General features: G+C 46.8%; 2 protein-coding genes across 5 annotated transcripts; both read right to left on the bottom strand.

Moving 5' to 3' along the window:
* Window positions 1–9: 9 nt before the first annotated feature.
* Window positions 10–4,105, bottom strand: LOC142922764 (uncharacterized). Its single transcript, XM_076063609.1, has 2 exons — window positions 3,860–4,105; window positions 10–680 (listed from the first exon to the last, which is right to left on the bottom strand). Exons 1-2 carry the CDS (start codon window positions 4,044–4,046, stop codon window positions 25–27), a joined length of 843 nt encoding a protein of 280 aa, XP_075919724.1. The 5' UTR covers window positions 4,047–4,105; the 3' UTR covers window positions 10–24.
* Window positions 4,106–25,020: 20,915 nt separating this feature from the next.
* Window positions 25,021–63,200, bottom strand: LOC116936897 (NACHT, LRR and PYD domains-containing protein 3-like). Of its 4 annotated transcripts, XM_076063610.1 has the most exons (9): window positions 63,122–63,200; window positions 62,122–62,217; window positions 50,291–50,676; window positions 44,891–46,565; window positions 35,285–35,371; window positions 33,333–33,416; window positions 32,679–32,765; window positions 26,442–26,525; window positions 25,021–25,655 (listed from the first exon to the last, which is right to left on the bottom strand). In XM_076063610.1, the coding sequence occupies exons 3-9, from the start codon at window positions 50,652–50,654 to the stop codon at window positions 25,574–25,576; spliced, it is 2,463 nt and encodes an 820-aa protein (XP_075919725.1). In that variant the 5' UTR covers window positions 50,655–50,676; window positions 62,122–62,217; window positions 63,122–63,200; the 3' UTR covers window positions 25,021–25,573. The 4 variants fall into 4 exon arrangements, with proteins under 4 accessions (XP_075919725.1, XP_075919726.1, XP_075919728.1 ...); XM_076063611.1 differs by lacking the exon at window positions 35,285–35,371; XM_076063613.1 differs by lacking the exon at window positions 50,291–50,676.
* Window positions 63,201–72,089: the final 8,889 nt, after the last annotated feature.

The raw sequence follows: 72,089 nt of genomic DNA, 5'->3' as shown, positions 1-72,089 counted from the left end.
ATTTTCACAATTTCCCCAATATTTTTAAATGGCCGACTTGCGCTTCAGCAATTTTCGGAACCAATGGCTAAATCTCTTCATCTTCTTGGGCTTGGTGGTGGTGGCAGAAGTGGTGGTGGAAACGGTTGCGGTGGTGGAAGCTGTGGCAGCGGCGGTGGAAGTGGCGTCGGTGGTGGTGGCATCATTGTACATTTGAGACACGGTCCATATTAGCTCTTTCAGCTGGCTACGGAGATGCAGGTTCTCTTCTTGCAGCCTCTTTTCCCCATGCCACATGTCCTCGTGACGCACCAGCTTCCCGCGCAGCCTAAACTGTTCCTGCCCTCTCTGCGGATTCAGGAAGTTCAACTTCCTCAGGTGGGCGTGCAGCGACCTCCGGAGATCTTCGTTTTCACAGCGCAGCGACATTTGCCGCTGTGCTGCATTGCAGTCTCGGAGAAAATCCGCATGCAGAGACTTGCTCTCCCTGCAAGGCACTCTCGTGGGCTCCAGCTCCAACTGGCGCTCTTTAAGCTGTTGAACCAGGCTCCTGATCTCTCTCTGGAGAGTCTCTCGGTTCTCCATGAACTCCTCCAGCTGATGCTGTAGCTCCAGACGGAGCATCTTGCTCTTCTGACAGAGCTCCACATTCTGCAGGCCCATCCTCTCCGTAGACAGCGTCGTGGTCTCATGGTCAAAGTCTGAAATGGAAAGCGTAAAAAGAAGATATATGAAGATCCCCATCCCAAGCATGGCCAAGACCAGAACGCCAACGATCAGCAGCACCATGCTCAGTTCGAGTTGACGGCACGCGGGACATAAGCAAGTGTGAGACACGTCACGAAGGGGCGTGTTATTTATCGTGACGTCATTACCGGATGTGACGTACACTATGACGTAACAGCCATCTCTGCCCACTTATTGTCAATCATTGCCCACCACGTGACTCCACGGCCCTGCCCCTAACCACACAGCTCCTCCCCCATACTCTTCTTCCGCCTTCCCCACGTGACGCGAAGCGAGCCAATCACGCGAGAGGCGGCGCGCGGTCGGCCCCGCGTCCGCTTCCCGCCATTCTTGCAATGGGCGGCGGGGCCGCTCAGGGTGGGGCGCGGGGGGCGGGGGCGAGTTCACTCCACGTCGCGAGTCGGGAGGAGGGACGAGGGGGAGGGGCCAGGAGGGATGAGGGGGAGGGGCCAGGAGGAACGAGGGGGAGGGGCCAGGAGCGGGAGGGGGGGGGAGCTGAGAGCTGCGAAAGTTTGGGGTACCACTACTTGAAAAATATACTGTACCACAGAAATGAGTTTATGTTTAGTTCGATTTAGAACATCTTTCCAATGGTTGCTTAATTTGAAACCAACTTCTCGGTTGAAATTGTGTCTGTGTTTGTAGATCTGAATTGCCTCGTGAACAAATCTCTGATAAAAACCCGTGGGTTTGCAAAGAACCTTGGTATCGGAGAAAATTATATCGTGATCACCCACATGGTTGTAACAGTGATCAGCAAAGAATTCGTTTTGCTGTGTTTCAAATCTGATTTGTGCTCGCGAATTCGGTCAGAGACATGTCGCTTTGTCTCCCCGATATAGCAATCACCGCAGGTACAACTCAATTTGTAAACCCCGGGGTACTGTAAGTCAGGAATGCCATCCTTCACGGATGGGATCAGATCACGAATTTTGTGTACTGTATTGAACCGGACCTGGATCTTGTGTTTGTTTAGAATTTTTGAAATCTTTTTAGTAACGCCTGCTATATATGGTAGTGTGATGGTTTTGGCCGGAGTATCAAGTGGTTGTTTCTGTATGGAGGGAGAAACAGCTTGGCAGATGGTACGGTCAGAGTAACCATTCCTTTTGAGGGCCAGGTGCACATGTTTTAATTCACTGGTCAGGTGGTGTTGGTCCGAAATGCAATGAGCCCTATGGTATGAAGTTTTGATGAGAGAATTCTTTTGGGCTGGGTGGTGGTGGGAATCAGGTTTCAAGTAGGAATCTGTGTGGGTGGGTTTCCTGTAGACAGAATGCCCCAATGAGCCATCAGGTCTCCTCTCAAACAGAACATCTAAGAATGGTAGCTAAAATTTCGATTTAAAGTTTTCGTGACTGCAAGGATTCATCTTCTTTGGTTCTTTCGGTAAAGTCACGTAGAATGAGAATAAAATAATAAATTGATAAAATAAAATAACACAATAATATTCTCACGACGTTTCGGCCACAACACAAGCGGCCTTCATCAGGTGAAGGGGACGAGACTGTCTGGAGGACAGCGCTGGAGTGAGAAAGCCACGCTGAGATCACGACCTTTAAGCTGTGTGAGAAGAAACAAAGCGCCTGACAAAGGAATTAGCATTTAATTTAGCATTGAAATGGCTGAGTGATTAGCTTGTGACTGGTCACAGAAAAGGCTATATTAAAGTTAAAGCATACACATCCGCAAAGGCACCCCTTGACAAAGGAATTAGCATAGAATTTAGCATTGAAATAGCTAAGTTAAAGTATACACATCCGCAGAAGCACTCCTTGACAAAGGAATTAGCATAGAATTTAGCATTGAAATAGCTGAATGATTAGCTTGTAACTGGTCACAGAAATAGCTATGTTAAAGTCAGAGCATATACATTCACCGAGGCACCTAGTACAAATCAAACAGGAGAATTTAGCATTGAACTAGGCGAATTTAGCATTGAAATAACTGAGTGATTAGCTTGTGACTGGTCACAGAAATGGCTGTTGAAGTTAAGGCCTACACATCTGAGCTATTCACTGTAACTGGGTATACAATACAATATATAATTAATACTATATCATGAACCAAAAAAAATACTAAAATATAAATTACCTCAATGTTATCAATAAACTCTATATTCTCCAATCAGCTAAGCTACCAACAATAAGTCGTTATATATCACAATGCTATATGGCGAAAAATGGGTGGATTCTTACCCTCAACTTTAGCAACACGGATAGCTTAACCGTGGTTAATGGTATGGTTTACAACATGGAGTATAACAGCGCCTCGCAGCTGTCTCTCTCCCCCTCCTCTGTTCCGACCATCGATGAACTCGTCCGTCTGAACGGGACCCGTAGCTATCCGTGGTGCTAAAGTTGAGGGTAAGAATCCACCCATTTTTCGCCATATAGCATTGTGATATATAACGACTTATTGTTGGTAGCTTAGCTGATTGGAGAATATAGAGTTTATTGATAACATTGAGGTAATTTAAATTTTTGTGTTTTTTATTGGTTCAGTATATAGTATTCATTATATATTGTATACCCAGTTACTGTGAATAGCTCAGATGTGTAGGCCTTAACTTCAACATAGCCATTTCTGTGACCAGTCACAAGCTAATCACTCAGTTATATCAATGCTAAATTCGCCTAGTTATTTCAATGCTAAATTCTCCTGTTTGATTTGTACTAGGTGACTCGGTGAATGTATATGCTCTGACTTTAACATAGCTATTTCTGTGACCAGTTACAAGCTAATCACTCAGCTATTTCAATGCTAAATTCTACGCTAATTCCTTTGTCAAGGGGTGCCTTTGCGGATGTGTATGCTTTAACTTTAACATAGCCTTTTCTGTGACCAGTCACAAGCTAATCACTCAGCCATTTCAATGCTAAATTATATGTTAATTCCTTTGTCAAGGCGCTTTGTTTCTTCTCACACAGCTTAAAGATCGCGATCTCAGCGTGGCTTTCTCACTCCAGCGCTGTCCTCCAGACAGTCTCGTCCCCTTCACCTGATGAAGGCCGCTTGTATTGTGGCCGAAACGTCGTGAGAATATTATTGTGTTATTTTATTTTATCAATTTATTATTTTATTCTCATTCTACGTGACTTTACCGAAAGAACCAAAGAAAATGGTAGCTTACCATCTTTCTCCACTTCCATGGTCTTGTTCTTCTGACAGAGCTCCACATTCTGCAGGCCCATCCTCTCCGTTTGCAGCGTCGTGGTCTCGCGGTAAAAGTATGAGATGGAAAGCTTAAAACGAAGATAAATGAAGATCTCCATCCCAAGCATGGCCAACAGCGGAACGCCAACGGTCAACAGCGCCATGCTGAGCTCGTGTTGACGGCACGCGGGACGGAAGGAAGTGTGAGGCACGTCACGAAGGGGCGTGTCCTATATCACCGGATGTGACGTACAGCCATCCCTGCCCACTTATTGGCAATCATTGCCCACCACGTGACTCCACGGCCCCGCCCCTTACCGCGCAGCTCCTCCCCCATACTCTTCTTCCGCCTTCCCCACGTGACGCGAAGCGAGCCAATCACGCGAGAGGCGGCGCGCGGTAGGCCCCGCGACCGCTTCCCGCCATTCTTGCAATGGGCAGCGGGGCCGCGCAGGGGGGGGGGCGGTGGGGGCGGGGGGGGCGGGGCTGAGTTCACTCCACGTCACGAACGGGAGGAGGATTGACGAGGGGGAGGGGCCAGGAGGGACGAGGGGGAGGGGCCAGGAAGGACGAGGGGGAGGGGCCAGGAGGGACGAGGGGGAGGGGCCAGGGGCGGGAGGGGGGGGAGCCGTGGCGCCGCTCTTGGGCCGCGAGGCCTCCCCCTGGACCCGCGGCGCCACGCGGAGACCGCGACAGCAGCAGCAGCAGGAGGTGGTGGTGGTGGTGTTTGTGGTTGTAGGCACGGGAGAGGTGGTGGTGTTTGTGGTTGTAGGCACGGGAGAGGTGGTGGTGGTGTTTGTGGTTGTAGGCACGGGAGAGGTGGTGGTGGTGTTTGTGGTTGTAGGCACGGGAGAGGTGGTGGTGGTGTTTGTGGTTGTAGGCACGGGAGAGGTGGTCACGGACAGGCGGTGAGTGCCGGGTGATGGAGGGGGGGGGGATTGCAGGGTGAGTGAGTTAATGAGGAGAATTAATAGGTGAGGAGGGTGAGTGAGTTGAAGGGTGAGGTGAGTGAGTGGGTGAGTGGTGAGTTCACGACAGGGAGATTGGGGCTGAGTGAGTGAACGCAGCGCACGGTAAAGATCCCCTGAGAGCATTCGCAAGAGTTGGACATTGAGTGCCGCTGTCAGGGTCCACACGCAAATTACTCACTTGGCATGATATACAAATTAACCATTGTAAACGATAACTTTAAAAAAGTCCGCTATTTGTCAGAGCTAATGCGATGTGCGTTTTGCATATTTGTAGCACGTTATAACCATCGTCAACATCGTCATTTAGAGTAACCATTAGTCCATACGTGTCACTTGCTAATAGTCCCCGGGTCAATCACAACTTTGCCGTGCGTGCAGGCTTTGTCTCTGGCTGCTCGCTAGGGCTGCGATGCCTTTCCATGCCACAAGATGACGTTCATTGCTCCTTCCACACCGCGACAATATTTACTGCAGTGTTCTATAACGCGGCAGTTGCGTTGCTGAATAACACCGCGTTGTGTAAACTCCCTCGTTACAATGACTAATACAGGGTAAAGCACAGTCCGTGATAACAGCGTGAGATGCGTGTGTCGGCTGAACAAAGACTGAGGCGCGTGGGGAGCATCAGGAAGCATCCAGCAGCATCCCAATGCCTCGTGTGACGCTGTGCCCAGGCAGCCGTACAACCGCACATTCCTACTCGCGCGACGTGGTTCTGTTGACTCAATCGCGTTATATCCACTTAGCATCCGTGTTATAAAACGTGTTCCCTAATACATCCATCGTGCTATATCCAAATGGCGTTATGAAAACACGCGTTGAGGCAGAACGAACTCTATAAACTATTTTTATTTTACCAGGTGAGACCCACTGAGCTATGTGGCTGTTTTCCAGAAGCGACCTGTCCACAAATGATAGATCAGCGAAATGGCTAATCACATAGAAATGTGTAGCACCAGCCACAAATACTCTAGACATGGGATCCCCTTTGACAGGGTCAGTGTCTACTTAGATTCACTCACTCCGCCTATTGTCATGCGGCGTGTGCAGCTGCGTCGTGACACTTGGTAGAGTGCTGTCTTTGAGGCAGAGAGCTTTACAACCGTGTGCAGTGGTTAATTTGCTTAACAGCTTTACACCGAACTCCTTGCTTGTGGTAAAACATGTTTGCGACTTTGCTGATCGAGAACTATGCAGATTTAGATTTATAGTAACATGTACTTAGTGTGAGATGAACTTCCAAACAATTTCCTTTGCTCAACATCTTGCAATTAATGTCTTTTAAAATGGTCAGCTTAAGTGATTCCGTGATGGTTATGTAACTTGGCCATTAAGATAATCTATGGAGCACAATTATTTCAGTATTATTTGTCATAAGTAAACTTTAAACTGAACCCATATGTGATATTATATTGCCTGATTATTTTATTTTTTTAATGTAGTCTACATGCTCTTCTGGGGATATTACCCCACATTTACCATTCATTGATGTTCCCTTTGACATTGGTAATTGGCATTGTCACACCATAGTAATTGATGGGCAATTATGTAATTCCCTTTGTGTCTATCTCTCTCTGCATCTGTCTGTGTGGGTGTCTCTCTCTGCCGGTGTGTTTTTCTCTATATGCGTCTCTCGTGTGTCTCTTTGTGTGTGCCTCTCTCTGTGTGTGGATGTCTCTCGGTGTCTGTGTCTCTCTTTCCTTTTCCACGATGTGGTGTTGTATTTACATGCAAATTCTACCTCTAGCTCCTTCCCACTTACCCTTGGGCTGAGCTTATCTCAAGCCAAAATAACTTCGTGTTTCAGCAGCTTTCTCGCTATATTTTTTCACCTGATGATGGTTGCTTGTGTTGCGATCGAAACGTCGTGATCTATTATTTTTTCTACCTACATGACTTTACCGAAATAACCAAAGAGTATTGTGATTGTAATTTTGATTGTGATCGTTGTGGTGGAGGTGGTGATATTGATGGTGGTGTTAACGATAGCGGTGATTTTGGTAGTTGTAATGGTGGTATTAATGGTGGTAATGGTGGTTGACTATTACCCCTCCCGTGTCCTTACTTCCACCACAAGGTTTAAGAATCTGCCGGTGTTTGTGCTGTAGGTGGACGTCGGATATCTGTGCGGTCTGGAGCGGTGGACAATAGACTTCTGCAGCTCAACCAGGTGGACGCACTGGGCAGGGAGCAAGATGGTGGTGGCCTTAGAGACCCACTTACTCCCACAGAGAGCCATAGACTCACTCAGAGAGAGCACTCACACAGAGAGCCAACGTCTCACTGACACAGAGCCATAGACTCACTCACATGGAGACACATAGACTCACTCAAACAGAGAACCATTGATTAACCCACACAGAGAACCACAGAGTCACTCGCACAGATTCACACAGAGAGACATAGACTCACTGACGTAGAGGACTATATGCAGTACATCCTCGTCTTTTATGTAATGTGTTTCGCTTAGCGCACATCACACCCACTATAACTCGAGTAGCACATGACGGACTGCTCTTATGAGTGGTGTGGGTGTTGGCAGCGTTGTTCTGTATTGCTGGGAGCTGATGCTGTACCGGTGCGCACTGTGTTACGTGGCGTGTCATCCTCTTCCTCAGCCTTTGTTCCAGCATCTGTGTGTAGTGTCATCTCACTCACTCCCTTATAGTTTTCACTCATCATATCTCCCTTTCACGTCCTTTGTATGTATATTGATGAATGTAACACAATTTTTTTATTATTATTTGGCTGCTATAAATGTCCACGTCATAAGCTACTTCATTCATCTATCATTTGTGGCCAGTTCGCTTCTGAAATAGAAGCTAATAGCTTAGAGGGCTTTACTAGGTAAGATAAAAAATAGTTTATTTTTATTTTTTTGTGATTTGCTTACCTTTCCTATACTTTTCACTTCGATTGTGTTTTTGCATCGTTTGTTCTTGTAACTTTCTGTACCACCCCAACTGGAAATCTGTGAAAAAGGGCTTTTTAGATTCCTCCAGTATAAATAAAGATTATAAGATAGATCTTCTACATATACACAACACATTTAAAATAAACATAGAAAACAGTGTACTGTACTCTCAATTAAAAATAATAATAAAAGTTACATTGTGCTAAAACGGAGCCTCCCCCTTTACCGTTTTTCCTTGTAGAAAAGTTTTCTGCTTGACGTAAAATAGCTTTAAGCAGCAATTTTTGACAACGCAACCCCCTCGTTAAGCAAGGATATGTTGTACTCACTTACACAGAGAGACATAGACTCAAACTTGATTTGGCACTTTCGTGACTGCAGGAATTACTCTTTGGTTATTTCGGTAAAGTCACGTAGACATAGACTCGCACAGAAAGCCATAAACTCACTCGAACAGAGAGACTTGGAGTCAATCACACAGAGCCATCGACTCATTCAAACACAGATGATGATAACAGATACCCATGAACTCACATTGAGACCCATGGACTCACACAGAGACCAGTAAACTTACCAGACCCGTAGACTCACAGAGACGCATAGACTTACAGAGAGGTATAGACTTACACAGAGACCCATAGACTTACAGAGAGGTAAAAACTTACACAGAGACCCAAAGACTGGTGAGCGAGATTTGAACTAGGATCACCAGATTTGTAGCACAGCACATTCGCCGATACACTACCGTTCACCTTACACACTCACACGCACTCACATGCTCACTCATTCATGCAACCAGACGCTCACTTACACATTCAATCAATCACTCAATTACTCACACACTCGCGTTTTATTGCATGTAGCAATATCTTCAGGAGCTAAATGTCAATTATTGAGGTCTGTTAAGATAAGCGAGTGTGTGGGTGTGTGGATGACATAGCAATAGTGGGTGTGTAGGTGAGTGAAGAGGTGAGCTCAGTAGCATGTTGCAGGTCTTCCCCAGGACAAGGCGGGTCATATTTAGGGTGTGTAACATGTTGATTGACTGGGTTGAGTGTTGTGTGTTTGTGAGCGAGTAGGTGAGCTCACTCGAATGTCGCAGGTCTCGCCCAGCGTTTTCCAATCAAAGATTAAACAGATGAATGAGTGGTGGGATTTTTGTTATTGTTCTCAGGTGAGCAGCACCACCTTAACACAAATATCTGTATTACACCTTCATCCATGTAATAGCTGTGTCTGTCTTACACCTCCATTTTCTTAGAAGCCTCTGGATTTGACATAGGGCATCTTTTTCTGTGTGTGTCTGTATGACCCAGTCCTGGACCTTCCCTCGGTCGACTCACCCTCTAAAGAGTACTTGGTGCAGTCTATAATAAACATCAGCAATTTGGAGAGACAAAGGTGGCCGCGTGCATGGTGTTGGCCACATCACATCCCCACAGCAGATTTTGGCGAACCATCGAACAAAGACGGTCGCTGCATCGCACTTTCAGAAGCGCTTCTGCGGCCGTCTCGAACGCTCTTCCTTCTGATATTAGAAGCCACTGGAGCTGTGCACTTTTACATCTAGATTGAAAACTCATTTCTTTAGAACTACTTTTTATGCTTACTTTGTTGCCCTTCCCCTGCACCTCCGATTAGCACGGTTGGCTACGTACCGTGCAAAAGAAGTTCAACATACAAAATACATACCACCCCCTCGTGTGTTCCACAGCACAAGGCTCCACAACTTGCCCTAACATGTCTATTGAGGCTACTTTGGTGACCTGTGTGTGTGCATAATTAATTATCATTATTTTATTAAATGGCCTTCATCAACAAAGGACACGAGTCTATTGAGGGACGGGGACAGCGTGGGACCCTTCGTGGAGCCGATTCTCGCAATGGCGGAGGAAGAGTTGGAGGGATGCAGCAGAGGAGGGGGTGGCACCGCACGATGTTCGTGCTGAGAGTGAACGTGGCACTGGGGGAGGCTCCGGAGTTGGGCCTCTTCAGGGCGACTGGCGATAGAGTGGAGAAGTCGAGGTGAGAGTGACTCGGGGAATGGGGGTGAGGTGAGTGGAGGGGTGACTCGGGGAGTGAGATTAGTGGAGGGGTGACTAGGGGAGTGGACGTGCACCTGATTATGCACGAATGTGAGTGGACTGCCCATGCATTCATCATCATTATGGGCATCATCACCAGTGGTAAATCCACTGTTTGATGAAGGCCTCCCCAAACCAACGTCACTTCTCGTGACGCCTGCGCTGTGACAATCGGCCCCAGCACCTCCTGTGCATGAGCTTCCCACCTCCTCCCCTCCAAGTTACTCTTGATCATCAGCCATCGTCACTTCCAGAAACGTTTTCATCTGCGTGTTGCTTTTTCCTTCTCATCATGGTCAACATGAGGAGGGATCTTACCTCTGTGTATGTTCTCTCATCTGCACGTTCCTCTGTCTTGGTGTGATTTCGAGCACGCGTCTCTGCATGCTTCTCTGCGCAGGGTTTGTTCTGTACGTGTTTTTTGAGCTGGTGGCCGCGTCTGAACCGTGTTGTGCCCGTCAGGATGCCACTCAATACAAAACAAATGGAAGGAGTGAAATTATCTTGGGACCACAGCCTTGTCTCAATTCTTCACCCCTGGTGTACAAGTCAGCAGCTGGGACCATCACTGCTATCCATTAATATGTACGGGCTGCTAAGGATTCTCTTCATCTCTGGGTCTCTACCTCTAAATGATGACTCTGAGTATTGACCGCAGTGCATTTCTCAGCTCTATCGAGTACCCGGTAAGATCGAGAAACTCTCAGCTCACACGGTGGCTTCGGGTGATCATCCAATGAATACATCAGGATGTGCACCCTCATGAATAACAAACGTGCATTGCGGAAGGTGCCGACTGACTGCCATGCTACATACTGCTGTATAAATAACCCACCCACACATGCACAAGCCTGTGTGGGTATGCTTATTATCCCGTAATTGTATAGTGTTTCGCGTATTGTGCTATGAACTTGGCAACACCAGTACCGATGAACTAAAGTGGTTTTGGGCTAACCCGAGGTCGACTCAGCCTCCAATGAGTACCTGGTGCGGTGTGTAAACATCACTACTCAGGAGATAAAGGCGGCCAGGCATGGTGCTGGCCACCCTCCCCATTGTGTACCATGCTGGCTTTCATAGTTGCTCGCTAAAAGCACTTGCCTCAAGAGTCCGTTGAGGTTATAAAGACAACCTTTGTGTTTGTGTTTAATGTTTTAATTGGTAGCGGTGTAATTTTAAATGTAAAATTTTTTCATGGCCGACTTGCACTTTGGCCACTTCCAGACCCAACAAATAAATCTGTTCCTTTTCTTGGTGACGGTGGTGGCTTTGGTGTATATTTATAGAGTGCCTTCTCTCTTGACATAACAAGCACAAGGCAGTGACAGAATGGAATGATTTAGATGGCATGGGTGTACAAAGTTTGAGGAATAAGTGACAGCGATAGACAGTAATGGGATCGGAGAAGAGTAGGGACGAGAAGGAGTGGAGGCTTAAGGGGAGAGAAGAGGTAGAGAATGGGCAATGGAGAAGAGGTGGGGCTTTAAGGGAGGAATGGAGGAAGATTAAGTAGAGGGACCATAAATGAGATTTGGCACAAAGAGGAGGGACAGAGACAGAAAATTGGGAACAAAGAGGACGAGAGAGGACATGGAAGTCCATGGAGAGGTTTAAAGACCAGCGACAGGTATTTTAAAAGACAGCGGTAGTGAATGAGAAGCCATTGGAGTTGAAGGAGGAGAGGCAAAGTGTGAGAATTAAAGGGGAGATTGAAAATAACTCGTGCAGAAGAATTTTTTATTTGGTGGAGGGGAATGAGGGCAGATGCAGGGAATTCAAGAAGAAAATTACATTTGTAATTAGAGGTAGCTCTGTTATATCCACTTCTGTGGGTGACTGTCTAATACATATGTGGTTCATAAAGCAGTGCGCCAACCACAAATAACTCTGTCCGCGTGTGATTTTTTCTCACAATTTAAAGGATTTCAACTGCACGGCAGTGCGTACAGCTGTAGACCCCTAAGTCGTATGCGCTGTGCAACTTTCAGGCCTTGTAAATATTCCCACACACAGATCTTCTTAATGCGATGTTTTTTTCAATTGTAGAGGATTATCATCGTTAAAATGTTTACTCAGGCACGTGTATATGCATAAACACGATTTGATCAAGACTTGTCACACTAGACTTTCGCGACTACAAAGTAGAGAAGTAATGCATGGTGCTGTTTTTGTTTTATTTTAATTACTTAGATTCGCTCGGGGAGGGTTCATGCGGAGTGTTTTTGTATCTGAACGTGTAAACGTGACTTTACCGTAAAAAAAACAAGTATACTATTTTCACTGATACCATTGTGAAATCGATTGTTTCCAGCCTGCATAATTTATATTTGTTGTGATTGGTTTTCTCATCATTTACAGATTTGATTACTGTTACCTTTAGACAACTGTCTATGGGGTCACCATAGTGTAAAGGTCATCTCCATATATGGGGCTGCCAGAGGCATATGGCAAGAGAAAGTATTGATTACCGTCCTGCACTAATGAGTCCTAATTAGACGAAACCGGTCCACAGTTGTCTTTGTCTCACTGCTGCCTGTTGCTGGGACGGCCACGTGTTCTCAACGCTTTGAGTCTGTGGTCTAAACCAGGGGTCGCCAACCCCCGGGCCGCGGACCGGTACCGGTCCGTGGCCTGTTAGGAACCGGGCCGCACAGCAGGAGGCGAGCGGTGGGTGAGCGAGTGAAGCTTCATCTGTATTTACAGCCGCTCCCCATCGCTTGCATTACCGTCTGAGATCCGCCTCCTGTCAGATCAGCGGCGGCATTAGATTCTCATAGGCGCGCGAACCCTACTGTCAACTGCGCATGCCAGGGATCTAGGTTGCGCGCTCCTTATGAGAAGTCGGAATCCGTAACTTATTATAGTCTGCGCGTGGCCTGCCCATTATTGTATTTACCACTTCCGTCCGCGCCTCTCTCCCGCACTGCGCAATTGTCTCAGTCACAGTTTAGGTATAAATCCCACAAGCTAACCCTCGCCAAAATGAGCAAAAAACATAAGTCGCTGGAGAGTTTCTTTGAAAAGGGGGAAAGGCCCAATGATGACCCCCCCTCCAGTCCGTAAAAAAATGTCTTCCACGAAACCGGTCCCTGGTGCCAAAAAGGTTGGGGACCGCCGGTCTAAACGACAACTTGGTCACAAATTCAGTTTTTCTGAGCTGTTGGTCTAGATAAGTTGGAGAGCGTGGGTGCATGCATGCTGCACACCTATGTATGATTTTTCATCTAATATTACTCCCCGTCCCTTCAAATTCCGTGAATCCTACACGTGGAGGGTGATGGTGGTAACGATGGTGTGGGTGGTGACGTTGGTGACGGTGGTAACGATGCTGAAAGTGGTGACGGTGGTAACAATGGTGTGGGTGGTGATGATAGTGACGGTGGTGACGATGGTGATGGTGGTGACGGTGGTGACAGCGCTGACACTGGGACGCCTGCATGGCGCGACTGCCTCTCAAGGGCAAAGCTGGGCCACGTGGTTTGCGAGGAATGCAATCCCCTTTGCACTTCTAAAGGGCACCCCCAGTGGCAACTTTTTTTTTTGCACAATAAGAAGGCGACTCAGCATTTCACCTGCAAGCGGCTTTGCTCTGCACGTAGGGGTGCTGATTGCTCGATGTAAAATACAATTGAGTAATGTCCGATTATCACGGTTGGCTAAGCACGGTGCAACAGAAGGTCGACATACATACAAGGATCTTATTGCAGCCTCGTAATTTAATAACACACTGATCCACATTCTCGCATTTAGCCACAAACACGCGCAGTTGAGCACACCCACAGCTAGACGATAACGCGTGCTTCTCTCGAGTTATCTGCTGTCATCTGGCTCTCGTGATCGCCGGCCTTGCCTCGCCACAGCTGCTGTGGAGTCGCCTTTGTGCAGAATATAAATTACAACGTAGAAACGCATACAGCCCCTGTCTACTGATCTATTTTATCATCTGTAAAACAAGTAATCCTGATTTGTTTACAGATGTTTTACTAACTAAAAGTCTATCCTCCCAAGAGCGGGTGAGTGAGCGGGTGAATGTGTATGGATGGGTGGGTGAGCAGGTGGGTGGTGAGTGGGTGGGTGGTGAGTGGTTGGGTGGGTGTGTGAGTGAGTGGGTGAGCGAATGGGTGGTTGAGCGGGTGGCAGGTGTGTGAGTGGGTGGGTGAGTGAGCAGGTGAGTGGTTGAGCACTTGGGTTGGTAAGCGGGTATGGTTGGTGGGCGGGTGGGCAGGCGGGTGGGTGAGAGTGTGAGTGAGTGGGTGAGTGGGTGGGTAAGCAGATGGTGAGTGTGTGAGTAGGTGGGTGAGTGAGCGAGTGAGCGGGTGGGTGAGCAGGTGGGTGGATAAGCAGATGGCAGGTGTGTGAGAGGGTGGGTGAGTGAGCGGGTGAGTGGGCGAGTGAGCGGGTGGGTGGGTGAGCGGGTGGGTGGGTGAGCAGTTGGGTAGGTGAGCAGATGGGTTGGTGAGTGGGTGGGTGGTGAGTGTGTGAATGAATGAAGGAATGGGTGGATGGTGAGTGGGTGAGTGGTTGAGAGCGTGGGTGAGCGAGTGAATGGGTGGACGAGTGAGTGGTGAGCAAATCGGCGAGCGAGTTGGTGAGCCAGTTGTGAGTGGGTGAGCGGGTAGGTGGATGAGTGGTGGGTGGGTTAGGGGGTGAGCGGTTAGGTAGTGAGTGGCTGGGTGAGCGAGTGGATGAGCGAGTGGGTGAGCGGGCGGTTGAGTGGGTGGGTGGTGAAGGGGTAGGTGAATGGCTGGGTGGTGAATGGGTAACTGGCTGGTGGGTGAGTGTGAGGGTGAGTGGGTGAGCGGGTGGGCGAGTTGTGAGCGAATGGCAGCGCTGCTCGTGAAGCTGAGTCTCTGTGAGTCTCTGTGTAAGCCTCCGTGTGTCTCCGTGTCTCTGTGCGAGTCTGTGAATCATGAGGTGAGTTTATTTGCGAGTCTTTGCGTGCGTCTCTGTGCGAGTCCCCGAGTCTCCGTGTCTCTCTCAGGACCCCCTGGATGCGTTGAGGCAGCTCTGATCGCGTAACTGTGAATCTCTCAAGGCGGAGTTCTCCAGCGGAGAGTCTCGCGTCTTGTCCTGGACTCGCACCCAGGAGTCTTTCGCCCAAGAGCTCCTGGATCTGCCCCACTGCCAGGACCACTGCGTGCATCTCCACGGCAACCGCCGTAGCAATCGCGGCAACCAACATCACCGCGATGGTCACCATAGAGACCGCCATGATTATAGCAACTTCCATCGCCATAGCAGCAACCACCATCACCACAGTAATCACCGTAGTTACCACCATCACTGTCAGCAACCATAGCGTAGCAACCACAATCAGTCTAGCAACAACCACCATCACCACAGCCACCAATATGGCAACTACAATACAGCAATCACCATCAACATAGTTGCAATCACAGCATAGAAACCACATTCACTCTAGCAGCAAACCACCATCACCACAGCAATCATCGTAGTAACCACCGTCACCAAAGCAACCACCATAACTGGAATCCAATAGGAATGAGTCATTATGTTGACGATGATGTTTTTGTTGCTGCAAGTTGCAAATCAACTTTTTTCTAAACTCAAATGAAGAAACACCATCTCTACCCCCCCCCTTTCCTCGCGCTCGGTTGCCTAGCGACGCCGTGTGTGCTGTAAGTACCAATAATAAGTTCATAGTTCATTTATTTGGTATAGCCCTGTGAGCCATTCGGCTCTTGAATCGGGTGCAACCGCAACAAACAAAAAACATGAACAAGAAAACGTCTTAAAGTGATTATGTGACTGTGCAAACAAAAAATACAGGAAAAAAATATCAAAATATTCCTGAAATAGCACCGTACACCAACGCTGTGCGCAAAAATCCCAGTGGGATGCAAGTCAAAATAACAACAACCACAAGACAACTAAGATTAAGGCCATCAGTCAACTCCGTACTACAATAAACAAAAACATGGCCAAAACAAAAAAAAACCTTTTCGAAATCACCAAAATAAAACCCATAAATCCAATGTAACAGTGATCATAGGGACTGTGACCGAATTTTTTACAATAAACTACATAAATTAATTATAACACCAAAATCTAGAGCCATATTTTAGGCCACTGAATAGCAGTGGCAGCTAGGGTTGTACAACTCCTCTAGAGCAGTTTTGAGTGAAGATCTCATAGGTAGTGATTCAAGTTGCAGTTTATTGGCAATAGCATTCCAGACCCTACGGGCATCAATAGCAAAGGCCCTTCAGTTTTAGTATGGCAATAGGGAATGTGAAGCTGGTAAATAAACACCGAGTTGTCTCCAAAGTCCGTGTCTCCGCGATCTCTCTCCCTGCTATACTAAGGTTTTTAAATTTTTCCCCCCTGATTCTGCTGAAGATTTCCTCTTCATACTTCCTCGTCTCCTTGTTCTCGAGTGCCTCTTCTCATTTGCGTTCTGGATGTCCATTTTAGTCGTAGGTTGCATAGTACCAACCACTGAGGCATGGACAGTCCTAAACATGGGATTGGAAACTGCAAAACAGGGAGTGGCTCTTCTTTTGAATAAAACAATGAATGCGGTGTGGGAAGCTGCGAATCTCAAGTAACGGTGGGCTCACCTCCCATTATCGGGAGTCAGGTAATGGTGGCTTGGTCATAGGAAGATGCGCTTGAGAGTCTTCCACTCTGGTGGTGGGTGTCCATCTCGGACCCCATTAAAACCGACAGTGGCCTGGTTTCAGCCAGCTGATGAAAGTTGTAATAAATAATTTCATCATCGCTTGCAGTTGGGGTTGGCATCGTCCCCCTCTCCTACTTATGCCCATCCATCCTGGGTTTAACCAGGCTGGATTGTGAGCTCACATCACGTGAGCTCTTCCAACGGGCAATGCTTGAGTTGACTGGGTCATCTATCCAACATACGCAGCCTCCACATGCTCAAGTAGCTTATGTTGGGGCAGATAGAGGGTTATAAACGGACATCACACAGGCTGGAAAAGAGATGGATTGATGCAGTAAAGGAGAATGTGGAGCCGAGTGTATTTGCTAAAGACGGCGCTCAAGGGAGAGCTGCATTTTGGGGACATGGGTGTTACGAGATAAGAAATAGGCTGAGCCATTTTCCCAAAGAGCACTTGACTCTAGAGCCTGTATGGCTATTAGGGGTTCTTTGTCTCAGCTTTTTGTGTGGAGGAGAGGGAAAGAGTGCTCTTAGCAGAGAGAGAGAATTTCAAATATGATAATAACAATGTTGTCCATCTATCTGCGATAACATCACTGGCATCCCAAGACTAATTTTTTTAAGCCTGCCCTGGGACGGCTGACTATTTCCATGAAACAGGTGTTTGGCTTTGTGTGGGAGGGAACCGGAGTACCGGGAGAAACTCCACCTTGCACATGAGAGAATAACACTCACAGTTCTGCAACCAGATGGAATTCACAGACCCACTTGCTGTACTGCTAGATAAAGGCCTTCCTATGTATTATCTGTAGTAATGCTTTTTTTTCTAGATTTGAAGCTTTCGTGACTGCAAGGATCCATACTCTTTGGTTCAATTCGGTAAAGTCACGTAGGTAAAAAAGAAAATAACAAAAATCACGACGTTTCGACCACAACACAAGTTGCCTTCATCAGGTGAAGGGACCGAGCTGTCATTAGGACAGCGTTGGAGTGAAAACAGCCAAGCCCAGGTCGCGTCATTTAAGCTGTGTGGAAGCAAAACGCTTGGCCAAGGAATTAGCATAAAAATGAGCATGATGTACGTAGGAGGTGCATGGGCCATGATGGACCAGCAGCGGGGGGGGGGGGAGTAGAGTGAGTGAGTGGAGTGAGTGAGTGGAGTGGAGTGAGTGAGTGGAGTGAGTGAGTGGAGTGAGTGGATGGAGTGAGTGAGTGGATGGAGTGAGTGAGTGGAGTGAGTGAGTGGAGTGAGTGAGTGGAGTGAGTGAGTGGAGTGAGTGAGTGGAGTGAGTGTTTTAGAACATCTTTCCAATGATTGCTTAATTTGAAACCATCCTCTTGGTTGAAATTGTGTCTGTGTTTGTAAATCTGAATTGCCTCGTGGACAAATCTCTGATAAAAACCCGTGGGTTTGCAGAGAACCTTGGTATCGGAGAAAACTACATCGTGATCACCCACAGCATTGTAACAGTGGTCAGCTACGGCAGAATAATTCGTTCTGCCGTGTTTCAAATCTGATTTGTGCTCGCGAATTCTGTCAGACATGTCGCTTCGTCTCCCCGATATAGCAATCACCACAAGTGCAGCTCAATTTGTAAACCGCGGGGTACTGTAAGTCAGGAACGACATCCTTCACGGATGGGATCAGGTCACGGATTTTGTGCACTGTATTGAACCGGACCAGGATCTTGTGTTTGTTTGGAATTTTGGAGATATTTTTAGTAACGCCTGCTATATATGGTAGAGTGATGGTTTTGACCGGAGTATCAAGTGGTTGTTTCTGTATGGAGGGAGAAACAGCTTGGCGGATGGTATGGTCAGAGTATCCGTTTCTCTTGAGGGCCAGGTGTACATGTTTTAATTCACTGGTCAGGTGGTGTTGGCCCGAAATGCAATGTGCCCTGTGGTATAACGTTTTGATGAGATAATTATTTTGAGCTGGGTGGTGGTGGGAATCAGGTTTCAAGTAGGAATCTGTGTGGGTGGGTTTCCTGTAGACCGAATGCCCCAGTGAGCCATCAGGTCTCCTCTCAAACAGAACATCCAAGAATGGTAGCTTGCCATCTTTCTCCACTTCCATGGTGAATTTGATGGCGGGATGTCTAGAATTGATGTGGTGTAGGAAAAGGTTCAAAGCTGGGAGGCCATGTGGCCAAATGACGAAAGTGTCATCCACATATCTCTTCCACAGGGAAGGTCTGAGGGTGGAAGTCTGGATGGCGTCTGATTCAAATTTCTCCATGAAAACATTGGCTATCACTGGTGATAATGGAGAACCCATGGGGATACCCTCATTTTGTTTGTAGAAGCTGCCATTCCAAGTAAAGTAGGTAGGTATTGGTGAGGCAGTGTCTAATCAGCGCAGGTGTATCGGGGTCTAGTCCATGTTGGACCAAATTTTCAATTATTTCAATGGTATCAGGTACCGGGACCTTGGTGAACAGGGAGACCACATCGAAGCTTGACAAGGATATCGTCAGGGGACAGTACAACGTCTTTGACCATAGAGACCAAATGAGCTGAGTTAAGTACTGCTGAGGTCTTGCCAGTGAAAGGTAGCAAGGTATCTGACAGAAAACATGCTAGCTTATAGGTAGGGGAGTTGATCGTGGATACGATGGGTTGTAGTGGAGTGCCTTCTTTATGAATCTTGGGGAGACCATAGAATCTAGGGGGTCTTGCAGCAGAAGGTTTTAAGGAGGGACGTTTAGTTGGTTCGATTAGGGAGGTCGAACTTGTGATGATCTTGTTGGTTTTTATAGTTAGGCTATTAGTAGGGTCATTTTTAATGTTTGAGTAACTTCCATCGTTGAGTAGGTTCTGGATTTTGTTGTTGTACGAATCTTTATCCATAATTACAGTAGCGTTGCCTTTGTCGGCTGAGAGGATGACTATATCACTTCTGGTTTTTAAATTCGCGAGTTCAGAGCGTTCATTTTTGCTTGTGTTGCTAATGGGTTTCTTAGCATTATTCTTAGCTCTTTCGGTAAAGTCACGTTGAAGGGAAACAATAAAGTAATAAAATATATATAAAACAATAAAAAAAATTCTCACGTTTCGACCATAACACAAACGGTCGTCATCAGGGTGTGTCGGTTTGCATAAATTTATTTATTTTTAAACGGTGCATTTATATATTTATAAAAAACGTCAGCGCCACGTGCAGCGATTTGGCAGTTTATTTAGAAGGACTAGTCCATCTATGTTCTGAAAAGAGGAGGGGGGAGACGAAAAATTAATGTATGCTGTCTGAAAGCCACTGTAAGCGTGAACAATCAATTAAGACCTGAAATGGTTTATCAAATCTTTCCAATGATTGCTAAGCCAGAATCCATTTTCTCGGTTGAAATTGTCTCTGTGCTTGTATATGTGGATAGCCTCATGAACGAATCTCTCATGGTAGCCAGATGGCTTACAAAGAACACCGTTTAAAATACACCGTTTAAAAATAAATAAATGTATGCAAACCGACACACCTGATGACGATGGTTTGTGTTATGGTCGAAACGTCGTGAGAATTTTTTTCTTGTTTTATATATATTTTATTATTTTATTGTTTCCCTTCAATGTGACTTTACCGAAAGAGCTAAGAATATGAATTACTGCAGTCACGAAAGCTTTAAATCAACATTTCTTAGCATTCTTAGGAATAGTGGATATTTCAGCTCTCGCAACGTCTGCTTGGATGTGTCCTATGCCTTTAAGGGCCGCATCGACCTGAAAGATGATATCTACAGGAATGTTTCGGGGTGACAGCAAAATTTAGCCCTCTAGCCAGTACTGTTTTCAGATTGTCCGAAATCGGGGTGCTACTCTGATTAATGACGATTTTGTTAACGTCTAGTTTTGTTATATGTGGGACTGGGTTCTTCTTCGATAGGTGGTTGAATTTAGAAATCAAGTTAGCTTTGTATTTGACTGAAAGTGAATCGGCAGAAGAAGCAGTCATGTTGTCTACGTGGTTCCAATCAGCAGGTGACATTTTTGTGTTAGCGTTAAATGAGCTTGTAGGAGAGTCTTGTCTAAAGTATCGAGTCAAAACGGAGTAGTCTTATCCTCTCTGAGATAAAAGATAGGCTGGCCTTAAACAGAATCTGTTTAGAATTCGGTGAGGATACAGCAGCAGATGTTAGTGTGAAAGCGATGGGTATTACCTTGTTGTCGCGGCATCTTTTGAGGAAGGTCAGCGTCTCGATGAGCTTTGACTTATTGTCCCGTTGTCTGTTGAAAGCGCTAACAGATAGGTGAAAGCCCTCCCCGTAGAGGTTATCAATTCTAGATTTGAAGCTTTCGTGACTGCAAGGATCCATACTCTTTGGTTCTATTCGGTAAAGTCACGTAGGTAAAAAAGAAAATAACAAAAATCGCGACGTTTCGGCCACAACACAAGTGGCCTTCATCAGGTGAAGGGACCGTGCTGTCATGAGGACAGCGTTGGAGTGAAAACAGCCAAGCCCAGGTCGTGTCCTTTAAGCTATGTGGGAGGAAGCAAAACGCTTGACAAAGGAATTAGCATAAAAATGAGCATGATGTACGTAGGAGGTGCATGGGCCATGATGGACCAGGAGCGGGTGGGGACCATGACAGACCAGCAGCGGGGGGGGGGGGGGGGGGGGAGTAGAGTGAGTGAGTGGAGTTAGTGAGTGGAGTGAGTGGAGTGAGTGAGTGAGTGGAGTGAGTGAGTGGAGTGAGTGAGTGGAGTGAGTGGAGTGAGTGGAGTGAGTGAGTGGAGTGAGTGGAGTGAGTGAGTGGAGTGAGTGGAGTGAGTGAGTGGAGTGAGTGAGTGGAGTGAGTGAGTGAGCGGAGTGAGTGAGTGGAGTGAGTGTGTGGAGTGAAATATGCAGCTGTGAAAGTTTGGAATACCACTACTTGAAGAAAAAATTACTGTACCATTGAAAATTTGTTTAATGTGTGGTTTGATTTAGAACATCTTTCCAATGATTGCTTAATTTGAAATCATCCTCTCGGTTGAAATTGTGTCTGTGTTTGTAAATCTGAATTGCCTCGTGGACAAATCTCTGATAAAAACCCGTGGGTTTGCAGAGAACCTTGGTATCGGAGAAAACTATATCGTGATCACCCACAGCGTTGTAACAGTGGTCAGCTACGGCAGAATTCGTTCTGCCGTGTTTCAAATCTGATTTGTGCTCGCGAATTCGGTCGCTGCTGGTCCGTCATGGTCCCCACCCGCTCCTGGTCCATCATGGCCCATGCACCTCCTACGTACATCATACTCATTTTTATGCGAATTCCTTTGTCAAGCGTTTTGCTTCCTCCCACATAGCTTAAAGGACGCGACCTGGGCTTGGCTGTCTTCACTCCAACGCTGTCCTCATGACAGCACGGTCCCTTCACCTGAAAGGCCACTTGTGTTGTGGCCGAAACGTCGTGATTTTTGTTATTTTCTTTTTTACCTACGTGACTTTACCGAATAGAACCAACGAGTAAATGCTTTTTTTCTATATTTCACCATTACGCCCTGTATGGGTTGGTGAAGCGAGGGGGGGCAGGACTGATTCTTCTTCACTCGACTGCTTTCAGGCCATGGGTTTGTCGTGTGGTGCATCTAAGCACTGCAACTGCTCCACCTGATATTCCTTTGCACCGTTGCACGTAAGATATTCTATCGCAATGGATTTTCCAGATTAAATATTTTCTAAAATAAAAAATGCAATGCAGGAAAAACAGAAAAACTGCCACGACACGGTGGGCAGGTGTGAGATAGAATGGATTAAAATTATCACGACTGAACACCCATCCCGAGCACACCGTAGTGGTGTTCACTTCATCTGGTGGCGAGATGTTAACGAACACCTTGTGAAAGGCCCAAGGCAGATCCCTGGGTTTGATCTTCCAAGAAGCTCATGGTCCACCCTAAACCGCATCCACTGCACAAACCATGGCAGATGCAGATAGCTGATGCACAAATGGAAAATTAAAAACTCTCCAGTGTTCAACTGTGGTCATCCAGAACAGACCAATCAACATACAATGAAGCAATGTCCGATCCACATGACAATGACACACTGCGCTACTCTTGACGTGGTTATCTGGCTTGACCACCTGAATGTGAAATTGTAGTTGTTACTCTGCATCTACATCAGCCATCTGAAAACAGAAGACAAAATGATAGGGGAGGGAGGGGTAGAGAATGGGAAATGGAGAAGCGGTGAGGCTTTAAGAGAGGAACAGAATGAGGTTAAGGAGGGGGACTGCTTAATGTGCTGGGGAAAGTTATTCCAGTGGAGGTGTCCAGAGAGAAGGATTGGGCGTAGGGAGATGGAGGGACAGGGAAGATTGGGAACGGAGAGGACGAGAGGGCACATGGAAGGAGATGAGGGGCAAGATGAGGTAGGGCAAGGCCCTAGAAAGATTTGAAGATGAGCATCAGGCATTTTAAAAGGCAGCGGTAGTGAATGGGAAGCCAGTGAAGTTGAAGTAGGAGAGGCAAAATGTAAAAAAATAAATGGCAGATTGAAAATAACTTGTGCGGAAGAATTTTGTATTTGTGGAGGAGAGTGAGGGTTGATTCAGGGAGACCAAGACGACGAGAATAACAGTGGTCCAGACGGTTAAAGATCAGAAAATTAACTAGGAGTGGGATAATAGTGGGAGGGATTAGTGGTATAGTGGGCGTGGCAAGCTGTGAAATTGGCAGATCTTAATGGTAGTGGGCTGGGTTAGTGATGAAGTGGGTTGGGCTAAGTGAGGGAGTAGGCGGGCCTCGTTGGGGAGTGTGCGGGTCTCATGATGGAATGGGCATCCCTAGTGGTAGAGTGGGCGGTGCTAGTTGGGGGGGGGGGCTCTCTGTATGATTCTCTGGACGTTTTCGTGAGTCTGTAGCTTTGAGTTGATATGAGTCTCTTTGTGAGTGTGTTTGTCGAAGCGAGACTGTGTGCCTTGTGTGAGTCTATGCATCCCTGTAAGTCTCTAGCTCAGTGTGAGTACATTTCTCTGTTTGTCTTTTTGTGTCTATATGAGTCTTTATATCTAAATGTGAGTCTGCGGATATCTCAGTTTATGGGTCTGTCTGAAACCGAGTGTTAGTGGAATGCATTTGACTGGTAGCTCTGTGATATCCACTTTTGTGGGCCGCTATCGAACACAAATGCTTGCACTGCACCGTGAGATATCCAAACATTATGTTATTAGTCTCGTGACACCATTAGTACGGTCGATGATAGCATTGCGCACAATATCAAAACTATTCAATAACATTGAAATATTTAAATGGCAACGCCGCATGAGTAACCAGGAGAGTCCTCTTGTGAGTTACACCGAGTTTGTATTCTCCAGCACGTAGTCCATGCGAGAAGTTAGAATGCTTGACAAGCAAGAGAAGCAAGTGGAGTCAGACAAATGGACATTTCCTAAACCTCCTGCATCAAAAGCTCAACGCGCTGACACTGGGAGCGGAGGAGTGGAGTCGCTGGGAGTCTCTTCTCTGTTCCCGTGTTTCATCATCACCATCTAAACCACGGCTACCCCCACACACAAGTACAACACAGATCCCCCATATACAGTACACACACACACACGAGGAAACATACACAGATTCCCCATGTAGCCTCCACAAGCTGTATCGGAAAGTCCAGTTAGTTAGCACCTATTCAGGCTGACATGGCACACGAGGGTGTGGTGTGGCCAGTGCCACGCTCGGCCACCTTTGTCTCCCCAGTGCTGATGTTTACACACTGCGATGGATACTCAGTTAAGGCTGAGTATATAAATATAAATCTACACTTAATAGCAGAATCTGAACATTTATACTGGAGTAATGCAATGAGTGCAGTAGAGACAGGACAAAAGTTACAACAACCAATACAATACAACACGATAAGAGTGCACAGTAAAGTAAAGGTGAACAAATCACTTAAAATATACAAATGAAACTAAACTCTTTTTTTATCTTACCAGGAAAGGCCCAGAGCTATTATCTAATTTTTCAGAAGCAAGCCACTAATAATAGCTCGAGGAAGTGGATTATCACGTGAAAATTTATAGCAGCAAATACATGTAAACGGATGTTTCTAAATATGGAGAGAAAAACTGGAGAACCCAGAGGAAAAAAAAAACAAGTGACCACGGAGAGAACATGCAGACTCCAACTATACAGCAGGTGTCAGGGTCGAAATCCAACCCCTGAACTCTTGCATACCAGGCGAGGAAGATGACATCACACCACCATGGCATTACTTAAACAAATACCTAAAAGTATGCAAGTTCAAATTGCATCAGTTCCCAAGCTTGGGAAAGGCAGTAAAACAACAGCAATAAACATTCCCAGACCACATCCAGACAATGACAGTCTGCCAATAAATGTATACATTAAAATTGAATTATTGATACGTTGTTAAGCATTTCGAGGCTGAAGTGCTGTTATTTGGTATACAGATGTGTATAATCAAAGATAAGAAATATCAAGTGTATTTGTTTAGCCAGGTTTTTAACCTGGATAGTTTCAATTGCAAGTGTGATCCGAGGCACCAAAATCGAAAACTAATCAATTAGAGCAATGAAAGAGAATTCAGAGTAAAACAACTTTATAACAATCGTTAGTACATTTCTTATATCTGAAGTCGGCTTGGAAGATTATTTTTAGACCGATCATAGCGCAACTGAAAGTTAAAATGCATGAATATAAAAAAGATAGAGGGTGAATATTGAAGTCATACATAAATAGACGAGGATATCTGCATGAGTGTGATACACACCCCTATGTACGCACATTCATGACAAACATTCCTACTCAGTGAAACAATGGTGAGCTGCCAGACCATTTAAAAGCCACCGACACCCCTTCCACATGCCACCAACATCGCTTCCCTATACCACATATTCATAAATACACTTACACATTATTACACATTATTGGAATCACCACACTCATCAGCATCTTGGAGTCGCGTTCACCCTTGGCTCCATGTGGAGCTCACAGAGAAAGCTCCCAGCTCATTGTCGTCTCAGAGTCAGGGTCGACGATCGGAGCGGTGGAGGTAAAATGAGCCGGGCTGCTGTTCAAGTCGTGCGTGGACCAGCTCCATCTGCTGCAGGGCCAGCACGGCCTCTCAGCTTATATCTAAATATCCAGGCCTCCTCGGTGAGTCCATCTGCTCCTCAACTCCTGCTTCCCTTCCTCACTGAAGCGAGTGCCATCCACCCTGCAGCAAGAGAGAGGTTCACGCTGACGCGGGTTCACACAAAGACCCACGCAGCCCCCACAACAACCATGCTGGATGAAGGTCTCCCCATGCCATGAGAGCTGTTTCACCATACTTCACCACGCGGGTCAGTGCAGGCCTGTGATGGCAAGGACTGCAGATCTAGGATCGTAGTGAAGTACAACGGTGGATTGTGCTGCACACTGCAGTCTGTTGTCTGCAACTTAGCTCTGCTGCCTATAACTCCTGTGGTTATGTGCGGTGGTCACCCGTCTCAGCACTCCAGGCTAAAGCCTGCTTATCTTGCAGATTTAAGATCAGGCGCATTTCCAGTCGTTTGGTCATGTTCATTGGTCTGATAATGAATATTGTCATTATTTGGAGGAGCGGGGTCAACCAGGTGGGGTGTTGGCTGTTGTGCTGTTCGGTTCTGTGTTGTGTTGCATTGTGTTTCTAAGTTTGCCATTTTTTTCATTCTTACCTGATGATGGTTGCTTGTGTTGCAATCGGAACGTCTATTCTATTATTATTATTTGATTTGATTTTCTACGTGACTTTACCGAAAGAACCAAAGAGAATATTAAATGCACTGGAATACACTCCACTACTCACTCCACTTCTGGCAATGGCTCTCTTAGCACACAAACATGGTGTGAAGGTCAATTTCCAAAACGTTGCCTTTTCCATATTTTCTCCTGCTAAGGCCACAGTGTTACTGACGAATCTCAGTTGTTTTGTTTGTAGCAACAATCAGAGCGCGTATGAGACACAAGCTGCATAACTTACCCGAGCTTCCTCAATGCTTTGTTGGTGATCATGATGTCATGGAGAGCTGGGATCGATTTGTCCGTCAGTGAGCACTCTATCAGACTACAGGGAGAGAAAAGGCACTGAGTGGGGTGAAACTGGAAAATAAAAGTGTACACACTCACAAGAAATGGAGAGCAACTCAACACCTTTTAGTACAATAAGGGTGGAAATCTCGTAGAATCAGCTAAACAGAGGGAGTAATCATTTCGGACCCAGGAACGCAATCCTATTTGTCTATTAATTGTTTAATGTGGCTTTGTCCAACACGGCATTTTACAGGAACGTAACCCACCGCATTTGGCGAGGTCTGCAATATTTTGTATTAAAAATCGCGTTTGTCCATGCAAGGCCACTAGATACAGGCAGAGGAGCCAGAATATAAATCTGAATATTTATTTATATTAGAGAATCTGAAAAGCTAAAAAGCTCTTTTTCACAGATGTCCACGTAACCCATCACGAGGCAAAGGCTAGTTTAAACTGTATATTGGGTAAGGATCAAATAATGTTCAAATGTATCGGGTTGGCGAATAAGAGCCATTGGTGATTTATGGCTTTAATAAGAGTCAGGTTGTGGTGTTATTAATGTAAACGTATGGGTGGGCAATTAATGTCAAGATTGCAGCCGTTCATTATATAAAATTCTTAATTGTAATCTATGACATTAAATACAGATGATCATTGATTATATCCAGAGCGTGCCTATCTGGGTTCCAACATCCGATGAAACCGGTAAAACCGCTCCAAAGGCTGAACCAGTCCGGCGATCGGCACAAAGTGCGTGACAAAACAAGCAGCTATGCTTTATTTCAGTGTCAAATAATATATACAGTTCATTACACACTACATACAACAACTTAAACAATGAAAATACTCCACGTATATACATGTTTCATGACTAATAACTAGTCATAGAAACAGAAAATATAAAGTGCGATCTGGCGAAAATTGAGTGGAATTCGGCATTCACCAGAGCACCGGTCTGAAGGCTGCATCAGTCCAACTATTGACAAACACAAGTTGTTGTCAAGCACAAGTTGTTTAACAAGAGCATAGTACACAAATCACCCCATGCAGAGTCTTTGATATTGGAGTGGTGAGTGCGGTTAGTAAATGTTGTGGCCGAAACGTCGTGATAATTTTATAATGTTTTATTTTTATTATTTTATTATTTCCATCCTACGTGACTTTACCGAAAGAACCAATAAGAGTAAATAGTCACTTTTTACAGCAGAATATTCATTTTGTCTTTGTATATTTACTTTTAGCGATTTTTAGATCGCAAACTATTTAATAACATTAAATATATATATACAGAACACCTAAAAATATAATCGTATTTTTAGCTCTTTCGGTAAAGTCACGTTGAAGGGAAACAATAAATAATAAAATATATAAAACAATAAAAAATACATTATATATTTTATTATTTTATTGTTTCCCTTCAACGTGACTTTACTGAAAGAGCTAAAAACATGAATTACTGCAGTCACGAAAGCTTTAAATCAAAATGTAATCGTATTTAAGAATATGCAAAAATAAGATATTTTAAATAATTATGCGATTATCTGGTTGTTTGAAAATCTGGCTGCCGGATAATCGATGATCTAATATATTAACATAATATAATTTAAAACAATATCATTGGTTAGAGTTGGTTATGTGACAATTGTAATTGTATTGTTATTTCAATCAAGATGGCGCCGATGATGGCAGCCTCGGCCGGTTGGTGTGCCCTGTTTTGTCCAGTTTTGTCTTGTTTTGTCTTGAGAGGGGCTTGCTGTTCAACACACTCGTGCTGGTGAGAGAGGCCTGCTGTTCATCACACCCGTGCTGGTGAGAGAGGCCTGCTGTTTTGGGGCCTGCTGTTCATCACACCCGTGCTGGTGAGAGAGGCCTGCTGTTCAGTACACCCGTGTTGAGGGGCCTGCTGTTCAGCACACCCTTGCTGGTGAGAGAGGCCTGCTGTTCAACACACCCGTGCTGGTGAGAGGGGCCTGCTGTTCAACACACCCGTGCTGGTGAGAGGGGCCTGCTTTTCAGCACACCCGTGCTGGTGAGAGGGGCCTGCTGTTCAGCACACCCGTGCTGGTGAGAGGGGCCTGCTGTTCATCACATCCGTGTTGGTGAGAGGGGCCTGCTGTTCAGCACACCGGTGCTGGTGAGAGAGGCCTGCTGTTCAGCACACCCGTGTTGAGGGGCCTGCTGTTCAGCACACCCGTGCTGGTGAGAGGGGCCTGCTGTTGAGGGGCCTACTGTTCAGCACACCCGTGTTGGTGAGAGAGGCCTGCTGTTCAGCACACCCGTGTTGAGGGGCCTACTGTTCAGCACACCCGTGCTGGTGAGAGGGGCCTGCTGTTCAACAGACCCGTGCTGGTGAGAGGGGCCTACTGTTCAGCACACCCGTGCTGGTGAGAGGGGCCTGCTGTTCAACACACCCGTGCTGGTGAGAGGGGCCTGCTGTTCAACACACCCGTGCTGGTGAGAGGGGCCTGCTGTTCAACACACCCGTGCTGGTGAGAGGGGCCTGCTGTTCATCACACCCGTGCTGGTGAGAGAGGCCTACTATTCATCACACCCGTGCTGGTGTGAGGGGCGTGCTGTTCATCACCCCCGTGTTGGTGAGAGGGGCCTGCTGTTCACTCCCATGCTGGTGAGAGAGGCCTACTGTTCATCACACCCGTGTTGGTGAGAGGGGCCTGCTGTTCACCACTCCCATGCTGGTGAGAGGGGCCTACTGTTCAACACACCAGTGCTGGTGAGAGAGTCCTGCTGTTCAGCACACCCGTGCTGGTGCGAAGATGGCGCTGATGATGGTAGCCTCAGCCGGTCGGTGCGCCCTGTTTTGTCTTGTTTTGTCTGTCAATTCAGTGTTTTGCCAAGATTTTCGGAGTTCTCTAACAAGAGACGAACTTTTAAATATCAGGGAAACAACTCCTGTGGATTTAATTCCTACTTTTCTGCTTCCAGCGGCAGAATTAGTAGGCATTCTAGTCAATGCCGCGCTAGGCTTTGCTCAAGCAACGAAACGCCGCCCAAGGGGTAAACGGTCGGGGGCTCTAGTACGGCTACGCAGACGCGGGATCCGAACAGTGCTTCCGAGCTTTTTCCTCTCCAACGTACGTTCACTGTACAACAAAATGGATGAACTTCAGCTACTGATGGTAAAAAACAAAGACTTTCTTTCAGCTTCTGCATTGTGCTTCACGGAAACATGGCTGTGTGATTTGATTCCGGACACTTCGCTACAACTAGCAGGATTCCATCTTGTAAGATCGGATCGTGACATAGCACTCTCCGGCAAGACGAAAGGCGGTGGTATTTGTTTTTACATTAACAGTGGCTGGTGTGTAGATGTCACAGTGATTCTGCAACATTGTTCTCCACTCCTTGAATCAATTTTTATAACCTGTAAACCGTTTTACTCGCCTCGCGAGTTCGCATCGCTCATTTTGGTCGGAGTTTATTTGCCGCCTTGTCCTCAGGTTAAAGAAGCCCAACGCATGCTCGCCGATCAGATTCTGAGTGTGGAGCGAGCAAATCCAGATTCGTTGGTTATCGTACTTGGCGACTTTAACAAAGGTAATCTCAGCCACGAACTCCCCAAATACATACAATTCATTAAATGCCCAACCAGAGAAGGGAACACTCTGGATCACTGCTACACTACAGTCAGTAGAGCCTACCATGCCGTCCCCCGAGCAGCACTAGGACACTCTGACCATGCCATGGTCCACCTGATTCCTGCATACAGGCAGAAACTAAAACTCTGTAAACCTGCTGTGAGGACATCTAAACAGTGGACCAGTGAGGCTGTGGAAGATTTGCGGGCGTGCTTAGACTGTACTGACTGGGATATGTTCACGACTGCTACCAATAGTCTGGATGAACTCACAGAGGCTGTGACGTCCTACATCAGCTTCTGTGAGGACTGCTGTATCCCAACACGTACCAGGGTGAACTTTAACAACAATAAGCCCTGGTTCTCAGCAAAGCTCAGAAGGTTGAGGTTGGAGAAGGAGGAAGCGTTTAGGAGTGGAGATAGAGACAGATTCAAGGAGTCGAAGAACAGGTTTAGCAAAGCGGTGAGAGAGGCTAAACGACTGTACTCAGAGAGACTAAAACACCAGTTCTCTACAAACGACGCTGCTTCTGTCTGGAGAGGGCTCAGGCAGATCACCAACTACAAACCCAGAGCCCCCCACACCACTAACGACTCCCGCCTAGCCAACGACCTGAACGAGTTCTACTGTAGATTTGAAAGACAATTGGACTGTCCTGAACCACCCCTTCCAACCCAAGAGGCCCCATCCCCCACCAATACTACAGAGACGACTATCTCCTTTCAGGAGGAAGAAGTTAATAGACTTTTCAAGAGGCAGAATCCACGCAAAGCAGCCGGGCCGGACTCTGTCTCTCCAGCCACCCTCAGGCACTGCGCTGACCAGCTGTCTCCGGTGTTCACCAACATCTTTAACACCTCCCTGGAGACATGCCATGTACCAGCCTGTCTCAAGTCCTCCACCATCATCCCTGTGCCCAAAAAGCTAAGGCCAACAGGACTAAATGATTACAGACCGGTCGCCCTTACATCTGTGGTAATGAAGTCTTTTGAGCGCCTGGTCCTGGCACACCTCAAAGCCATCACAGACCCTCTCCTGGACCCCCTTCAGTTTGCCTACAGAGCCAACAGGTCTGTGGACGATGCAGTTAACATGGCCCTCCACTTCACCCTACAGCATCTGGACGCCCCAGCATCCTACGCCAGGATCCTGTTTGTGGACTTCAGCTCTGCCTTCAACACCATCATCCCTGCCCTGCTTCAGGACAAGCTCTTCCAGCTGAACGTGCCATACACCACCTGTAAATGGATCACAGACTTCCTGTCTGACAGGAAGCAGTGCGTTAAGCTGGGAACACAAGTCTCTGGCTCCAGGTCCATCAGCACCGGAACTCCTCAGGGCTGCGTCCTTTCCCCTCTGCTCTTCTCCCTGTATACCAACAGCTGCACCTCCAATCATCTGTCCGTCAAACTATTGAAGTTTGCGGATGACACCACCCTCATTGGGCTGATCTCTGGTGGGGATGAGTCTGACTATAGGTGGGAAGCTGACAATCTGGTGACCTGGTGTAGCCAGAACAACTTAGAGCTAAATGCTCTAAAGACAGTTGAGATGGTTGTGGACTTCAGGAAGAATACAGCACCACTCACCCCCATCACCCTGTTAGACTCCCCAGTAAAAATTGTAGAGTCCTTCCGCTTCCTGGGCACTATTCTCTCCCGGGACCTCAAGTGGGAATTGAACATCAGCTCCCTCACCAAGAAAGCTCAACAGAGGATGTACTTTCTACGGCAGCTGAAGAAATTCAACCTGCCAAAGACAATGATGGTGCAATTCTATACAGCGATCATTGAATCCATCCTCACCTCCTCCATAACCGTCTGGTACGCTGCTGCCACTGCCAAGGACAAGAGCAGACTGCAGCGTATCATCCACACTGCTGAGAAGGTAATTGCCTGCAATCTACCGACCCTCGAGGACCTGCACACGACAAGGTCTATGAGGCGAGCGAGGAAGATTATGGCCGATTTCTCCCACCCTGGACACTCTCTGTTTCAGCTACTCCCCTCCGGCAGAAGGCTTCGGTCCATCAGGACCAAAACCTCACGCCATAAAAACAGTTTCTTCCCATCTGCTGCTGGCCTGTTAAACAAGGCCAAGGGCTAACACTGTTTTTAACATTTGATCTACATAACGACACGTTGCTGATATTAACTATGTTTCCCTATTTGTATTTTTAAATTATATCTTAAAGCTATTTTATATTCGATATTTATTTAATTTTATATACTTCAGCCCCTTAGTGTTAGACTTTTAACCCTTATTATAGTAAGACTTGTTTAAAACTTATTTAAGATTTTAGATTCCTATATGTTGAATGTATGCACCATCCTGCCAAAGTAAATTCCGTGTCGGTGTGAACTTACATGGCGAATAAAACCCTTTCTGATTCTGATTTAATAGTGGTTAACAGTGCTGTAATAAGTGTGGCAAATAACTTAATTGATAAGTGCATAAAAATTATGTTAAAATCGACGTTAAAATACAACATTATTATGCTACTGAATATCTTTGTGTTTTGTGTCTGTATATGTGTATATATTTGTTTAGGCGTACTTATATAAGTGTGTGTGCATCAGGACATTACTCACACTAACGTCTCCAACCTCCCTTCTCTCTCCAACATCCCGTCTGCTAAAAGTCGGAGGCCGCTGTCTCCGATCTCGTTGCGACGCAGCCTAAACCCGGGTGGATGGGAGAAGAGACAGCGCTGACTCACTGAGCCCACGGGAACCGCAGAGTGAAACACGCGGTGAGTGAGGGACACTCACAATGGCGGTGCACGTGATCACAGCACACACCGTCATGAGCAAAGCTGCTCATTGTTTAATGCTTCTGTTAGACATTTTATATATAATAGGTGGCATTCACAAATATCAGTTTACTCACGATCATCCATTCAATTATACTGCACTGTACCTTTATAATATGAAGTGTTTGTGTTTATATAAACACAAAGTTACAAGAGAGGATCACACACAAGTGAAGTACATTTTCATCGAGAACACAGGGAGATGTTTTCAATTAATGTATCTGCTAACAATGTTGTGAATATTGCTTTAACCTATGTGTTAAACTAAACAAATGTGTTAAGATTACAGTAAAACATTTTTAAAGTGGACTCGATTAAGCAGGACAGCAAGATTAAATTTTTTCACATTCAAATGTTTACTTGACAACGCGTTGCACCAATAATTAGCAGTTAGTGCACAGAGCACAAGTGAGAAACGAACAGCAGAGCTTACCTGAGAATCTTCAAACCTGTGTTGGCCTTGAGGATGACACTGAGAGAGGAACCCGACTTGTCCGTCAGTGAACAAAGATACAGACTGCAGGAAGAGAAGAGGTGGTTAGTCGGGGCAGAGGGGATGGGTGGAGGGTCTGGGCACAGAGTGGGGGATGGTGAGGGGTGGTGGTGGTTGATGGGACAGTGGTTGAGGGTCGTGTTTGTGGCTACTGTGCACAAATGAACCTCGTGTCAACTTTAATAGGAGCTTGCAAATAGCAACTGCTGTTTAGATTTTTGGGTTGAATGTGATGTGTGTGTGAATGTCTACTATGTGTGCATTTGTGTAAGTCCATCTCTATACATGTTTGGTACATGTGTATCTTAGTGCATGCATATTTGTGTGCATGCACGTGGGAAGTAGTGGTGCAGTGGTTAGCACAGTGAGCCACAAACCTGGTTCGATTGCCGCTCACGGCGAACTTCATTGATGAATATCTAAAACGGCCATGGACCTCACCTAGGTCGACTCAGCCTTAAATTACTACCTGGTGTAGTAAGTAAACATCAGTTGGCTGAGTGTGGTGCTGGCCTCCCAACCCCTCATGTGCCGTTCTGGTCTTCATTAGGTGTTCCCGAACAGTACATGACCCAAAAGTCTGCTAAAAGTTATCTGTAGAATCTCTGTGTATGTATATATAGATCAAATAATCATGATTTATCTTCGATATTGCATCATTCTGTAAGCGGTCACATCTGAAAGCGTTTCATGTAACATCTCATCACAATGTAATTAAAGGAAACCCCCAGTGACAACTGTCTGGCACAAGGTAACTTAGCACCTGGCCTGCATATCGGCATTTCCACAACAACTCTTCCAGTAGCCTCTCATTCCTAATTTCCTCAGAACATCCTCCCATTTCCGCATCAAAAAATATATACAGTACATTATACACTACATACAACTTAAACAATGAAAATACTGCACTTATATACATTTTCATGACTAACAACTACAGTAATAGAAAGAGTAAATATACAGCTTGATCCGGCGAAAATTGCGTGCAGTTCGGCGTTCGCCAGAGCACCGGTCTGAAGGCTGCATCAGTCCGGCGATTGTCAAACACAAGTTGTTGTTGTCAACCACAAGTTGTTGTTGTCAAAAACATGTTGTTGTCAAACACATGTTGTTGTTGTCAAACACAAGTTGTCAAACACAAGTTGTCAAACACAAGTCGATGTCTAACACAAGTTGTTGAACAAGAGCGTTGTACGCACATCACCCCATGCAGAGTCTTCGATATTGGAGTGCTGAGTGCGGTACAGTAAATAGTCACTATTTACAGCAAGATATTTATTTTGTCTTTGTATATTTAGTTAAGCGATTTTTATATCGTAAACTATTTGAAACAGTCAATATATATGCAGAACACCTAAAAACATAATCTTATTCAAGAATGTGCAAAAACAAGCTATTTTAAATAATGATGTGATCATCTGGTGTTTTTTGAAAATCCAGTACCCCTCCCCTCCGATGCTGCTGGATAATCGATGATCTACTGTATTAACACAATATAGTTGAAACAATATCATTGGTTATAGTAGGTAATGTGACAATGGTAATTGCATTGTTATTCTTTGGGTCTTTCGGTAAAGTCACGTAGATAGAAAAATAATCAAATATTATTTTCTATCTACATGACTTTACCGAAAGACCTAAAGAGTATGAATTCCTGCAGTCACGAAAGCTTTAAGTCAATATGTAATTGTATTGTTATTTAAGTGGTTAACAGTGCTGTAATAAGTGTGGCTAATAACTTAATTGATGAGTGCATATAAATAAAGTTATAATCGACGTTTAAATACATTATTATGGTATAGTGAGTATATTTGTGTTTTGTGTCCATATATGTGTATATATTTGTTTAGGTGTACCTATATTAGTGTGTGTGCATCAGGAAATTACTCAACACTAACGTCTCCAAACTCCCTTCTCTCTCCAACATCCCGTCGGCTAAAAGTTGGAGTCCCCTGTCTCTGATCTCGTTCTCACTCAGCCTAAACCCGGGTGGACAGGGGAAGGGACAGCGCTGACTCACTGAGCCCACGGGAACCGCGGAGTCAAACACGCGGTGAGTGAGGGACACTCACAATGGCGGTGCACGTGACCAGAGCACACACGTTCATGAGCAAAGCTGCTCATTGTTCAATGCTTCTGTGTTAGACATTTTATATATCATAGGTGGCATTCACAAAAAGGAGTTTACTCACAATCATCCATTCATTTATACTGCACTGTACCTTTATAATCTGAAACGTGTTTGTGTTCATAAGGGTGTTGTTTTGCAAGACCTCATCTTACAAAAAAGACAAAGATCCCCCGTGTAGCCTTAACAGACTGTAGGGGCAAGTGCTGTTAGCGAGCACCTATGAAGGCCGGAACGGCACACGAGGGGGTGGGTGGTGTTGTATATGGCCCTTTTTCCACAATTAAAATCAATAATAATATTTGCCGATATTTTTAAAATAGTAACTGAAATAAATAAATAAACACCGCTACGACAAGGACCAGCAAACAGCAACGGGAGATCGTAAAAAGGTCGTTTAAATAAATAAATAATAACCTCCGGGGCAAAGAGAGGTTAGCGACTATCTGCAAAATCTCCAGATTGCCAAAGGACAATTCACAAACAAACCTGTTTGATGTAACACAGCCGCCCGGGGTCACCAAGAGGGGAGGGGGGCAATCACGCGCGCGACCGCGGTGAGACAGCGGACGGGGAGGGCATCTGTTTTTTCTCTCTCTCGCAAGAGACGCGGAGAGAGGAGAGGGAATTTCACATTTAAGCTCCGCAAAGGACAGCGAGACAGCGTTCGGAAGAAGACATCAAGCCAGCTCCGAGGCATGGCCTCGAGACATTAGCAATGGGTGCTGTGTCCCGCAGAGAAGAGGGGCGAGGGGACGTTAGGTGCTGAGTTCGGCATGGGCAGACAGAGTATCGCTGAAAGTTATTATACATTCATCCTGATGTTTTGAGTCGCTTGCAGAATCGAGGATTGCGATAAGCTGTATCATACTAAGCTATCAGAGTTGTGTAAGAGGTGTGCAAATACAATTTTCAAGTTTTGAGAGTGAGCGACAATAGCACACTCGACAGTTCAACAAGACAACAGCTCAGCAAGCGCCAGAAGAGGGTGGCGAGCGGCAGGCTCCAAGGGGGCCCCGCGATCAACCGAGGATGCGAGGCTGGCAGAGTAGCGATGTGCCACCGAGTGTGAGTTCAGAGCTGAAAGAAATATCGCTAAAAGACTTTTATTCTACATTGAGTGCCAGCTGCCAGCAGCCAAGCGTGTGCTGACTTGGCTCATCCAGCAATGGAAAGAGCCTGACCAGCCGCCCATGAGCAAAAGAGTCAGCGAACCAGCAAAGAGCGCGTTCGAGCATCTCCACAGAGAGCACGTGCGGATCAGCTACTACATCAGTGGAAAGAGACCGTATCTGCCAGCACGAGCAGCCAAGCCGACGCCCCGAGCAAGAGAACAAAGCAGTTCGTATAACCCTCCCCCCACACTCTCACCCTCACGACGCATCACCCTGCGTCTGTTTCACGAAGACACACAACACGCATATCGGGACAATCAAGAAGAGTGACATTCCAAGGTGCTGATCGTGAAGAACATTGCTGCCTATTGAGTTACGTGGATACGGTCATTTAGAAGTATCTCAGTCGTTCGTTTTCGTTTAATGGCATAATCTTGCCGATGAATCCATTGACGTATACTTTTGCCTTTGAGAATAATAATTGTTTTGACTGCCTTTTCGCATGAATATCGTCGGATGAACTACTAAGGACTTTTTATTCGTATTTTCCATATGCTCGTGGTACCCAGAGGAAGCAATCAATTGTTCCGTTACCCAATTAACAACGTGATTATTGAGGGTTGAAGAGATGGATCAATGAAATGAACATTGCCTGTAGTACTATGCTGACAATTTCAAGTACAAAAATTTCCATATTAGAGTGTTAAGGTTTTTGTGTAGAATAGCGTGCCTGCATGTTTTAACGACTCTCCCTATCACCAATTAAGCTCGCGTTACGCAGTGGAATTAATAATATGTGCAGTTGTCAAAGTGAAACAACGCAATCGTTGATGTTTACTGTGTTGATGCTGTGTTGAAAATTCCGAGCTTGAGAGTTCGCATATCCTTATGTTAAAGTTTTGTTTAGAATAAAATTGATTAACGCAGAAGTGGTTGCGTGTGTCCTTCCTGATTTCGTGCGTAATAATCTTATTTATAAGAACTGTATTCTGCGTTGAGATCTCAATTTGGAGACCTGACATAAACACACTAATACACTCAGTAAATGTTAAAACGAGAATAATTGTATTATACCGATCGATAATACGAAGTTAAACAAGGAAGCTGAGCTGACTCTGGCATGCTCACAGCACCTGTATAACTTCATACGAAGAATTGTATTATTCCGATTGATAATCCGACCCTCGTCAGCGAGGCGGGGCCTAATCATAATAACGGATTGCAATAGCATAATCACACACACGAGCATTAATGAATGATTATATCTCGAATTAGCATAATTTATGCGCATAATTGCATCACCTAACATAATTGCGGATAATTACGCAAATTCCAAATTTCATTTAATTTTTATTATTTTCATCAAAATTTTCACAACCAACATATACAACAGTGACCTACACCACCCCGACCGCCTTTGTATCCTTAGTGGCAATGTTTACACACTGCACCAGGTCCTCATTTGAGGCTGAGTCGACCTAGAGGGAGGCCCAGGTCCGGTTCAGATAATCGTCACCGGTGTTGGTCGTGAGCGGGAATCGAACCCGGGACGCCGGGTTCATAGCGTAGCGTAGCGCTAATCACGACACTACTACTCCTCGTCTACACACCTACATACACACACAGTAACGAAAGTAAATAACGCACATACATGCGTATATTCACTAATTTGTCCATGGCGCACTCATATCACTGGATGAATTGCGCCTCATGAATGTGAATCCTTATTATATGAAGATTCCTTGCATTCATTTTCATGTAAAAAAATACTGTCACATTAAAACTGCAGACTCAAACAGGGGTGTGTAAAGTGTGTACAGCAGAGGTCTCACTCCGAATCAGTCGAGCGGCAATATCTTTTCATCGGTTGCGTAACGCTGTGTGGAAGCTACCTGGTCTGTCGCTCCGCACTAAGCTTCAGGTCTTCTCGGCCACGGTCATTCCCTCCCTTCTCTACGCTTGCGAAACGTGGACCCCCCTAATGGAACATCTTCGCCGGTTAGAAACATTTAGGCTGGCCTGCCTACGATCCATCCTGGGTTTAACCAGACTGGATTGTGTGAGGAGCTCACAAATCCTTGAAAGATCTGGGCAGGGTCCCATCGGTGAGCTCCTCCGGCAGGCAAGGCTGCGATGGCTGGGTCATGTAGCCCGCATGCCCAGCCAACGCATGCCGAAACAGCTTTTGTTTGGCCGGATTGAGGGGGCTAAGCGGGCGCGGCACGGGCTAGAGAAGAGATGGAGTGATGTGGTACAGGAGGACGTGGAGCTGAGTGGACTTGCCGATGACTGGTACCAGCGGTGTCAAGATCGGCCTCTGTGGAGGAGGCTCGTGAAGGATGCTACTGGGCAGTTGGAGGCAGTCGCCCTCCAACAACAACGGAGGGCGGAGGAGCGACGCTCACAACAGCGAGCGGAGCGCCGGGTGGCTAAAGCACAGCAGGTTGGCACAGTAGGGGGCACAGGTGGTGCATCAGCCAGTTATCTCAGTCAGTCGACCCGTGGCACCTGGGTCTGCCCCGTGACCACCTGCCAGCGGGCGTTCGACACTTCACGTGGCCTCAGGGTGCACATAGCCTGGCACAAGCGTCGTGGTGACATCACCGCCACTTAGTGGCGAATGGCGGTTGTTGTTGTTGTTGTATATTCATATATGAGAGTGTGTATATTAGTGTACATGTGTAGTGGAGTAGGAAGGTGCATAGTGGAAACAGCGTGATTACATAACACAGACAGTACGGGTTATGTTGGGTCAGCCTGTAGCGAAGGCAAATACAGTGCAGGTTATATTAGGGCAATTAAGCTGGGTGAGCCAAGGACGGCTGTGATTGGCTGGAGCTGTTGCCAAGTCTAGAGTCGCGCCTAAAGGTCTGGAGGAGAAGCAGGTGCGAACGACGAGGAGCGTGGTTGGGACGCGGACTAATTAATTGGGGAGTAATGAGAGCGGGGATAAATTGGGGGGTCGGCAATTGGAGCGAGGTTGTTGAAGTTGGAGAGCTTGGAGTGAACAGCGGGGAATTGAAGTTGGAGTCAACAGCAGGGAATTGAAGTGTGGAGAGCTTGGAGACAGAGAGTGGAGAGACAGAGTTTGAGAGACAGAGTTGGAGATGGAGCATGGAAACAGCATAGCGATAGCAGAGCTGAAGAAGAGAAGCAGCCAGCAGTGGAGAGAGCGTAGCGATGGCGGAGCTGAAGAAGAGAAGCAGCCAGCAGTGGAGAGAGCATAGCGATAGCGAAGCTGAACAGAGACGAAGCAGTTAGCAGTGGAGAGAGCATAGTGATGGTGATAGCGGTGAACAGAGACAAAGCAATTAGCAGTGGAGTGAGCATAGCGACGGTGATAGCGGAGAGCGGAGACAAAGAAGTTAGCGACGGAGTAAGCGAAGTAATCATGGGGAGTGGAGAGACAAAGGTGGCGAGCGAGTCGAGTGAAGCACGGTGAGCGAGCCGTGACGACATGGATACTGTAAAATATTGAGGACATGCTGAAAGTTGTAAATAAAGCGGTGTTCGAAGAAAGACAAAAGTTGTCCGAGTGAAATCGAACACTACATTTCGTGTCAGAGTGACTACGAACCATGCCGAGATGTCAAGGAAGGCGGCCAAGAAGAAGAACGTGCCGGTGGACTCATCCGACGACAGCAACGACGAGGACGTGCTTGCCCGTGTCCTGCCAAGTGGCCGATACTCCTCCGGAGGGCCTGGTTGAACGAGAGTCTAGAGAATGAGACAGCGGTTCGAGCGAGGCCGAGACCCCCACACCGTCGAGTGATTGGAGAGTCCTCATGGCCCAGTGGGAGGCCAGGATGGCGACATTGACGGAGGCGTTTAACCGCTTTGTGACATCGGACCAGATGCAACCGACGGTGTCAAGTCGACCAGCAGATGTTGCCGCGGGGTCGGAGCGATTGGAGAAATCCGACGACGATGAAGCACCACCATCGGGAACAGCACGGCGACTTCATGTGCAGCGGTTCGAGGCCAAAGTTGGGGATTGGACGGCATTTACAAGACGGTTCCGAGCAGCTTATCAATCTCTGGAGTGGACTGAGGGTGCCGCTCTGCGGGCACTGCCGACGGCCCTCGATGATGATACCTTGGCGACATTTAATGGATTCCCTGCCACCGTCAGGTCAACACTGGATGGGGCATTCGCGGCAATGAGCAAGGTGTACGAGCCGCGGTCGGTCGCCAAACGTAGATTCCAGCAAAGGAAGCGGGAGGACACGGAATCCCCTCTTGCATTCCGCAGCGCGCTGTTGGCCCTCGCTCAAGTAGCATACCTGGCGATGGACCAGGAGGCCCTGGATTCCTTGCTGCAGGAGAAGCTTTTGCAGTTGGCCAAGGAGCTACGAGTCGTCCTTTCGCTTCCTGACAGCAACAACGACGATGACATGTCTCTACAGATCGCCAGGAACATCAAAGTCAACCTGGACCTCCGCGATGAGCCAGCGGTGGTGGGTGCGCAGCTGCTGTTGCTGAGCGCTGCCGCGTCCGAGAGCGCGGTGGCGGTGGGCGAGGCACCGCCGATTGCAGCGGCGGCCGGGGTGCCACCCGCGGGCATGCTGCGTCGCCCCGCGGTGTATGGATGTACTACGAGTGCGGACGGAGAGGACATGTTGCCCGCGACTGCTGGTGGCGCAGGGGCGGCCTTCCAAGGGCGCCGACCAGCTACAACCGAGGATTCTCCCAGGACCGAGGATTCCGGGTGAGTCGCGATACATTCAATACACGGCCGCTCTTTCCACATCACCAATCTGCGTCATCTCACCCATTCACATCTCATTCGTATGTTGCGCACGGTCAGGACGTGTGGGGCGCGTTGGTGCATCGTGTTTTGGGAGCTGCGCCGGGGTCGTCGGATGTGATGGCACTTATTCAAGGGGTGATGGTCAGAGTTATTGTTGACACGGGGGCTTCTGCGACCCTTATCTCGTTACAAACTTTTTGCTTATTGCCAACTTTGCCCCAGGCCCTAGAACCGGTTGATGGGCCGTGCATAGTAGCAAATGGTGGCAGTCTCGGTATTATGGGTTGTATGGTCGCGACGAATCAAATTGGCGAAGTGAGCGTTACGGGGAATATTTTGGTTTCCAAGGCCTTGGCGGTACCGTGTTTGTTGGGAACGGATTATTTGCAAAGGATGCCACTTAGAATTTCTATAGAGAAAGGGGTGTTTGGAATTGCCATCGGGAAAATGTCTAAAATTTTTGGGAACGTCTTTTAAGCTTGCGGTTGCGAATGCCGTGGTGCAGGCCGTGGTGAGCCGCACCGTTCGTGTTCCGCCTGGCACGCAGATGCTTGTGCCGCTGCGCTTTAAAAAACAGTTGCCTTTCGGCGAGCAACAGGAGGGTATATTGCTGACGCCCTCAAATGCTGTATCACGGATGCCCACTTTGGTAGGGGCTTTGACTATTGTACCGGCAAATTGCGACCCTTTAATACAAATTGTAAACGTGGGACACGAATCGGTCGTCATTCTGGAGGGTACAACGTTGGCGCATGCAACGGCAGCGCCGGGTCCGGAAGGGGAGGCGTGTTTGGCAACGGGACAGAGTGAGATGTTGCCGGGTGATGGAGATGATCCGGACTGGTTGCGAGATCTATATATGCAAAACCCTGAACTAACGCCTGTGCAGCGGTCGCGTCTCCATGGGTTTCCCTTTGAATTCAAAGATGTGTTCAGCGTGATTACATGATAACACAGACACTACGGGTTATGTTGGGTCAGCCTGTAGCGAAGGCAAATACAGTGCAGGTTATATTAGGGCAATTAAGCTGGGTGAACCAAGGACGGCTGTGATTGGCTGGAGCTGTTGCCAAGGCTAGAGTGGCACCTAAAGGTCTGGAGGAGAAACAGGTTCGAACGATGCGGAGCGTCGTTGGGACATGGACTAATTAATTGGGGAGTAATGAGAGCGGGGATAAATTGGGGGGTCGGCAATTGGAGCAAGGTTGTTGAAGTTGGAGAGCTTGGAGTGAACAGCGGGGAATTGAAGTGTGGAGAGCTTTGAGACAGAGAGTTGGAGAGACAGAGTTTGGGAGACAGAGTTGGAGACAGAGCTTGGAAACAGCGTAGCGATAGCGGAGCTGAAGAAGAGAAGCAGCCAGCAGTGGAGAGAGCGTAGCGATAGCAGAGCTGAAGAAGAGAAGCAGCCAGCAGTGGAGAGAGCGTAGCGATAGCGAAGCTGAACAGAGACGAAGCAGTTAGCAGTGGAGAGAGCATAGTGACGGTGATATAGGAGAGCAGAGATGAAGAAGTTAGCGGCTGAGTAAGCGAAGTAATCGTGGGGGAGTGGAGAGACAAAGGTGGCGAGCGAGTCGAGTGAAGCACAACGAGCGAGCCGTGGCGACATGGATACTGTAAAATATTGAGGACATGCTGAGAGTTGTAAATAAAACGGTGTTCAAAGAAAGACAAAAGTTGTCCGAGTGAAATCGAACACTACACATGTAAGGTCTAATAAATCTGAAAATCTAAATAGGCTCGAGGCTGGATGGTGCTTCTACCCAAGACTAACATGTATAACAACAGTTGTTGTAGCCTGCGGAGCTGCGTTATGGCAATGGAACAACATTCATCTCTATGCTCTACACCAACCCACACTGACAAGATTGGTGATGTCTGGTCAAATAACCCCCAAGACCTGCATGGTGTGGGAGTGCCTTATCCAGCAGTAGACTGACCAAAGGCTGTACTTGTACATGTGTAGGAGTGTGTGAGTTTATATGTACACTATGTGTACGTTTGTGTGTGTACATGTCTGTGTGTATATACGAGTGTCTTTGATTGTGTATTTATATGCGTTTAGGGGAATGGTGGGAAAGTCGTTGGCACATTACATTACAAACGAAGTGACCTGGGTTCAATATCCGTAAACAGCATCAGTGGTGAGTGATGAAAAAAAATTCTGGTCCTGGAACTCCCGTAGGGTGACTCTGCCTTAAATGAGTACCTGGTGGTGTTAACATCAGCAATGGGGAGAGAAAGACAGCCAAGGACGGTGCTGGTCAGGGAAGTGCGATCAGCACTTGCCTCAAAAGTGTATGCAGGCTCCACGGGGAGATTGTCTTTGTGCTCTAAAGTGCAGTGTAATAGTGTGTGCTTGTTCCCTGTCACTGGCTTCACTTTCCCCACCAGTTTATATGGGCTACTTGGGGGATCATTGTCTCTTTAATGCTTTACAACTAAGATTAACACCCATTACCAATTAGCTGTCTCTGTAGTGGTGAGCACAATCACTGACCATGATCCACTGTGAACCAGGGGCTTGAATCGGACACGTGGATCAAACCGTTACCCTCACTCTCCACCGCAGTCGCAATCAGGGCTACATTTTCTCAGTATGGCCTAAGGTCACCTCACTCCCTGCATATAGTGTGAGGGCTATCATTATCGCTAATTAAATGTTGCTGAAGATGATGGAAAACTTTACAGCATCCATGAATATGCATAACTTTTTTTTCCTTTTGTACTTTAACGTACAGTGAGTGCAGCATTCACTGTGGACCCACCTACTCACTGTACATTTACTTACCCACTCACACTAATTCACTCATTCACCAACCCACTCACACACTAATTCACTCATTCACCAACCCACTTACACGCCACTCACATCCTCACTTAACTCCACATATTCACTCATCGATCCACCCACCAAGTCACCCACCAACTCAAGCAGGCACGCACTCACTCACCGAACCTCATCCCTCAGTGGATGAGTGGGAGTGGGTATGCGGCTGGAGAGTGAAGGTATGGGCAAGGGTGGGGGATGGGTTATGGAAAAAGTGAAGGCAGGTGCAGATTGGGGGTTAATGGGAGGTATCAAGGGAGGGGTGAGCGTGGCGTGCGGGGAGAGGAGTGAAGTGAGTGAGGACAATGATGGCAGTGGCAAGGGGAAGAATTTGTCAAAATTTGTGTTCATGCTTGGGCTACGCAAGACCGAGTGTTTACGTGAGAATGGAGTTACATTGTACTGTATGCACAGTTAATAAGTGAGGATTCTTATAGACAAAGATCTGCCGTATAGCCTTAACAGACTGCTGGGGAAAGTGCCGTTAGGGAGCACCTATGAAAGCCGGCATGGCATATGATGGAGTGGGTGGCCAGTATCACGCCCGGCTGCTTTTGTCTCCCGAGTAGCGATGTTTTACACACTGCACCTGGTGCTCAATTGAAACTGAGTTGATATCACGCACAATTATGCACACACAATTTGTGAAGTAGTGAATGCAAGGTGTGCCAGTCTTACACTAGATGTTTACATCTGTGCAGTCCACGCTGAAGCCTCTTCATTTCCTCGGTGCCGATGCCACAGCCGAACAGGTTGAGTGTCTCCACAGGTTCTTCTCGCTGCAGCAGGATCCAGGAGATGGCAGCGCAGTCTGGCAGGGACAGCCTTGTGAATGACAGGTCTATCTCAGTCATGGACCGAGTGACATCACTCAGGGACTTGCGGTCGTGCAGCTCGTGCACGCAGTGCAGGAGACTGTTGAGCCTGTGTTTGTCAACCATCCGATTCTTCATGCTGCGATTGAGCCACTCGATTATTTCCTTTTGATAATCTGCAGATGGAGGATCCAAGATACCCTCAAAGAACTTCCATGGAGTGCTTGATGCCAGTCCACAAAAAAACCTCTGAAACACATCAAACCTCCCATCTTTGCTGTCCTTAATAGCCTTGATGACGTCATTCACTGGCCATGTTGAATGTGACAGATGCAGAGCTATCGCTGCAAAGAATTCCTGCATTGTCAAGTGTGAAAATGAATAACAACTCCCTTGTTTAATGCCCTCACATGTGAACACTTTGTTGATTAATGTACTTCCTAGTTCAGAAGAACTAACAACAAACTCTTCTAGATCTTTTTGGCTGAACATCTGGATGTTTTGCTGAACCCCCTTCAGAGCCATATTGCCAAGAGACGATACAATTTCCTTGGCACAGCAGCTGCCACGTCCATGGTGTACTATGAGCCCAAACACGTATTGTGTGAAGAGGTCGGTCATTGATTTGAGGATAATCTCAGAATGTTCAGACTTTTGTAAATGTTCCTTCAGTGTAATGGCTGCTATATGGCAGAATGAAGGGTTTTGGGACAATGTATTCACTGTTTCATTTTCCTGCAGGAGCTTGAGTGCCCTTTCTGCTAGACTCCTATCTTGGTAAAATTTGTTAAAAAATGCTATTTTATCTTTGTTGGAAAACCCAGTGATTTCAACAGCTCGATCAACATTCACTTGACTCAGTTGTTCCATGGCAATGGGTCTGGTCGTTATCAAGACCGAGGCCTTGGGCAAGAGATTTCCATTCACTAGGGCAGCAATGATGGCTTCTACTGTTGCCGTCTTACGTGGATCGGTGCACGCATTGGCATAGTCAAGGCGCTTTCCAAACTCGTCCAACCCGTCCATAACAAAATGGGTTCTCTCTTGGTTTGCGAAAACCTCATCCGCTTTGTTTCCCAAACATGAGTGCAGCTTAGAAAACAGCTCTGCCAGTGACACCTCTCCAATATCATTTATCTCCCTGAACCTTATGAGCACGATGTGCTCAAAGCGTCGTGCAAATACTTTCTCACCTGACAGCAAGCTGTGCACAATGAATTTGCTCAACATGGTTTTACCGCTGCCTGGAGTCCCCACTACAATAACCAGTCGGGGGTGTGTTTTTTTTCCAATGTGATCAAAGAGCTTCTTGTAAGTAATCCCTTCTCTCTGTGCTCTCTTCATCAGCTCCTCGTGCTGCTTGCCTCTCGCTAGTAACTCGTGCTCCTTGGTTTCTTGATGGCGGTAGTAGGGAACCAGAATTGGCTTCACCATCCTCTCCAGCAAAAACACTGCAGGTTCTCCAGGTCGTGCGTCGTAGTTTCGTGTTAATGATGTCAGCTTCAGCAATAATTCTCTGAAATCATCACCAGGCTTATCTAAATGACACAAATAATTTAACGAGCAGATCAGTTTCACTTACAATAAAAAACATATTCCTATAGCAGACAAATATGTTTAAAATAAACTATGTAAAAAAAGCGTAGCGAATTCATTCACCATGGATAATGCAGCAACATCATGTACATCATGAATTATTGTGTGGAAGTTTTCACGATGTGTATTCTCCAAATGCAATTTTTATAAACACTGTACCTTTTGTAAAAAAATATGTTTTATCATAACAAAAATGCTACCACCATGTGTCTTGTTTGTTTTGCCTGTGAAAAAGATAGTACCACATTTAGCATTACCGTGTACATCAGCATCATCACAACCTAATTCTATCAATCTGTGTGTAAAATGCACTGCTTGCCTTATCCTACAATTATCGATTTTTTTTTGTCTAGGATGTTGATTTTTTTTTTTATATTTCACTGGTATTGGGGCTGTGTTTCCTCTCCCATCTCAAGCTGGCCTACATCACGTAGCACGGGGGCTACACTGGTGGAGTGCAGTACACCAGCCACGGTCCTAGCAGCAGAGAAGATGAAGTGCTGTCACTTCCACAAGAACAGACACATGAATCACAACACTCGTAGCATCCCACGTGATACATCGTAGGTTCACTTGAACTTCAACTAATCTGGCTACTGCATCATCAGCAAACACTGTGGCAGCCACTACATTGTGGAGAGTGTCGATTTCCAATGACAAATTTGCTCAACAACTTCCATCAGCTTTCCAAGGAAACATTGAACCCAGTCTCTCACCACTTGGGCAATGGTGACCATGAGTAGCCTGATCCCTCTGTATCTGATCTTATTTTAATTTCTCGGGAATCATATATTCGGAGTCATTATCTCCCGTGGACTTTTTTACAAATGACGAGGTCTACAAATTTGACGTTGAATCTGGAGTGAAGTATAACCAATCCAGTTTCAGTTTCATTTATTTTGTATAGCCCTGTGAGCCATTCGGCTCTTCAATCGGGTGCAACTGCAACAAACAAAACCAGGAACAAGAAACATCTTAAAGTGACTACGCGCAAACAGAAAAATCCAGGAAAAAACAGCAAAGTCTTCCGGAAAAAGCACCGTATATCAATGCTGTGTGCAAACATCCCAGTGGGATGCAAGCCAAACAATTACAACCATAAGACAATTTAGATTAAAGTTATCAGTCTAACTCTGTACTACAACAAATAAATATGGCTAAACCAAAACGTTTTAGAAATCACTAAAATAAAGCTATAAAAGCAATGTAACAGTGATCATAGGAACTAATTTAAATTTTACAATAAAAGATACACATAACATGTACTACCAAACTTTGCAGCCATAGCTTGCTGCATGAGTCACTCCATAACAGCAGGAGTATCAGTAGGAGTATCAACATTTTTCAAGAGTTAAGAGGAGAGAGTAGGTTCCGTTTCATGAGTCAATGGCATTAAAAGGCGGGGTGTCATTAGAAATAGCAGTCATTTCTAGATTTAAAGCTTTCGTGACTGCAAGGATCCATATTCTGGTTCTATTCGGTAAAGTCACGTTAGTAAAAAATAAAACAACAAAAATCACGACGTTTCGGCCACAACACAAGCGGCCTTCATCAGGTGAAGGGACCAGGCTGTCTCGAGGACAGCGCTGGAGTGAAACACAGCCACACTCAGACCGCGACCTTTAAGCTGTGTGCAAGGGAACAAGGTGCCTTGACAAAGGAATTAGCATAAAAATTAGCATTTGATTGGCCGACTTAGCATGATGAACGGTGTAGAGGTGGTTTACATGCGGGTGCACATTCCGGTTGGCGTGGGGGGGGAGGGGGAGTTTACCTATTGATGGTGTGAAAAAGGAATTTTTAAGAGCTGCGAAAGTTTGGGGTACCACTACTTGAAAAATATACTGTACCATTGAAAATTAGTTTAATGTTTGGTTCGATTTACAACATCTTTCCAATGGTTGCTTAATTTGAAACCATCTTCTCGGTTGAAATTGTGTCTGTGTTTGTAGATCTGAATTGCCTCGTAAACAAATTTCTGATAAAAACCCGTGGGTTTGCAAAGAACCTTGGTATCGGAGAAAATTATATCGTGATCACCCACAGTGTTGTAACAGTGATCAGCTACGGCAGAATAATTCGTTCTGCCGTGTTTCAAATCTGATTTGTGCTCGCGAATTCGGTCAGAGACATGTCGCTTTGTCTCCCCGATATAGCAAGCACCGCAGGTAAAACTCAATTTGTAAACCCCGGGGTACTGTAAGTCAGGAATGACATCCTTCACGGATGGGATCAGATCACGAATTTTGTGTACTGTATTGAACCGGACCTGGATCTTGTGTTTGTTTAGAATTTTGGAAATCTTTTTAGTAATGCCTGCTATATATGGTAGTGTGATGGTTTTCACCGGAGTATCAAGTGGTTGTTTCTGTATGGAGGGAGAAACAGCTTGGCGGATGGTACGGTCAGAGTATCCATTCCTTTTGAGGGCCAGGTGTACATGTTTTAATTCACGGGTCAGGTGGTGTTGGTCCGAAATGCAATGAGCTCTTAAAAATTCCCTTTTCACACCATCAATAGGTAAACTCCCCCTCCGCGCCAACCGGCATGTGCACCCGCATGTACACCACCTCTATGCCGTTCATCATGCTAAGTCGGCCAATCAAATGCAAATTTTTATGCTAATTCCTTTGTCAAGGCACCTTGTTTCCTCGCACACAGCTTAAAGGTCGCGGTCTGAGCGTGGCTGTGTTTCACTCCAGCGCTGTCCTCGAGACAGCCTGGTCCCTTCACCTGATGAAGGCCACTTGTGTTGTGGCCGAAACGTCGTGATTTTTGTTGTTTTATTTTTTACCTACGTGACTTTACTGAATAGAACCAAAGAGAATAGCAGTCATAGCTAGTCAATATAAAAAAATTAGGAGTAAAAAATGTCCACAAAGGAGGAGACATTATACTGAGAAGAGCAGATAGCCAAGGACCGAGCCACGTGAAACACCATATAATTGGGACTTCTGAACAGAAGGCAGTCCTTGCTTGCAAAAATAGGGCTCACTTTTAGAGGGGAAGCAGAAGCAATGGGGAAGTGTGAGAGATGCCTGCGTAGCCATGCCGATTCAATAGGATGGAGTGGTGTGTGGTATCCAAAGCAGCCCAAAAGTCAAGAACTAGAAGCAGCTTCCATAATTTAAGAGAGGTGGTCATTCACCCAAAATAGGGAAACAGTTTCAACGAAATGGCCTTGATGGAATCCAGATTGTACCAAGTCATGGAGACCAAGGCAGCTGATGGGTTTGCTGCCATGGCCAAACATATTGGGCTTGACACTTGAAAGAGAGCTTCATAGCTCATTATATTCTTCCAGCTCAAATAAAATGCCTGTCTGAAGAGGTGAGAGAAAATCACCATGTTTAAGTCATTTGCAAGGAAAGGGAGGTGTAGGATAGGACAGAAATTCAGGAATGTTGGGGTACAGTGTGGATGCAATGTTTTGATACTGACACACATTTCCATTATCCATCCATCCTTTCCTCCAAATTTCTGATCCCTTGTACATACCCTGCTATGGAATGGATAATGAATGTCCTCCTCCTGAGAGGGATGTTGTTATGCAAGAGTGGTGCAGTTTGCGAATATCAAATGACAGTTCATATCAGTTCAAAGCAATTCCTTCGCTTAAACTTGCCAGAGACATGCGAATGGTTACGTGAAGTTTAGCATCACTCACGAGAAGCTGCTCCAGGGATGGCTTTACCCGCAGTTGTGCTCAGATCGACACCCATCACGTTGAGCTGCTGCTCATGCTGTGATATCCACTGACCCAAGAGAGGGATCTCGGATCTCAGTGGCACCAGCACATCTTTAAGGAATCTCATGCACACTTCTTCTCCATTGTTGAGCACCAGGTCAACCAGGTCCCGTGTTCGTGCCATGGGGTTATTCTCGCTTTTGAGGGACGCATATACACTGTCCAGGACTATCCCTGTTTGATAGGAATAGTCAAGCACTTCTGAAGACTTCGCCTGGAGGTATTTCTGCAGATTCACTTTGTTGGTTTTAATGCTCTCACATGCAGAAACTTTTGATGCCATCACGACAAATGCATCGAGTCACCTGAAGAAAATGAAAACAAACCATGTGTCACCTGTAAGCATAGTCGTGTAATTTTAGACAGGTACGGGAAAGAATAATAATTATAAAAATAAAATGTTGCTACTAAAATCTGAGAGGTCTCGGTTAGGTACAATTGTGACTTTAGGTATTTGATTGTGAATACATTGAGTTATTTAAATTGTAATGAAAGCTTAAAAATTGTCATTGGAATATATAGAAATACATACAATTGCATCGAAACACTTTAGGCATCTCAAAACACTCTTCAGTGCAAGCATTTGAACATTCACATGAACACAACACTACGATAAAGAAAAGTAAAATGTAAACCTAATTCAAAACACCACACAGGTTTAGCAGATTAAGCAGCTGCGTGACACCACGTGCTCACTGCCTCGACCATCGTGATGCCACGCAGACGGCAAATTGCGTTGTAATGTGCAATGATCGGGATAGCGTCACCTCTAGTTGAGTGACGATTAGAGGGTGGGAGCCAGGTTTGATCTTGGGTAGTCCCTATGTAGTGGGCACTCCCATGCTCTCAATGTATGGGTAGAGGGTGCTCTGAGGTTGTCTAGCAGTGGTATGACGTCACATACCGCGCTCCCAGCAGCGGCTGGCGGGGCCATTTGTGAGGGGGCCGGGGGAGCCGACGGAGGGAGCCGATGGAGCCAGGAGGCCGACGGGGCGGGGGAGCCGGGGGGGGGGGGGGCGACGGAGCCAGGGGGAGGGGGGGGCGACAGCGCGGGCAGAGGGAGCCGACACTGACTTTCTCATACATCATACACTGACTCATTCACACCATGCACTGACTCACTCACACATCATGCACTGACTCACTCACACATCATGCACTGACTCGCTCACACATCATGCACTGACTCGCTCATCATGCGCTTACTCACTCACACATCATACACTCGAACAACCACTGACCCATTCACTCATCATACACAGGTTCACTCATCGTGTGCTGGCTCACTCGCACATCATACACTCACTCTGCCGCTGACTCGCTCACACATCATACACTGACTCACTCATCATGCGCTGGCTCACACATCATGTACTCACTCAACCTAATACTGACTCGATCATCATACGCTGACTCGCACATCATACGTTGACTCGCACATCATACACTCACTCACGCTGCTGCTGACTCACTCACACATCATACACTGGGAGTGTCGTGCTGCCAGCTATGGCTGCAGGTTTTGTCGTACATGTTATGTTTATCGTTTGTTAATTTTAAAATCACAGTTCCTATGATTACTGCTGTTACATTGTTTTTGTAGCTTTATTTTGGTCTGGTTGTGGTTCAATAGTTTTCTGCAATGTAGATTCATATTTTGTTTGTTGCGTTTGCACCCGACTTAAGAGCCGCATGGCTCACAGGGCTATACGTAATAAATTAAACTTGAATACGCTTCACAGAAATGAGTAAACATGACCTTTTGTGGAGGTAGTGTGTTTGTGTGGGGAAGCCAAAACTTAAAGTACACACATGAGGCAACGTCAATGTTACTGTAATGTTCATTATGTTAAATAAATCACTTATACAGGACAGCAGTGGTCCAGGTGTCTGTGCAACCACCTTCCTATGCCTTTGAATCTCCACTTGCACTGTCTCTTAGGAATTCTTCAAAATTAGCGGCACGTTACATCATCATCAGCAGCCATTGTCTCTCTACCGCTGGATGAACGCCTCCCTATATTTGTTTAACGTGAGAAATTGATGAAGAAAATTCTTAATTTAACATTTTTTATTAGTATCAATAATAACGAAGCATCTGGTCAGTGAGTATGCACCACGTGCATTTACAACAGCATGCAGAGCATGAGACTATAACGAGTTTTGTACATCATGTTTGTAAACCCAAGTAATCCATTCTTTAGTATGAGATATTTATACATTTAACTCTTTGTGTATTGAGCTGTGTGTATTGCATTGCTGCAAACTAAATATCTATACTGTACATATACAGGCCGGTCTGACTTAACCAGCGTTCTTTCTACAAGAAGGTGCTATAACAAGCAATATTAATTTATCCCTGGGGTGTCACTATATATGTATGATTTTATGAGTAGTCAAATAGTACGAGGAGATAATGCAATAGGGAGAAGGGGGTGAGGGCGTGGGCTTAGTCGCTTTTTCTCTCATACAGCGCACATCTCCACAGGAAATGAAAAAAATAACACCTGGCAAATGGACATACATTGATGTTTACGCCCAAGGCGCAACAACTCTATTGGTTTCACTATCGTGCAGCTCCACGCTACACACAGCAGACGCGTGCTCCCTACAGAGGATAAACTGTCGAGCGTCTTCTACGCCGACAGAACGAGCTTCAACACAAACATCCCCCATGTAGCTCCACAGACTGGTGGGTCAAGTGCTGTTAGTGAGCCCCTTTGAAGACCTGCATGCAAAGTGGGGTAGAAATGGCCAGCACCACACCTGGCCACGTTTGTCTCATAGGTTATACTGATTACCCATTGTACCAGGCACTCATTTAATGCAGACACAACCTAGAGGACCCAAAACCAGTGTAGATATCACGTGCTATTGATAACTGTGGCTGAGTTTGTTGTGCAGCATGGCTCGCCACAAACACACATAGGCGATGTACACAAACATACAAGATACAAATGAGAAAAATCTCCCATATCGTTTTTTACATTATTGGGATTAGTTCTGCTAGCGAGCACCTAAGAAGGCCAGTACGACACATGAAGGGGTGGATACATAAACACAATAACAATAAAAGCCATTCGCCACTCAAAATTGGTGACGTCAAAAAAGTGTTTGTGCCAGGCTAAGTGCACATTGAGGTCATGTGGACTGTCGAAGGCTCATGGGCAGTAGGTTACAGGATAGATAAAGGTGTCATGGGTTGAGTGACAGGGATGACTGGCAGATCTACCACCTGTGCTCCCTACTGTTCCACCTTGCTGCATTTTACTCATTCTGCACTCCGCTCGTTGTTGTGAGCATCACTCCTCCGCCCTCCGTTATTGCTGGAGGCGGACATCCTTCACAAAACTCCTCCAGAGACGCTGATCTTGAAACCACTGGTCGAGCTGTTGGCAAGCCCAAACAGCTCCACCATCCTTCTGTTACACTGCAGTCAAACTCTTGCCTATAGCGATAAGCCCCTTATATCTGGACAAACAGAAGCTGTTTGGGTACACAGTGACTGGGCATTTGGGCTACATGACCCAGCCAATGCTGCCTCACCTGCCTTAGTATCTCACTGATGGGCATTTGTCCAGATCATTCAAGGATCTAAGCTGCTCACATAATCTAGTTTGTTAAGCCCACGGTGGATCGTAGACAACTTGAATATGCAAAACCCATGTGGATGTTCCTTTAAAAGGGATCCAAATTTCTCAAATGTAGAGAAGGGAGGGGATATCTGGCTGAGAAGACCCAGAGCTTTACATGGAGCGACAGGCAATGTAGCATTCACAGTGTGTTACGCAGCTGAGATAATTATGTTCAACCGATTCGGAGCATGACCTCTGCTGCCAAACTGGAGCTAGTCACATGCACCCTTTCCAGGTATGGAAAATTGTTCTGCTCTGTCCAAAACTGCCCCACTGCTCATGGGGAGTGGAGGGATGGGAGAATACGATGACAGAATACCCAGGCAGGTGCTTTGTTTTATGTGGGGATGAACGTAAACCCCATTTCTTAGTAGTACTCTCGAAGTTCAACAAAAGCTTCTCCAGCTCATACTGGATATAATTCTTATGGTGGGGATGGTTGTAATGTGGAGGTGGGCAGTGGTAATGCACGCTCCTGTCTAATGAGGAACCAACAGTTTGGGACAATTTCAAGATTATGTAAACAACGCCGCCAAGACCAGCCCAACAACCTGTTGCAATATTGGAAATGAATGGATTAGTGATTAAACGTGGTGTTTAATTGAAAAACGAACGTAAAAACTGCTACAAGGGCCTAAGAAGGCAATGCAAAACTCAGATCTGGCATGAACAGAGGGGGCCTGATGGAAAAGCTGCAGCAGTTGAATAATAACTCTCAGTCAAATAAAGGATGACTTTGCAAACTTCAGTCAGCTCAGGGGAGCCTACTTTAATATTTCCTGCGCAATTACAAATGCCAGTGGCAAGCTCCTCAGCAGTTGAAGGCGGAAACTAGCATGCTAGAAGTAATTATGCTCCCAAATGCAGAATCGCTCTTCGTCATATCCCTTTGAAGAGCTCATGCAAGCCACAGCAACCAAAGACCCTACACCTTCTGCATTGAGCCATTTGAGTATAAAGTGAGAGGTACCCTAAGAAAAATGAAAGAAATCACTAGTATCCAACACTTGCAATATCAGAGCAGAAATGCTGACACCCAGAGGCTCAACTATCATCACATGGGTGAGTAAGATCTTTTAACACACGTGGAGGGCAGGCTTGAAACCAGCTTTCAATGATGCAGCCTTTTTGGTTGGACTGCAGGCAGTCTTACTCGTGCCGTGTCAGTCATAGAAGTTGTTGGACCATACTTATATTTGCCTCAAGCAAGTCTTGACGAACAAAGTGGGGTATAATCTGCTGAGTAGTGTAATGGAGGCTGTGAAATGAGAAATAATCAATTAGAGTGCCTTTAAAAAGAGCCTCTGTCAAGGTGATGTGCACATCAGTGAGATACAATCATCATTGGGAACAAGGAGGTGTACATTCAGCCTACATTTCTAAAGAGAGAACATAAAGTGATGATCACAGGAGAAATCTGTGGATGGTAAGTGACAGGCCCAAATAATTGCATCAAAAGAAAAGGGAATGAGTGACCTCCGAATGAGTAAAGGTTGATTAGAAGTTCCAACAGGAAGCCTTGGTTGCTGGGCGGAGAATGAGTGAAGGGGAGTAAAGCGAGATGGTAGGGACGATATAGGAGAACATTGGGAGGGGAATAAGATGATGGGAGAGGCAAGCAGGAGCGTGTCCATGGTGGAACTTGAAGACAGCAAAGGGGATATTGTGCTTGATGCAGAAATTAATCGGATACCAGTGGAGGGATCAAACACGATCACAGCTTTACCAATTAAAAACCAGGCAACAGAAACAAACATGAGTACAGTATTACCAAAGACAAGACTGTCACACTATATAAAGTCCCACTAATTTCATGGATCGTTATTAAACAAAGGTGTCGCTTTAATCGACATTGTGAACTCGGGATGTTACGGGACAATGAGTCCCATAGGCAACGCCACGGGCTGAAGGGCACAGTGAGGGCTATCACTCCCTCGACTGACTGTGCGCGAGTAACTGACTTCAGCCTCTATTGACGATCTCTGTGAACAGGGAGGTGGAAGCCAATAGAGTTCATGTCAACAACAAAAACCGTGACCTTTAAAGAGACAATGCTCCTGTTAAAGTACGATTGACAGTACATTACCATTTTTACATGCTTCAGAGTACTATACCCATTTTAGAAGCAGCGTTGCTTTGTAGATTGATTTTGTTACTGATGGAGATAGTAAAAAAAGCATGTGGCAAGATGAGACGTTCATTCGAATCCGTGTTCTCAATGTCCTAGCCCCTTGGCATAGCCCCTAGGCTCAAGCACAAGACACTGATACTATTTTACTCAACACCCACCTCTATAACCCCCCTAATCGCTCCCCCTCAATCCCGCTATCTCCCCCTCCCCCCATCGCGATGTTATTTATCTTCCAAAAAAACTTCTTCGATAACACCGCTTTGAAATGAAATGTTTATAGTAAGAGACGATTCAGGCAATGGTCCTTTTGTCACAGCACTTCAGTCTCCTCGACTTGTGACATCGGCACCACCCATGAGGAGGCCGCATTTGTTGCACTCCAAGATGGCTTGGTGAACGCCCCTCCCCTCCACTACCCCGACTTTTCCTTGCCGTTTGTCCTTGATACAGATGCTAGTAACACTGGCATTGGAGCTGTTCTGTCTCTAGTTGTCAATGGCATCGAGAGTGTTATCGCATAAGGAAGCAGAGTGCTGTCTCCGGCTGAACAGCGGTACTGTGTCACACGCTGATAACTGTTAGCTATCGTGTTTTTCTTGCAACAGTATCTTCCATATTTGTATGGGAGAGACTTTGAGGTGCGCTCGGACCACGCGGCGCTGCAGTACGCGCTGCAGGTTGACCAGCCATCTGGCGAACTTTCACGCTGGTTGGAGGTCCTCCGTGACTACTCTTTTCAGGTTACCTATCGCAAAGGCTCCCATCACACGAACGCGGACGCCCTCTCGCGATTACCCACGAACGAGAGTTGCGCAAGTTTTTCGGGCTCCGGTCGCTGTAAGCCGCGCAACGAACACTCGCCCCCTACCCTTACGGCATCGGCCGAGGTTGTAACATCTGAGGGAGCTGGGGATCCAGTGGCGCGTGATGCTGTCATTGGATTGGACCACGAAGAATGGGGGCGCCTCCAGGTTGAGGACGCTTCCCTGCTTAAATTGCGATGCGGAGTCAGAGAGACTGATGGGGGCGAGGATCGATGGGGTGTCGCCTCTTTCATTCTCAGAGGTGGATTGCTCATGCATTGGGACGGAGAGATGCGATGTTCCAACATTGTTGTGCCCACCGCCCTGCGGGGTAAGGTCATTTGGGCGGTGCACGAGCGTCTGTTGCACTTGGGTGTGCATAAACTAGCATTGGCCACACGTAAGTCGGATTTCTTCTGGCCTGGCATGGCTGAGGATGCTGCTAATTTGTTGAAGGGGTGTGTGCAGTACACGCGGTAGAAGCCGCTCGTGGGAATAAATATTTTCTGGTGGGAGTCGAGTATTTCTCATGATGGCCTGTGGCCTGGCCGCTTCCCAAACAGTTGGCGGCAAAGATCACTGAGGCATTCCTCAATGGCTATGTAATTGTAGTGGCATGGTTGAACATGATCGCCACTAATCATAGCCGGCAGTACTAGCTTGTGTCAGTAGGGAGCAGAGGGGAGGCTGAACCTGCTGGATTAATGATGACGGGCCGTTGGCCAAGGCAATCCCTGGGGGAGCATCGTGACCAACGGTCGGGACCCCAGATCCCGGGAAGGGGGCTGGGGAGATGATGTCATTCTCCAGACCCTCGGAGACGGTCCTAGAAGGAAGGCGTGGCCAGGGGCGGAGTGAGCCAGGAGCCTATATATAAGTCAGGTCCCTGAGCGGTCCCAGCAGTTGTTGTCCGGCCGAAGACTGAAGAGCATCCTGGAGCCCTGAAGAGTAGAGCCCAATGGGCAGAGCCGAACCCCTGGCTAGGGTCGGCTCGAGCTTGTACCAGTGAAAGCTCCAGCTGATAACCAGTGAAGACTCAAGCGAAGACTCAAGCCCCAGCAGTATAGATGTCATGATAGCCAGTGAGAGGCAAGCTAGTCTGGAGGGACTACCTCCATAGAGTATCGGGTGAAAGGGGCCATTACCCCATTGTGTAATAACCTGTTAATGTTATAATAAATGTGTTGCCTCAGAGTAAGCTTCCTCCAGTTTATTACCCACTACATAATGGACAAGAGTGCTCCCGAACGTCTTCTGAACAATCAGGGCAAAACATTTTCTTCAAAATTATTGCAAGAGGTGTGCGTTAGTTGTGAACCAAGAAAGTACGCATGTCACCGCACAATCCGCAGATGGATGGTATGGTTGAGGTGGCTGCACAGAACTCTGACCTCCATGTTGAGTCATCAGGTCAGCGAGAACACGACCCCCTGATTCATGTTCAGTTACAAGCCGCACCCAACAAGGCTAAATCTTAAATCTCTGACTCCGCGTGCTGTACCCTTCAAAAGCTTTCAGAAGTGCGGGAGACTTCCAGGGTAAATTCTGATTCGTGCCGATTGGCCAATGAATGGCTGAGGGGCTTCCGTACTTCAAAAACATGAATGGGCACCTGGGGACAGAGCTTGGTTGCACTGTCCACAGGTACCGGTGGGTACATCGCCCAAATTGCTCAAACCCTGGAGAGGGCTGGTTGATGTGATTCGGGTCATTCGACCGCAGTGTGTCCAGATCCGCTTGGGGCGGCGGAGTTGATTTGTACACTCCTCTTGCCCTAAGCCCTTTATTGCTCCCTGTGAGTTTGTTCCATCTCCACACTGTGGGCGCCGAGGGACAGATGTGTCCGGCGAGCTGGCATGTGTGCACGTTGAGGTTGGTCCTCAGCGGAGTCGTGTGCTTCCTCCCTCAGGTGCCGCGCGCCTGATGTCCCCCGAGCCGCCGCCTGCGCTGTCTTCACTTGATTCGAGAGAGGAGAACCCGTCGACCCGGCCTACTGCTCTTCGTGAGGAGCCGGATTCGACTGGACAGTTGCATATTCCCCCTGGGACCTCCAGGGAGAGTGAGCCCACCTCCACTGGAGGCCCAGCCACGAGGACTCGCTCAAAAACTCTTCGGATTTTGTGACACCCATGCACACACACTCCCACACCATCAGTTGCTTGTCACACTCAGTAGGCCATATCGGTTATTGGCTGAACCTAGCCTTTGTTGTGCTTATGGGTATTGTTACACGGTGAGGATGGGAGTTGTTGGTGATGGAGGGGATTCCGTGCATTCGCGTTTTATATTTTCTCGTGTTGTTCTGTACATTTGCAGCTAGTGTATATATTGTATAGGTGGGCTTGGTTATTTATATGCTATTTGTTATTGTTATTGAGGCACACATAACGTTTAGTCACTTTTACTCGCTTTTTTCACCTTATTCACTTAAGCAACCATTGGAAAGATGTTCTAAATCATACCAAACATTAAACTAATTTTCAATGGTATTTATCCAAATAGTGATATACCAAACTTTCATAGAAGCTTATTTCACTTCACACCTACATTTGTAAACTCCCCCCCCGCCCCGTGCCGGTCCTCTACGTTCCAATTCACACCCCCTCCCCCCCTCCGTGCCGGTCCTCTTGTGCATTACGGTCATTTTATGCTAATTCCTTTGTCAAAGCATTTTGTTTCCTCCCACACAGCTTAAAAGGACGCGACCTGGGATGGACTGTCTTCACTCCAACGCTGTCCTCATGACAGTACGGTCCCCTTCACCTGATGAAGGCCACTTGTGTTGTGGAAGAAACGTCATGATTTTTGTTGTTTTATTTTTTGCCTACGTGACTTTACCGAATAGAACCAAAGAGTATGGATCCTTGCAGTCACGAAAGCTTCAAATCTAGAACTTATTCACTTGGTTAGTTTTAAGGGGGAGTTGACAGCCAGGACGGCTGAATGCTACGAATGGGGGGGGGGGGGGGTAATGTAGTGACATCGGGAATGCCACTGTGTAGTGCCGGCCTGAGAGGCACGGCGTGCGATGTAATTACATCACCGACACCCCATATATGTGGGTGTAGTACCAGCCCTAGTGGGGCTTGGTGAGCGCTGAGTCATGGCGCTGAGTGGCACCACGTGTGGCGTGCAGTGCTGTTCTCTATAGGAGGGGTGTGAAAGTGTCAACCATGAATGAGGTTAATGTGGGCCATTGCACTCTGGTTGACCCTGGAAGGTACATGACGGGTAAAGTCTACACAGGGGCCCCAAGTTGGGGCTAGTGGGTAGTCACGTATCAGGGCGAGATCTTGCAATAGGAATCGAGAAGGTAGTCGTGGCCAAGGGCAGAGCCGGCCACGACTGGTGAGCATATAAACCGGGTCCCCAGAGGGACCGGGGTTCAGCTTTGCTGTTGTCTTCTGAAAGATCTACATTCAACGTCCGTGAAGAGTCACCAACACATGGGCAGGACTCAAGCTGGAGTCCTGCTCATTGTAGCTATCCCAGAGTGTTAGCACAGATAGCCTGGTGGTCCACCACCATAGGTTGTTATCTGGTAAAAGGGAAGTTACCCCTTCGTGTTGGTATAAATAAATTTGTTGCCTCCAAAGAGTATGTCTGCGACTCAATTGAACCGACTACACAATGGTGCAAAGGTCAGTAAAGTGACCGAGGCCACCAGGGGCTGTACCAGTATACCACATCAGATTAACAAGGGGCTCAGTGGTGGCAACAAGTTATCCCCTTCGCCTGGAATGCAGGAGGTCGTGGGTTCGATTCCAACCCCGACGCCTGGATATTTGGAGTTTGCATATTCTCCCCGTGGTGGCGTGGGTTTTTCTCTGGATCCTCGAGTTTTTTTCCCTCCACATTTAGAAATATGCGTTTACAGTATTTGGCTGCTACAAATTTCCACGTGATAAGCCACTTCGTTGAGCTACGATTTGTGGCCAGGTTGCTTTTGAAAAACAGCTATATAGCTCAGTGGACCTTACTTGGTACAATAAAATAAAAATCTGCCGATTCCTGGAGTTATACTATAGGAAGGCCTGGGTACCCAAGGGACCAGATTACAGCATCTGTCAGTTCAATGAAAAATCTAATAGCTTAGTGAACTTTGCCTGGTTCATAAAATATTTTGTTAGTGTTTAACCTCACGTGACAAACAATAAATCCAACAAACACACCCAGTGCTGAAATGCACTGAAAAACAGTAAATGTACCAGAATGAAGCAGTACACATCTTGTCAAGTTGTATTTATGCAACAAAGAAAACTAAAGAAAAATAACCAAATCCACATTAGATGTGGATGTGATCATAAAGTAAAGCACTTCTGGATAATGGGCACCCTATGCCCTGTCGGTCGTGTTGATTTTTTACCATATTTCACCATGCTGACTAGTGCGGGTTGGTGAAGCGAGGGGGGCAGAACTGATTCATTTGTCACTCGCCTCTGGATTTAGTCCATGGGTGTGTAGTGATGTGCGCTAAACACTGTGCAATTAGACGACCCCACATGCCCTGGGCACCCTTTCGCATGAGATATTCAAACTCAATCTATTTTGCAGGTGAAATATTTCTGAAATAAAAATGCAATGAAGGAAAACAGAGAAACTGCCATGACACGGTGCACAGGTGTGAATTAATATATTATAATAATCAGTCACACGACTGACCATACAAGGCAAGCACACCATGGTGGTGTTTCCCAGCGCCTATCTCGTGACTCGGTATGGGAATCGCTGCGGCGGTGTCCGCTTGTGCAGCTCCATGCGACCCACAGCAGACGCGCGCTCCCTACAGAGGATCCACGGTCGTGCGTCGTCTACACCTACAGCACGAGCTCCAACACAAACATCCCCCATGGAGCTCCACAGACTGGTGGGGCAAGTGCTGTTATTGAGCTCCTATGAAGGCTGGCATAGTACACGAAATGGTAAGTGGTCAGAACCACGCCGGACCGCCTTTGTCTCCCCAATGTGTGATGTTTACACACCGCCCCAGATACTAATTTGCGTTACACACACATTTACCTCCCTACCCCCCACCGCACACACACTCACACACTACACCGTTTTCCACACACACACATTTAAGCACCAATCAAAAATCCCCCGTGTATCCTACACAGGTGGTTTATATTCTGGACCACACCACCCACCGTCCCCCATGCACCACGAACTCCCCACACTCACCCACGCTGTGAAGTGTCGAGTCGCCCCGCGTCTCTCGCCCCTGACGCGGCCCAGTTCCCCGTGTAGCCTCCTCTCCCGTGCTCTCAGCCTCTGGCCCTGACGCAGCAGAAAGGAGAGGGGTGGAGGGGTGACGGGAGGAGTGAAAGGAGCGTTGAGGGGAGGGTTGGGGGGAGGATCGGTGGGAGGGGTGGGAGGGGTGGGGTGGGGTGGGTGGGTGGGGTGGGGTGGGTGGGTGAGGTGGGGATGGGTGGGGATGGGTGGGGATGGGTGGGTGGGGTGGGGTGGGTGGGGTGGGTGGGGTGCCCCTTGCTTTCTTCCGCCCCTCCCCCCACCTCTACTACTTATTTTAAGCCTCTGTCTGTTCATCCCTCCGGCCCCTTTTTTCTTGCTTCTCTGTCCGTCTTTCCTCTTCTTACCTCTTGTGTCCCTGTATATGTATTTCTGCTATCTTATACCTCGTATTTGTTCACTCTGTCTATGCTGGTATGTTCAACCCAGAGGATGAACACGAAATTTAGCACTCTTCTGAAATTCGTGGTCTGCCAGGCAGGTGTCTAACTGTGTCGTTGGCCGACTGGTTTTGCATCACGTAAATTTTTCTTAGGTTTTTTGAATTCTCGTCTCTCATCTTCTTGTTGTATTTACCTCCGTGCAGTTTAACGCTCTCTATGTGTTGCGCTGATGTCACCCTATGTGCTATTTGTTTTTACACCTGATGAAGATCGCTTGTGTTGCGGTCGAAACGTCGTGATTGATTTATTTTAATATAATTTTATGGTATTTCTACATACGTGACTTTACCGAAAAAACCAATGAGTTAATCAATGGTTCTCTGTGTGAGTGAGTCTATGTGTCTCCATGTGAGTGAGCCTATGGCTCTGTGTCAGTGAGACTTTGGCTCTCTGTGTGAGTGTACTCTGTGAGTGAGTCTATGGCTCTCTGTGGGAGTAAGTGGGTCTCTAAGGCCACAACCATCTTGCCCCCTGCCCAGTGCGTCCACCTGGTTGAGCTGCAGGAGTCTATTGTCCACCGCTCCAGACCGCACAGATATCCGACGTCCACCTCCAGCACAGACACCAGCAGATTCTTAAACCTGGTTGTGGAAGTAAGGACACGAGAGGGGTAATAGTCAACCACCATTACCACCATCAATACCACCATTACAACCACCAAAATCACCGCTATCGTTAACACCACCATCAATATCACCACCTCCACCACAACGATCACTATCAAAATCACAATACTCTTTGGTTCTTTAGGTAAAGTCACGTAGGTAGAAAAAAATAATAGATCACGACGTTTCGATCGCAACACAAGCAACCATCATCAGGTGAAAAAATATAGCGAGAAAGCTGCTGAAACACAAAGTTATATTGGCTTGAGATAAGCTCAGCCCAAGGGTAAGTGGGCGGGGCTAGAGGTAGAATTTGCATGTAAATACAACACCACATCGTGGAAAAGGAAAGAGAGACACAGACACCGAGAGACATCCACACAGAGAGAGGCACACACAAAGAGACACACGAGAGACGCATATAGAGAAAAACACACCGGCAGAGAGAGACACCCACACAGACAGATGCAGAGAGAGATAGACACAGAGAGAATTACATAATTGCCCATGAATTACTATGGTGTGACAATGTCAATTACCAATGTCAAAGGGAACATCAATGAATGGTAAATGTGGGGTAATATCCCCAGAAGAGCATGTAGACTACATTAAAAATTAAAATAATCAGGCAATATAATATCACATATGGGTTCAGTTTAAAGTTTACTTATGAAAAATAATCCTGAAATAATTGTGCTCCATAGATAATCTTAATGGTCAAGTTACATAAACATCACGGAATCACTTAAGCTGACCATTTAAAAAGACATTAATTCCAAGATGTTGAGCAAAGGAAATTGTTTGGAAGTTCATCTCACACCAAGTACATGTTACTATAAATCTAAATCTGCATAGTTCTCGATCAGCAAAGTCGCAAACATGTTTTACCACAAGCAAGGAGTTCGGTGTAAAGCTGTTAAGCAAATTAACCACTGCACACGGTTTTAAAGTTCTCTGCCTCAAAGACAGCACTCTACCAAGTGTCACGACGCAGCTGCACACGCCGCATGACAATAGGCGGAGTGAGAGAATCTAAGGAGACACTGACCCTGTCAAAGGGGATCCCATGTCTAGACTCTAGAGTATTTGTGGCTGGTGCTACACATTTCTATGTGATTAGCCATTTAGCTGATCTATCATTTGTGGACAGGTCGCTTCTGGAAAACAGCCACATAGCTCAGTGGGTCTCACCTGGTAAAATAAAAATAGTTTATAGAGTTCGTTCTGCCTCAACGCGTGTTTTCATAACGCCATTTGGATATGGCACGATGGATGTAATAGGGAACACGTTTTATAACGCGGATGCTAAATGGATATAACGCGATTGAGTCAACAGAACCACGTCGCGCGAGTAGGAATGTGCGGTTGTACGGCTGCCTGGGCACAGCGTCACACGAGACATTGGGATGCTGCTGGATGCTTCCTGATGCTCCCCACGCGCCTCAGTCTTTGTTCAGCCGACACACGCATCTCACGCTGTTATCACGGACTGTGCTTTACCCTGTATTAGTCATTGTAACGAGGGAGTTTACACAACGCGGTGTTATTCAGCAACGCAACTGCCGCGTTATAGAACACTGCAGTAAATATTGTCGCGGTGTGGAAGGAGCAATGAACGTCATCTTGTGGCATGGAAAGGCATCGCAGCCCTAGCGAGCAGCCAGAGACAAAGCCTGCACGCACGGCAAAGTTGTGATTGACCCGGGGACTATTAGCAAGTGACACGTATGGACTAATGGTTACTCTAAATGACGATGTTGACGATGGTTATAACGTGCTACAAATATGCAAAACGCACATCGCATTAGCTCTGACAAATAGCGGACTTTTTTAAAGTTATCGTTTACAATGGTTAATTTGTATATCATGCCAAGTGAGTAATTTGCGTGTGGACCCTGACAGCGGCACTCAATGTCCAACTCTTGCGAATGCTCTCAGGGGATCTTTACCGTGCGCTGCGTTCACTCACTCAGCCCCAATCTCCCTGTCGTGAACTCACCACTCACCCACTCAGTCACCTCACCCTTCAACTCACTCACCCTCCTCACCTATTAATTCTCCTCATTAACTCACTCACCCTGCAATCCCCCCCCCTCCATCACCCGGCACTCACCGCCTGTCCGTGACCACCTCTCCCGTGCCTACAACCACAAACACCACCACCACCTCTCCCGTGCCTACAACCACAAACACCACCACCACCTCTCCCGTGCCTACAAACACAAACACCACCACCACCTCTCCCGTGCCTACAAACACAAACACCACCACCTCTCCCGTGCCTACAAACACAAACACCACCACCTCTCCCGTGCCTACAACCACAAACACCACCACCACCTCTCCCGTGCCTACAACCACAAACACCACCACCACCACCTCCTGCTGCTGCTGTCGCGGTCTCCGCGTGGCGCCGCGGGTCCAGGGGGAGGCCTCGCGGCCCAAGAGCGGCGCCACGGCTCCCCCCCTCCCGCTCCTGGCCCCTCCCCCTCGTCCCTCCTGGCCCCTCCCCCTCGTCCTTCCTGGCCCCTCCCCCTCCTGGCCCCTCCCCCTCGTCAATCCTCCTCCCGTTCGCGACGTGGAGTGAACTCAGCCCCGCCCCCCCCGCCCCCACCGCCCCCCCTGCGCGGCCCCGCTGCCCATTACAAGAATGGCGGGAAGCGGTCGCGGGGCCTACCGCGCGCCGCCTCTCGCGTGATTGGCTCGCTTCGCGTCACGTGGGGAAGGCGGAAGAAGAGTATGGGGGAGGAGCTGCGCGGTAAGGGGCGGGGCCGTGGAGTCACGTGGTGGGCAATGATTGCCAATAAGTGGGCAGGGATGGCTGTACGTCACATCCGGTGATATAGGACACGCCCCTTCGTGACGTGCTTCACACTTCCTTCCGTCCCGCGTGCCGTCAACACGAGCTCAGCATGGCGCTGTTGACCGTTGGCGTTCCGCTGTTGGCCATGCTTGGGATGGAGATCTTCATTTATCTTCGTTTTAAGCTTTCCATCTCATACTTTTACCGCGAGACCACGACGCTGCAAACGGAGAGGATGGGCCTGCAGAATGTGGAGCTCTGTCAGAAGAACAAGACCATGGAAGTGGAGAAAGATGGTAAGCTACCATTTTCTTTGGTTCTTTCGGTAAAGTCACGTAGAATGAGAATAAAATAATAAATTGATAAAATAAAATAACACAATAATATTCTCACGACGTTTCGGCCACAATACAAGCGGCCTTCATCAGGTGAAGGGGACGAGACTGTCTGGAGGACAGCGCTGGAGTGAGAAAGCCACGCTGAGATCGCGATCTTTAAGCTGTGTGAGAAGAAACAAAGCGCCTTGACAAAGGAATTAACATATAATTTAGCATTGAAATGGCTGAGTGATTAGCTTGTGACTGGTCACAGAAAAGGCTATGTTAAAGTTAAAGCATACACATCCGCAAAGGCACCCCTTGACAAAGGAATTAGCGTAGAATTTAGCATTGAAATAGCTGAGTGATTAGCTTGTAACTGGTCACAGAAATAGCTATGTTAAAGTCAGAGCATATACATTCACCGAGTCACCTAGTACAAATCAAACAGGAGAATTTAGCATTGAAATAACTAGGCGAATTTAGCATTGATATAACTGAGTGATTAGCTTGTGACTGGTCACAGAAATGGCTATGTTGAAGTTAAGGCCTACACATCTGAGCTATTCACAGTAACTGGGTATACAATATATAATGAACACTATATACTGAACCAATAAAAAACACAAAAATTTAAATTACCTCAATGTTATCAATAAACTCTATATTCTCCAATCAGCTAAGCTACCAACAATAAGTCGTTATATATCACAATGCTATATGGCGAAAAATGGGTGGATTCTTACCCTCAACTTTAGCACCACGGATAGCTACGGGTCCCGTTCAGACGGACGAGTTCATCGATGGTCGGAACAGAGGAGGGGGAGAGAGACAGCTGCGAGGCGCTGTTATACTCCATGTTGTAAACCATACCAGTTGAGGGTAAGAATCCACCCATTTTTCGCCATATAGCATTGTGATATATAACGACTTATTGTTGGTAGCTTAGCTGATTGGAGAATATAGAGTTTATTGATAACATTGAGGTAATTTATATTTTAGTATTTTTTTTGGTTCATGATATAGTATTCATTATATATTGTATTGTATACCCAGTTACAGTGAATAGCTCAGATGTGTAGGCCTTAACTTCAACAGCCATTTCTGTGACCAGTCACAAGCTAATCACTCAGTTATTTCAATGCTAAATTCGCCTAGTTCAATGCTAAATTCTCCTGTTTGATTTGTACTAGGTGCCTCGGTGAATGTATATGCTCTGACTTTAACATAGCTATTTCTGTGACCAGTTACAAGCTAATCATTCAGCTATTTCAATGCTAAATTCTATGCTAATTCCTTTGTCAAGGAGTGCCTCTGCGGATGTGTATACTTTAACTTAGCTATTTCAATGCTAAATTCTATGCTAATTCCTTTGTCAAGGGGTGCCTTTGCGGATGTGTATGCTTTAACTTTAATATAGCCTTTTCTGTGACCAGTCACAAGCTAATCACTCAGCCATTTCAATGCTAAATTAAATGCTAATTCCTTTGTCAGGCGCTTTGTTTCTTCTCACACAGCTTAAAGGTCGTGATCTCAGCGTGGCTTTCTCACTCCAGCGCTGTCCTCCAGACAGTCTCGTCCCCTTCACCTGATGAAGGCCGCTTGTGTTGTGGCCGAAACGTCGTGAGAATATTATTGTGTTATTTTATTTTATCAATTTATTATTTTATTCTCATTCTACGTGACTTTACCGAAAAAACCAAAGAAGATGAATCCTTGCAGTCACGAAAACTTTAAATCGAAATTTAAGCTACCATTCTTAGATGTTCTTTTTGAGAGGAGACCTGATGGCTCATTGGGGCATTCTGTCTACAGGAAACCCACCCACACAGATTCCTACTTGAAACCTGATTCCCACCACCACCCAGCCCAAAAGAATTATCTCATCAAAACTTCATACCATAGGGCTCATTGCATTTCGGACCAACACCACCTGACCAGTGAATTAAAACATGTACACCTGGCCCTCAAAAGGAATGGTTACTCTGACCGTACCATCCGCCAAGCTGTTTCTCCCTCCATACAGAAACAACCACTTGATACTCCGGCCAAAACCATCACACTACCATATATAGCAGGCGTTACTAAAAAGATTTCAAAAATTCTAAACAAACACAAGATCCAGGTCCGGTTCAATACAGTACACAAAATTCGTGATCTGATCCCATCCGTGAAGGATGGCATTCCTGACTTACAGTACCCCGGGGTTTACAAATTGAGTTGTACCTGCGGTGATTGCTATATCGGGGAGACAAAGCGACATGTCTCTGACCGAATTCGCGAGCACAAATCAGATTTGAAACACAGCAAAACGAATTCTTTGCTGATCACTGTTACAACCATGTGGGTGATCACGATATAATTTTCTCCGATACCAAGGTTCTTTGCAAACCCACGGGTTTTTATCAGAGATTTGTTCACGAGGCAATTCAGATCTACAAACACAGACACAATTTCAACCGAGAAGTTGGTTTCAAATTAAGCAACCATTGGAAAGATGTTCTAAATCGAACTAAACATAAACTCATTTCTGTGGTACAGTATATTTTTCAAGTAGTGGTACCCCAAACTTTCGCAGCTCTCAGCTCCCCCCCCCTCCCGCTCCTGGCCCCTCCCCCTCGTCCCTCCTGGCCCCTCCCCCTCGTCCCTCCTGGCCCCTCCCCCTCGTCCCTCCTCCCGACTCGCGACGTGGAGTGAACTCGCCCCCGCGCCCCGCGCCCCACCCTGAGCGGCCCCGCCGCCCATTGCAAGAATGGCGGGAAGCGGACGCGGGGCCGACCGCGCGCCGCCTCTCGCGTGATTGGCTCGCTTCGCGTCACGTGGGGAAGGCGGAAGAAGAGTATGGGGGAGGAGCTGCGTGGTTAGGGGCAGGGCCGTGGAGTCACGTGGTGGGCAATGATTGACAATAAGTGGGCAGAGATGGCTGTTACGTCATAGTGTACGTCACATCCGGTAATGACGTCACGATAAATAACACGCCCCTTCGTGACGTGTCTCACACTTGCTTCTGTCCCGCGTGCCGTCAACTCGAACTGAGCATGGTGCTGCTGATCGTTGGCGTTCTGGTCTTGGCCATGCTTGGGATGGGGATCTTCATATATCTTCTTTTTACGCTTTCCATTTCAGACTTTGACCATGAGACCACGACGCTGTCTACGGAGAGGATGGGCCTGCAGAATGTGGAGCTCTGTCAGAAGAGCAAGATGCTCCGTCTGGAGCTACAGCATCAGCTGGAGGAGTTCATGGAGAACCGAGAGACTCTCCAGAGAGAGATCAGGAGCCTGGTTCAACAGCTTAAAGAGCGCCAGTTGGAGCTGGAGCCCACGAGAGTGCCTTGCAGGGAGAGCAAGTCTCTGCATGCGGATTTTCTCCGAGACTGCAATGCAGCACAGCGGCAAATGTCGCTGCGCTGTGAAAACGAAGATCTCCGGAGGTCGCTGCACGCCCACCTGAGGAAGTTGAACTTCCTGAATCCGCAGAGAGGGCAGGAACAGTTTAGGCTGCGCGGGAAGCTGGTGCGTCACGAGGACATGTGGCATGGGGAAAAGAGGCTGCAAGAAGAGAACCTGCATCTCCGTAGCCAGCTGAAAGAGCTAATATGGACCGTGTCTCAAATGTACAATGATGCCACCACCACCGACGCCACTTCCACCGCCGCTGCCACAGCTTCCACCACCGCAACCGTTTCCACCACCACTTCTGCCACCACCACCAAGCCCAAGAAGATGAAGAGATTTAGCCATTGGTTCCGAAAATTGCTGAAGCGCAAGTCGGCCATTTAAAAATATTGGGGAAATTGTGAAAATGACACCACCCTAATTAAAACATTACTCAGAAAGACAAACATACCCCATAGAACATCAACAAAGTCATATATAAGACAAAATATCGTACATTTGCATGCAACACTCTAATAAACACTGTATTGTGAGCAAAACATAAAGTTACTTAAATGGAAAAAAAATCTGTTATTGTCACTTACCTTTAGTCCGGATGCCGGTCTGCTTGTCGGGAGGGGGCGTAATGAGTCCCTGCACACACGGGGGCGGTGGGAGGGGGGTGAACGTCCATACACACACACAACAGCGACAATCATCCGCTGTATAGCCTTACCAGAATGTTGGGGCAAGCGCCTATGAAGCTCTGAATGGCACACGGGGTGAATGGCCAGCACCCTGCCCGGCTGCCTCTCTTTATCTCTCCATACACGAGACTCACAGGCGTACATGCGTCCGTGCACACACGCACAACAACAACGCAACAACCGTCGTTCACCCCTAAGTGGCGGTGACATCACCACAGCACTTGTGCCATGCTCGGTGCATTTTGAGGCCACGTGAAGTGTCGAAGGCTGGCTGGCAGGAGGTCATGTAATAGATGCAGGTGCCATGGATTGACTTAGGAAGATGATGGGCAGATGCAACAGCCGTGCTCCCCACTGTGCCAACTTTATTTGTGTCAGTTGTTTGGCGCTCTGCTCGTTGTTTTGAGCCTCGCTCCTCTGCCCTATGCTGTTGCTGGAGGGCAACTGCCTCCACTTCCCCAGCAGCACCTTTCATGAACCTCCTCCACAGAAGCCGATCATGACACTGCTGATACCAGTCATCAATAAGTCCAATCAGCTCCACATCCTTCTGCACCACATCAGTCCATCTCTTCTCTACCCCGTACCACGCCCATTTAGCACCATCTATCCAGCCAAATTGAAGCTGCTTGGGGATGCCGTGACTGCATACGGACTGCATGACACAATCAACGCAGCCTCGCTTGCTGGAGGAGCCCACAGATGGGCATTTGTCCAGATATTCTAGGAATCTGTGAGCTTACAAAGTCCAGTCTGGTTAAACCCTGAATAGATCGTGGGCAAGCTAACCTTAATGTTCCTTTCGAGAGAGATAAGGAAGGGTATAACTGTGGCCGAGAAGACATGAAGATTTTTATGGAGTGACATGCCAGGTAGCTTCCACACTGTTGAGCAGTTTATGAAAATATAATGCTCGAATTATTTTAAATGAGACCTCGGCTCCCAAAACGGACTTGATCATCAGCACACTGCCCACTCCACTCTCTCCTCAGGTGCCCCAAATACATGAGGAATTGAGGAAGGGAGCATTTTTATGATGTAAAATACCCAGGGAGGTGATTTGTTTTCGTGGGGCTGATGGTAACGGCCCATATTTTAGTAGCATGCTTCATGTTTAGCTGTAGTGTCTCCAACTTCTCCTTAGAGTGGGCAGTAATCACCAGATCATCCGCATTCATAATATGGTTTAACAATAGAGAGCCATACCATGACCGGCTCAGGCATCGATCAGCCTCCCATTATATCTATACCAGATAAATTCTACTGGTACATCCATGGAAATCGTCTCAAACTACGTAGTCAAAGAAAATGTTCAGTCGTGTAGGGGGCAGAGGACATCCATGTCGCACATTACTCACACATTCTATCATCCCTTAGCTCCATTACGTCGATTTTTCATGAGACAGCAGTTGTCTTTCTATTGTTTATATATGCTTTATCGAAAGAAGAAAATAGTATGTTTGCTTTAATTACTGTAACTCTGTGTTTTATTTAGCTTTGGTAATTTGGGTGATCCAGGTCTCTCTTGCAAATGAGACTCATCCTGGTCGCTTTAGTTCTCGCCTTGTTCAACTCAATAAACTGGTACTCACTCCATTATGAACTCACCCACTTCCTTAAATCTATGACTCACGTAAATACTCCCTC

The sequence above is a fragment of the Petromyzon marinus genome, unplaced genomic scaffold (genome assembly GCF_048934315.1).
Source record: "Petromyzon marinus isolate PM22_M1 ecotype Great Lakes invasive population unplaced genomic scaffold, UKy_Petmar_22M1.pri1.0 PM_Scaffold_163, whole genome shotgun sequence".
In the NCBI taxonomy this organism is placed as follows: domain Eukaryota; kingdom Metazoa; phylum Chordata; class Hyperoartia; order Petromyzontiformes; family Petromyzontidae; genus Petromyzon; species Petromyzon marinus.
The sequence above is the reverse complement of the archived record's forward strand: the minus strand, read 5'-3'. Positions and strand labels throughout refer to the sequence as shown.

Bases quoted from the DNA above. Each gene is read 5' to 3' on its own strand.
- LOC142922764 (XM_076063609.1), bottom strand. From the start codon at position 4,046: ATGGCGCTGTTGACCGTTGGCGTTCCGCTGTTGGCCATGCTTGGGATG. The intron at 681-3,859 runs GTAAGCTACCAT...TTTCCATTTCAG, and splicing joins CATGGAAGTGGAGAAAGATG to ACTTTGACCATGAGACCACG.
- LOC116936897 (XM_076063610.1), bottom strand. From the start codon at position 50,654: ATGGCATCAAAAGTTTCTGCATGTGAGAGCATTAAAACCAACAAAGTG. The intron at 46,566-50,290 runs GTGAGTGATGCT...TGTGTCATTTAG, and splicing joins CATCCCTGGAGCAGCTTCTC to ATAAGCCTGGTGATGATTTC. The intron at 26,526-32,678 runs GTGAGTAATGTC...CTCTCCCTGTAG, and splicing joins GGGAGGTTGGAGACGTTAGT to TCTGATAGAGTGCTCACTGA.